Genomic DNA, 72,089 nt, shown 5'->3' on the forward strand with positions numbered 1-72,089 from the left:
GATTTACATCGGCCGTGTTTTGTCATTATTCTGATGAAGTTTTAAGTAAATCGAGTAAAAATAAGATGCTGAATTCAAAGCATTTGGAAAATGACACACTTCCTGCTGCCAGTTGGTGGCGCTATAACGTTGACTCTTAATAGCCACATATATACAATCGGTATCATACAACGAACAAACCCATGAAGTTTGATCAAATTCAGGAAATGTATGTGGATGTTATTAGACATTTCCTGTTTCTCATTTCTCGCCATAAGTTCCATGCCTCGCCACGGGCAAACCGTTCGAGATATCAAAAATCCCCTCGCAATTTTTCATCCTCAATGTCTTGAGATCATGTTCACCGAGTTTCGTGGCGAACGGGTTGAAAACCTCAGAGGAGTATTTCAAATTCCAGAGCATGCTTTTTTTAAACAGCCCTGAATAGCTGACTTCCTGTTGGGCGGAGCCTATGACATAAAGTGTGAAAGTTGTTCGGCTCAATGAGATCTATAAGTGTACCGAGTTTGAAATAAATACATGCAAGTGTGTGTGAGCTATGGTTCAAGAATTCTGACTGTCTTCCAGGGGGCGCTGTAGAGCCCCTGTGCCACGCCCGGGTCCCAGCCTCTGCGGCGTCCTGATGGCCGCAGATTCCAATGTGTGTGCCAATTTTCAAGAGTTTTTGAGCATGTTAAGGCCCCCAAAACACCCCGGAAGGTTTAATAAAAAATAAAAATAATAATAACAAGAATAATCCTTAGAAGAACAATAGGGCTCTTCGCCCCTTCGGGCTTGAGCCCTAATTAAAGCTGCAAGCAGCGATGAACGGGCCCTCGCACCCGGGCTCCCCGCCAGCGAGTGGCATTAGTAAAAAGGTGAACGGCGAGAAATATGCATTTAAAGTCATAAATATAATTGGAATATATCAAATTATATTCCATATATGTTCCAATCTTCCTGTTGCCAGCAGGTGGTGCTATCATTTTAATGGAATATTGGCCTTCAGATGTGTTTAGGGAAGGACTCTTATCGAATATGTGAAGTTTTGGGAAGATCGAACATTTTATGCCTGAGTTACAACAACTTTTCTTGCTGTGGCGAGACATCAAATTGTGCCAAGGCGTTATGGACACGCCCTTTAACAAAAACTCAAGATCTCCATAATTTAACATTGCACAGGTCTTTAGATTAGACTGACCACAAAAAAATTACATTTCTGTCAAAAGATTTCTAGGAGTAGCTTGTGGCAGCATAAAACATGTCACTTCCTGTTGCCAGCAGGTGGCGCTATGACTATAACTGAATATGGGCATGTAGATCTGTTAAGGGCAGAAGTCTTATCTAACATGTGAAGTTTGGGGCAGATTGGACATTGTATGTCTGAGTTACAGCAACTTCCTTTTTCATGGTGAAACATCGTAATTTGTCAGGCCGCCATGGACACGCCCTTTATCGAAACCTCAAGATCTTCGCAATTTAACATTGCAAAGGTCTTTAGATTTAACTGACCAAGTTTGGTGTTGATCGGAATAAATTTCTAGGAGGAGTTCGTTAAAGTACAACCCCTGAAAATGGCAAAAAAAACGCCAATTTTGCAGAGAAAATTCTAAATAACCGACTTCCTGTTGGGATTCGGATTTCGTACCAAGAGACTTTTTTGTAGGTATTGGTGTGTTACATGTGTGTACTGATTTTTGTAAATGCACGTGAAACATAGCTCGAGGTGCACTCCATTGAAAATGTATAGGTGGCGCTATGGAGCCATTTCGCCACACCCAATGGAATATTGGCCTTCAGTTGTGTTCAGGCCAGGACTCTTATCAAACATGTGAAGTTTGGGGAAGATCAGACATTTTATGCCTGAGTTACAAATTTTATTCTCATGGCGAGACATCAAACTTTGTCACGTCGCCAAGGACACACCCTTTATCGAAAACTCAAGATAATCACAATTCACTATCGCAAAGGCCTTTAGATTAAACTGACCATAACACAATTTAGATTTTATTAGATTTCTAGGAGTAGTTCATTGCAGCATAAGGCATTCACTTCCTGTTGCCAGCAGGTGGCGCTATGACTATAACTAAATTTGGGAATGTTGATCTGTTCAGGTCAGGAGTCTTATCAAACATGTGAAGTTTGGTGCAGATTGGACATTTTATGTCTAAGTTATAGCAACTTCATTTTTCATGGCGAAACATCGAAATTCGCCAAGCCGCCACAGACACGCCCTCAAACGAAAACTCTAGATCTTCGCAATTTAACATCGCAAAGGCCTTTAGATTACACTGACAAACTTTGGTGTTGATCTGAATAAATCTCTAGGAGGAGTTCGTTAAAGTACAACCTCCGGAAATGGCAAAAATGACAAAATTTTGGATGAGAAAAAAAATAATAACTGACTTCCTGTTGGAATTTGGATTTCGTACCAAGAGACTTTTTTGCAGATATTGGTGTGTTACATGTGTGTACCGATTTTCATACAAGTACGTGAAACGTAGCTCAAGATGCACTTCGTTGAAAATTTATAGGTGGCGCTGTCGAGCCATTTTGCCACACCCACCTTAGCAAACCATTGCATACCTAATATTTTTCCAGCTCTGACGTGTGTGCCAAGTTTCATGACTTTTCGAGAAAGTTTCAGAAAAATAATAATAATAATAATAATAATAAACAACACAGAAACAAGAGGGTCCTCACACCATCGGTGCTCGGGCCCTAATTAAAGCTGCAAGCAGCGATGAACGGGCCCTCGCACCCGGGCTCACCGGCAGCGAGTGGCTTTAGTTAATAGGTGAACGGTGAGAAATATGCGTTTAAACTCATAAATATAAGTAGAATATATCAATGTTTATTCCATATATGTGCCAATCTTCCTGTTGCCAGCAGGTGGCGCTATCATTATAATGGAATATTGGCCTTCAGATGTGTTCAGGGCAGGACTTTTATCGAACATGTGAAGTTTGGGGAGGATTGGACATTTTATGCCTGAGTTACAACAACATCCTATTTCATGGCGAAACATCGAAATTTGTCAGGCCGCCATGGACACGCCCCTTTAACGAAACCTCAAGATCTTCGCACTTTAAGATCGCAAAAGGCTTTAGATTACACTGACCAAGTTTGGTGTTGATCTGAATAAATCTCTAGGAGGAGTTCGTTAAAGTACAACCCCTGAAAATGGCCAAAACAACACTAATTTTGCAGAGAAAATTCGAAATAACTGACTTCCTGTTGGGATTCGGATTTCGTACCAAGAGACTTTTTTGTAGATATTGGTGTGTTACATGTGTGTACCGATTTTTTGTACATGTACGTGAAACATAGCTCGAGGCGCACTCCGTTTAAAGTGTATACGCACTCCGTTGAAAGTGTGTAGGTGGCGCTATCGAGCCATTTTGCCACACTCGATGGAATATTGGCCTTCAGATCTGTTCAGGCCAGGACCCTTATCACACAAGTGAAGTTTGGGCAAGATCGGACATTTTATGCCTGAGTTATAACATCTTTTATTCCCATGGTGAGACATCGAACTTCATCACGGCGCCATGGACACACCTTTTAACAAAAACTCAAGATCTTCACAACTAAACATCACACAGGTCTTTAGATTAGACTGACCACAAAAAATACATTGATGTCATAAAATTTCTAGGAGTAGTTTGTCGCAGTGTAAAATATGTAACTTCCTGTTGCCAATAGGTGGCGCTATGATTATAACTGAATATTGGCATGTAGATCTGTTCAGGTCAAGAGTCTTATCCAACATGTGAAGTTTGGGGCAGATTGGACATTGTATGTCTGAGTTACAGCAACTTCCTTTTTCATGGCGAAACATCGAAATTTGTCAGGCCACCATGGACCCGCCCTTTAAAGAAACCTCAAGTCCTTCGCAATTTATTATCGCAAAGGGCTTTAGATTACACTGACCAAGTTTGGTGTTGATCTGAATAAATCTCTAGGAGGAGTTCGTTAAAGTACAACCCCTGAAAATGGCAAAAACAACACCAATTTTGAAAGGAAAATTCAAAATAACCGACTTCCTGTTGGGATCCGGATATCGTACCAAAAGACTTTTTTGTAGGTATTGGAGTGTTACATGTGTGTACCGATTTTTGTACATGTACGTGAAACATAGCTCGAGACGCACTCCATTGAAAGTGTATAGGTGGCGCTATAGAGCCATTCTGCCACACCCGGTGGAATATTGGCCTGCAGATCTGTTCAGGCCAGGACTCTTATCACACATGTGCAGTTTGGGGAAGATCGGACATTTTATGCCTGAGTTATAACATCTTTTATTCCCATGGCGAGACATCGAACTTTGTGATGGCGCCATGGACACGCCTTTTAACGAAAACTCAAGATCTTCACAACTTAACATCGCACAGGCCTTTAGATTAGACTGACCACATAAAATACATTGATGTCATAAAATTTCTAGGACTAGTTCATCGCAGTGTAAAATATGTCACTTCCTGTTGCCAATAGGTGGCGCTATGACTATAACTGAATATGGGCATGTCAATCTGTTCAGGTCAGGAGTCTCATCAAACATGTGAAGTTTGGGGCAGATTGGTCATTGTATGTCTGAGTTATAGCAACTTCCTGTTTCATGGCGAATCATCAAAATTCGCCAGGCCGCCACGGACACGCCCTTCGATGAAAACTCAAAATCTTCGCAATTTAACATCGCAAAGGCCTTTAGATTAGGCATACCAAACTTGGTGTTGATCTGAATAAGTCTCTAGGAGGAGTTCGTTAAAATACAATGCATGGAAATGGCAAAAATGACACAAAATTTGCTCATAATATTAAAAATAACCGACTTCCTGTTGGGTTTAGAATTTTGCTCTAAGAGACTTTTTTGTAGGTACTGGAGAGTTACACATGTGTACCGATTTTCATACATGTACGTGAAACATAGCTCGAGGCGCACACCGTTGAACGTGTATAGGTGGCGCTGTCGAGCCATTTTGCCACACCCACTTCTGAAACCCATATCAGATGTAAATTTTCGCCAGTTCTGAGGGTTGTGGAAAGTTTCATGACTTTTTGAGTATGTTTAGGCCCTCAAAAATGCGATTCATTTTGGAGAAGTATAATAATAATAATAATAATAATAATAAACGGAGCAATTCCAAGAGGGTCCTCACACCATCGGTGCTCGGGCCCTAATTAAAGCTGCAAGCAGCGATGAACGGGCCCTCGCACCCGGGCTCACCGGCAGCGAGTGGCTTTAGTAAATAGGTGAGCGGTGAGAAATATGCATTTAAACTCATAAATGTAAGTGGAATATATCAAAGTTATTCCATATATGTGCCAATCTTCCTGTTGCCAGCAGGTGGCGCTATCATTATAATGGAATATTGGCCTTCAGTTGTGTTCAGGGCAGGACTTTTATCGAACATGTGAGGTTTGGGGAGGATTGGACATTTTATGCCTGAGTTACAACAACATCCTATTTCATGGCGAAACAACTAAATTTGTCAGGCCGCCATGGACACGCCCTTTAACGAAACCTCAAGATCTTCGCAATTTAAGATCGCAAAAGGCTTTAGATTACACTGACCAAGTTTGGTGTTGATCTGAATAAATATCTAGGAGGAGTTCGTTAAAGTACAACCCCTGAAAATGGCCAAAACAACACTAATTTTGCAGAGAAAATTCGAAATAACTGACTTCCTGTTGGGATTTGGATTTCGTACCAAGAGACTTTTTCGTAGATATTGTTGTGTTACATGTGTGTACCGATTTATGTACATGTACGTGAAACATAGCTCGAGGCGCACTCCGTTTAAAGTGTATACGCACTCCGTTAAAAGAGTATAGGTGGCGCTATCGAGCCATTTTGCCACACTCGATGGAATATTGGCCTTCAGATCTGTTCAGGCCAGGACCCTTACCATACAAGTGAAGTTTGGGCAAGATCAGACATTTTATGCCTGAGTTATAACATCTTTTATTCCCATGGCGAGACATCGAACTTCATCACGGCGCCATGGACACACCTTTTAACAAAAACTCAAGATCTTCACAACTAAACATCACACATGTCTTTAGATTAGACTGACCACAAAAAAGACATTGATGTCATAAAATTTCTAGGAGTAGTTTGTCGCAGTGTAAAATATGTAACTTCCTGTTGCCAATAGGTGGCGCTATGACTATAACTGAATATTGCCATGTAGATCTGTTCAGGTCAAGAGTCTTATCCAACATGTGAAGTTTGGGGCAGATTGGACATTGTATGTCTGAGTTACAGCAACTTCCTTTTTCAAGGCGAAACATCGAAATTTGTCAGGCCGCCATGGACCCGCCCTTTAACGAAACCTCAAGTCCTTCGCAATTTATTATCGCAAAGGGCTTTAGATTACACTGACCAAGTTTGGTGTTGATCTGAATAAATCTCTAGGAGGAGTTCGTTAAAGTACAACCCCTGAAAATGGCAAAAACAACACCAATTTTGATGGGAAAATTCAAAATAACCGACTTCCTGTTGGGATCCGGATTTCGTACCAAGAGACTTTTTTGTAGGTATTAGAGTGTTACATGTGTGTACCAATTTTTGTACATGTACGTGAAACATAGCTCGAGGCGCACTCCGTTGAAAGTGTATAGGTGGCGCTATAGAGCCATTCTGCCACACCCGGTGGAATGTTGGCCTGCAGATCTGTTCAGGTCAGGACTCTTATCACACATGTGAAGTTTGGGGAAGATCGGACATTTTATGCCTGAGTTATAACATCTTTTATTCCCATGGCGAGACATCGAACTTCGTCGCGGCGCCATGAACAAGCCTTTTAACGAAAACTCAAGATCTTCACAACTGAACATCGCACAGGCCTTTAGATTAGACTGACCACAAAAAAGACATTGATGTCATAAAATTTCTAGGAGTAGTTCGTCGCAGCGTAAAATATGTCACTTCCTGTTGCCAATAGGTGGCGCTATGACTATAACTGAATATGGTCATGTCAAACCGTTCAGGACAGGAGTCTCATCAAACATGTGAAGTTTGGGGCAGATTGGTCATTGTATGTCTGAGTTATAGCAACTTCCTGTTTCATGGCGAATCATCGAAATTCGCCAGGCCGCCACACACAGGCCCTTCAACGAAAACTCAAAAGCTTCGCAATTTAACATCGCAATGGCCTTCAGAGTAGGCATACCAAATTTGGTGTTGATCTGAATTAATCTCTAGGAGGAGTTCGTTAAAATACAACGCATGGAAATGACAAAAATGACACAAAATTTGCTCATAATATTAGAAATAACCGACTTCCTGTTGGGTTTCGGATTTTGCTCCAAGAGACTTTTTTGTAGGTATTGGAGAGTTACATGTGTATACCGATTTTCATACATGTACATGAAACGTAGCTCGAGGCGCACACCGTTGAACGTGTATAGGTGGCGCTGTTGAGCCATTTTGGCACACCCACTTCTGAAACCCATATCAGACGTAAATTTTCGCCAGTTCTGAGGTGTGTGCAAAGTTTCATGACTTTTCGAGCATGTTTAGGCCCTCAAAAATGCGATTCATCTTAGAGAAGAATAATAATAATAATAATAATAATAATAATAAACGGAGCAATTCCAAGAGGGTCCTCACACCATCGGTGCTCGGGCCCTAATAATAATAATAAATTAAAGCTGCAAGCAGCGATGAACGGGCCCTCGCACCCGGGCTCACCGCCATCGTGTGGCTTTAGTAAAAAGGTGAACGTTGAGAAATATGCATTTAATGTCCTAAATATAAGTGGAATATATCAAAGTATATCCCATATATGTGCCAATCTTACCGTTGCCAGCAGGTGGCGCTATCATTATAATGGAATATTGGCCTTCAGATGTGTTCAGGCCAGGACTCTTATCAAACAAGTGAAGTTTGGGGAAGATTGAACATTTTATGCTTGAGTTACAACAACTTCTCTTGCTGTGGCAAGACATCAAATTTTGTCATGGCGCCATGGAAACGCCCTTTAACAAAAACTCAAGATCTTCAAAAGTTAACATTGCACAGGCCTTTAGATTAGACTGACCACAAAATATATGTTAATCTCAAAAAAATTATAGGAGTAGTTTGTCGCAGTGTAAAATATGTAACTTCCTGTTGCCAATAGGTGGCGCTATGACTATAACTGAATATTGGCATGTAGATCTGTTCAGGTCAAGAGTCTTATCCAACATGTGAAGTTTGGGGCAGATTGGACATTGTATGTCTGAGTTACAGCAACTTCCTTTTTCATGGCGAAACATCGAAATTTGTCAGGCCGCCATGGACCCGCCCTTTAACGAAACCTCAAGTCCTTCGCAATTTATTATCGCAAAGGGCTTTAGATTACACTGACCAAGTTTGGTGTTGATCTGAATAAATGTCTAGGAGGAGTTCGTTAAAGTACAACCCCTGAAAATGGCAAAAACAACAGAAATTTTGAAGGGAAAATTCAAAATAACCGACTTCCTGTTGGGATCCGGATTTCGTACCAAGAGACTTTTTTGTAGGTATTGGAGTGTTACATGTGTGTACCAATTTTTGTACATGTACATGAAACATAGCTCGAGGCGCACTCCGTTGAAAGTGTATAGGTGGCGCTATAGAGCCATTCTGCCACACCCGGTGGAATATTGGCCTGAAGATCTGTTCAGGCCAGGACTCTTATCACACATGTGAAGTTTGGGGAAGATCGGACATCTTATGCCTGAGTTATAACATCTTTTATTCGCATGGCGAGACATCGAAATTCGTCGCGGCGCCATGAACAAGCCTTTTAACGAAAACTCAAGATCTTCACAACTGAACATCGCACAGGCCTTTAGATTAGACTGACCACAAAAAAGACATTGATGTCATAAAATTTCTAGGAGTAGTTCGTCGCAGCGTAAAATATGTCACTTCCTGTTGCCAATAGGTGGCGCTATGACTATAACTGAATATGGGCATGTCAATCTGTTCAGGTTCGGAGTCTCATCAAACATGTGAAGTTTGGGGCAGATTGGTCATTGTATGTGTGAGTTATAGCAACTTCATTTTTCATGGCGAATCATCGAAATTCGCCAGGCCGCCACGGACACGCCCTTCAACGAAAAGTCAGGATCTTCGCAATTTAACATCGCAAAGGCCTTTAGATTAGGCATACCAAATTTGGTGTTGATTTGAAGAACTCTCTAGGAGGAGTTCGTTAAAATACAACACATGGAAATGACCAAAATTACACAAAATATGCTCATAATATTAAAAATAACCGACTTCCTGTTGGGTTTAGAATTTCGCTCCAAGAGTCTTTTTTGTAGGTATTGGTGTGTTACATATGTGTGCCAATTTTCGTGCATGTACGTGAAACATAGCTGGAAGGCTGTTGATTTTCTTGGTATAGGTGGCGCTGTCGAGCCATTTTGCCACACCCTCTTCTGAATCCTATATCAGACGAAAATTTTCACCAGGTTTGACGAGTGTGCAAAGTTTCATGACTTTTTGAGCATGTTAAAGCCCTCAAAAATGCGATTCATTCGGGAGAAGAAGAAGAAGAAGAAGAATAATAATAATAATTAAAGCTGCAAGCAGCGATGAACGGGCCCTCGCACCCAGGCTCACCGGCAGCGAGTGGCTTTAGTTAATAGGTGAACGGTGAGAAATATGCGTTTAAACTCATAAATATAAGTAGAATATATCAATGTTTATTCCATATATGTGCCAATCTTCCTGTTGCCAGCAGGTGGCGCTATCATTATAATGGAATATTGGCCTTCAGATGTGTTCAGGGCAGGACTTTTATCGAACATGTGAAGTTTGGGGAGGATTGGACATTTTATGCCTGAGTTACAACAACATCCTATTTCATGGCGAAACATCGAAATTTGTCAGGCCGCCATGGACACGCCCTTTAACGAAATCTAAAGATCTTCGCAATTTAACATCGCAAAGGGCTTAAGATTACACTGACCGGGTTTGGTGTTGATCTGAATAAATCTCTAGGAGGAGTTCGTTAAAGTACAACCCCTGAAAATGGCAAAAACAACGCCAATTTGCAGAGAACATTCTAAATAACCGACTTCCTGTTGGGATTCGGATTTCGTACCAAGAGACTTTTTTGTATGTATTGGTGTGTTACATGTGAATACCGATTTTTGTACATGTACGTGAAACATAGCTCGAGGCGCACTCTGTTTAAAGTGTATAGGTGGCGCTATCGAGCCATTCTGCCACACCTGATGGAATTTTGGCCTTCCGATGTGTTCAGGCCAGGACTCTTATCACACATGTGCAGTTTGGGGAAGATCGGACATTTTATGCCTGAGTTATAACATCTTTTATTCCCATGGCGAGACATCGAACTTCGTGATGGCGCCATGGACACGCCTTTTAACGAAAACTCAAGATCTTCACAACTAAACATCGCACAGGCCTTTAGATTAGACTGACCACAAAAATACATTGATGTCATAAAATTTCTCGGAGTAGTTCTTCGCAACGTAAAATATGACACTTCCTGTTGCCAATAGGTGGCGCTATGACTATAACTGAATATGGGCATGTCAATCTGTTCAGTTTGGGAGTCTCATCAAACATGTGAAGTTTGGGGCAGATTGGACATTGTATGTCTGAGTTATAGCAACTTCATTTTTCATGGCGAATCATCGAAATTCGCCAGGCCGCCACGGACACGAACTTGAACGAAAACTCAAGATCTTCGCAATTTAACATCGCAAAGGCCTTTAGATTAGGCATACCAAATTTGGTATTGATCTGAATTAATCTCTAGGAGGAGTTCGTTAAAATACAACGCATGGAAATGGCAAAAATGACAAAATATTTCGTCATAAAATAAAAAATATCTGACTTCCTGTTGGGTTTAGAATTTTGCTCCAAGAGTCTTTTTCGTAGGTCTTGGTGTGTTACATGTGTGTACCGATTTTCATACATGTGTGTGAAACGTAGCTTGAGGCGCACACCGCTGAACGTGTATAGGTGGCGCTATCGAGCCATTTTGCCACGCCCACTTCTGAAACCCATATCAGACGTAAATTTTCGCCAGTTCGGAGGTGTGTGCAAATTTTCCTCACTTTTTGAGTATGTTTAGGCCTTCAAAAAGGCGATTCATTTGGCACCGTAATAATAATAATAATAATAATAATAATAATAATAATAAACGAAGCAGATACAATAGGGTCCTCACACCTTCGGTGCTCGGGCCCTAAAAAACAAAGCAGATACAAGAGGGTCCTCGCACCTCGGTGCTCGGGCCCTAATTAAAGCTGCAAGCAGCGATGAACGGGCCCTCGCACCCGGGCTCACCGCAATCGTGTGGCTTTAGTAAAAAGGTGAAGGTGAGAAATATGCATTTCAAATCGTTAATATAAGTGGAATATGTCAAAGTATATCCCATATATGTGCCAATCTTACCGTTGCCAGCAGGTGGCGCTATCATTATAATGGAATATTGGCCTTCAGATGTGTTCAGGCCAGGACTCTTATCGAACATGTGAAGTTTGGGGAAGATTGAACATTTTATGCTTGAGTTACAACAACTTCTCTTGCTGTGGCAAGACATCAAATTTTGTCATGTCGCCATGGAAACGCCCTTTAACAAAAACTCAAGATCTCCAAAAGTTAACATTGCACAGGCCTTTAGATTAGACTGACCACAAAATATATGTTAATCTCAAAAAAATTATAGGAGTAGTTTGTCGCATTGTAAAACATGTCACTTCCTGTTGCCAATAGGTGGCGCTATGACTATAACTGAATGTGGGCATGTAGATCTGTTAAGGGCAGAAGTTTTATCTAACATGTGAAGTTTGGGGCAGATTGGACATTGTATGTCTGAGTTACAGCAACTTCCTTTTTCATGGCGAAACATCGAAATTTGTCAGGCCACCATGGACACGCCCTTTAACGAAATCTAAAGATCTTCGCAATTTAACATCGCAAAGGGCTTAAGATTACACTGACCAGGTTTGGTGTTGATCTGAATAAATCTCTAGGAGGAGTTCGTTAAAGTACAACCCCTGAAAATGGCAAAAACAACGCCAATATTGCAGAGAAAATTCTAAATAACCGACTTCCTGTTGGGATTCGGATTTCGTACCAAGAGACTTTTTTGTAGGTATTGGTGTGTTACATGTGTGTACCAATTTTTGTACATGTACGTGAAACATAGCTCGAGGCGCACTCTGTTGAAAGTGTATAGGTGGCGCTATCGAGCCATTTTGCCACACCTGATGGAATTTTGGCCTTCAGATGTGTTCAGGCCAGGACTCTTATCACACATGTGAAGTTTGGGGAAGATCGGACATTTTATGCCTGAGTTATAACATCTTTTATTCCCATGGCGAGACATTGAACTTCGTGACGGCGCCATGGACACGCCTTTTAACGAAAACTCAAGATCGTCACAACTTAACATCGCACAGGGCTTTAGATTAGACTGACCACAAAAAATACATTGATGTCATAAAATTTCTAGGAGTAGTTCATCGCAGTGTAAAATATGTCACTTCCTGTTGCCAATAGGTGGCGCTATGACTATAACTGAATATGGGCATGTCAATCTGTTCAGGTCAGGAGTCTCATCAAACATGTGAAGTTTGGGGCAGATTGGTCATTGTATGTCTGAGTTATAGCAACTTCCTGTTTCATGGCGAATCATCGAAATTCGCCAGGCCGCCACGGACACGCCCATTAACGAAAACTCAAAAGCTTCGCAATTTAACATCGCAAAGGCCTTCAGATTAGGCATACCAAATTTGGTGTTGATCTGAATGAATCTCTAGGAGGAGTTCGTTAAAATACAACGCATGGAAATGACAAAAATTTCACAAAATTTGCTCATAATATTAGTAATAACCGACTTCCTGTTGGGTTTCGGATTTTGCTCCAAGAGACTTTTTTGTAGGTATTGGAGAGTTACATGTGTATACCGATTTTCATACATGTACATGAAACATAGCTCGAGGCGCACACCGTTGAACGTGTATAGGTGGCGCTGTTGAGCCATTTTGCCACACCCACTTCTGAAACCCATATCAGACGTAAATTTTCGCCAGTTCTGAGGTGTGTGCAAAGTTTCATGACTTTTCGAGCATGTTTAGGCCCTCAAAAATGCGATTCATTTTGGAGAAGAAGAATAATAATAATAAATATAGCTGCAAGCAGCGATGGTGGGCTCAAGCCACCAATGCCATCACCACCCCGGTGGCATCAGGTAAACTGTGCCCAGCGGGCACATGCATTCACAATATCCCTCTGGCAGTGAGGTTTTAAAGGATAGAGGGGAGCGTAGAGGGGAGCGTGCATTTGCAGTGGCTGGGCCACGACTCTGGAATACCCTGCCTTTAGAGATCAGACTGGCCCCTTCCTTGTCTATTTTTAAATCTTTGCTAAAAACTTTTTTATTTTCCTTAGTGTACTGACTACTGTGTTATGCTACATTTTGAAATGGGTGGTTTTAAATTTTTTGTCTGGTCTATTTTTATGTATGTGTAATATTCTTGCTCTTATGTTAAAGCACTTTGGTCAGCCAGGAGGCTGTTGTAAATGCGCTATACAAATAAATTGAACTTGAACTTGAACTTGAACTTGATATGGCAGTTAAAGGGTTAATCCGAATCATCTAGACTTTAAAATCACATTCACAGAACAATATATATATATATATATATATATATATATATATATATATATATATATATATATATATATATATATATATATATATATATATATATAACTTTAGTAACACTTTACAATAAGATTTCATTTATAAACATTATGTTAACATGAACAATATTTATATAGCATTCATTCATGTCAGTTAATATTCCAAACTTAAACATTAAAACATTGTTTTATTGTGATTTTTTTCCAAGCACATTTTACCAATTCCAAACCATATCAATCTTAATAACTACCATTATTTTTTATTTAATCATTTATGAGTGCTATACAATAGTCCAGGAAAGCTGGAAGAGAAAAACAGGTCAAGAAGAACTGACAAAAGAATTGCAAAAGAATTAGGAAATAATGTGAAGATTAATTTTTAGTCAATTCTGCAAGACAGACTTTCAGGAAAGGAGGTGGAATAAAAATGAGCTCCTAAATCTTAATCCCGGATTCTGGAAGATATATTCCTCAAACCATCAAACAAGAGGAGGTGGTGCTGGTCCTTCACGAGTCAGTCTAATCTGTTCATTAAGCCTATATATAAAGTCTTAATATATAGTATTTAACAATACTTCATGGTATTCTAATTAAATATTTTTTTGGAATCTTAGATCTCTCAGAACCTGACACATTGTAATTCTGAGACTCCAGGAAAGTGGCAGTTCTGTAAAATGTTGGCGCTGGAGACTAAATGCACCCTGATAGTTTCACACCTAATTCACTTAAAACACACACAAACACACACACACAGTGACAGAGGGACAGAGTGACATCAGATGTATGTTTTTTAATTTTCTGTCATCCATATAATGTTGTATAGTCATGAAACTATGCATATTTCCTCAGAATGACTTGTCTTCTATGTGTACATTTTTTTGAAGTGTTTAGAAGCTGCACTTTTTTTTACTGGTTCCTTTTTTACTATTATTTCAAAAAATCACCACGACAAAACCATTCAAGCTATCCAAAATTCATTCACACCTGTTCTGTAAGATTAATTCTTTAAACAGTGGTAAAAGAGGATGTGGTGCTGAACCTTCAACAGTCACTTAAAACGTATCTGTCCATAAAGCCTATTAAGAATTATTCTTAATATACAGTTCACAATACTTCAGCTTGTTATTCTAATTAAGTGAGGGTCATTTTATCAGTAAAATTCCTAAAATACATATTATTTTATTTGAAAGATTTCTATAAATTATTTAAATCATACTAGTTTCTCCAATAATTATTTAAAAGTAATCCTATAGCTCCCTCTGGTGGCCATTATAGGTACTAAGAATTGCAAGCTTGATTTATAAGTTATGATAGTTTTAATTTTATGCTGGCTCTTGAAAATGATAAAGCTATGAAACTTACTGTGCTTCCTTCAAATGAGGACTTCTACTTATATAAAAAATTATGAAGATTTAGAATGAAAAATTGTAAAGATATAGTAAAATAACTATTGTATTTTTTTATGTTACTTTAATAAATCTCTATGGCAACACCATTTAAGCTATCCTAAACCCATTCACAATTTAACATCTCAGTATATTGGCATCATGTTGAAAAAGGAGTATGGAGTAGTATGAGTAGGAGTATGAATTCATTTGCAGGCTTTATCATAAATCCACAATAAAATTTCTGAGTTCTGTATCAATCTGTGTTGTTGTTTGTTTATTTTTATCTTTTATTTTTCATAGGAAGATAACTTACTCTCATTTTTAATAAATGTGCTTATAAACCAAGGACAAGCTATTTATAGCTGTATTTATAAACTGCTTACTACTGACTATTAATATTGGGACAAGGCTTTATAAAGCATGAACTGACTATTTAATAATGAGTGCAGTTATTATAAAGTGTTATCAATGAATTTGCTAATGTTAACAAATTAGACATTATTTTACAGTGTTATCAAATCCTTAAATGACTCATAAGCATTTGTGAAAGTTCTGCTTGTATTACAGCTTAGTATTGATCTGTGAGCTGAACAGATTTACTGTTACATCCATGAGATTATGTAAATTAAAATAAATATAATGTCACAGGATGTCATAGGTCAGTATCAAATGAGTTTGAAATTATTATTTGCAGCACAAATAAGGTTTTTTTAGGATTTTTAAAAATCCCTAAAACTGTCAGAAAAAGGTTAAGGCCTAAGCTATTTCTATGTGAGTGGCTAATTTTATTTTTGTTTTTATAATTGTAATACACAAACTATGAAATTATACAAAATGTATAAAAAGATAAATAAATAAATACGCACACATTAAAAAAGCAGCCAAGTCGAATGAGTTTCCTTTTTTATATAGATTAAAATTGAAGACAGAAGCAAGTGGTAAATGTGGTCACTTTAATATTCAAATCCAGTAGATCCAGTTTATGTTCACGTGGCTGTTTTCGTTTATAGTCGCCAAGCTATTATGTGTTTTGAAATAATCTTGTCCGTGATGTGTTCGTTCGTACGACGAAAGGCAGAATCCTGCAGCTCGAGAGAGAAATGTTATTCTGCCAGTCGCGCTTTCAAATAGTCTTGCGCACTTAAACAGGTCACAAACACCTGCATTTAGCTCTTGTTGTGTTACAATGGGTTTATTGTGTGCATTTGTGGTAATATTTTATTTAAAAAAGCTCTTAAACAAGAATAAATTCGTTTGTTTTGAGCTCGACACTGTACGCGCTGATCGGAGGCGGTGATTTCAGATAGGCAGCTGCAAATATTTCATTTTCACACAAACAGTTCAAAAACATCTTAATTTAGCTCTTGGTGTGTTCTAATTGGTTGATTGTGTGATATCGCTGTAATAATTTATTTTTAAAAGCTTTAAAACAGGAATAAATTCTTTTTCTCTGAGCTCTTTACTCCAGACGCTCGTGGTCACAGCGGTGATTCATCTCTCCTATTTCTCACATATCTCTGGCCAGAAATAATTTATCCATGAGCCCTGAACCGGTAATAATCAGATATGTTGGTTTAGCTTGTCAGTGTGAATTAAATCTAAGTATTTGTTTGTATTTTTAACCGATTCAAAAGTGAAAGTAAAAGTTCGGGAATTGAACCTGTAGGGGCGCAATTTCTCTCAGACAATGGAAGTCTGAAGCACATATACTAAAACAGAGGGACAGAGTGAGATGAAATGTCTGACAGTTTTTTTAATTTTCTGTTATCCATACAGTGTTGTAAAGTCGTGAAACTATGCATATTTCCTCAGAATGACTTTTTCATCTGTATGAAAAAATTCTTTGACGTGTTTGGAAGCTGCAATTTAAAAATACAATAATGATTCCCTTTGTAAGGTCATTTAAAAAAATCACCACTGCAAAACCATTCAAGCTATCCAAAATCCATTCACAATTTAAGTTCCTATCAGAAATACTGATGTGTGTTCAGAGTTTTGTGAAATTCTAAGTATGTTATTTGCCTCAAAATCACCTGAGAAGTATTCCAGTTTGACATGTTGCCACGCCAACAATTTTTTAGATATCAATATCCCCCTTGCAGATTTATATCAGCTGTGTTTTAACATTATTCTGATGAAGTTTGAAGCAAATCGAGTAATAATAAGATGCTGAATTCAAATCATTTTGAAAATGACACACTTCCTTCTGCCAGTTGGTGGCGCTATAACTTTGACTCCTAATAGTCACATATATGCGATCGACATCATACAACGAATAATCTGATGAAGTTTGATTAAAATCAGGAAATGTATGTGGATGGTATTAGACACTTCCTGTTTCTAATTTCTCGCCATAATTTCAACGCCTCGCCACGAGCAAACCGTTCGAGATATCAAAAATCCCCTGGCAATTTTTCATCCCCAGTGTCTTGAGATCATGTTGACCGAGTTTGGCGGCAATCGAGAAAAAAACCTATGACAAGTATTTCAAATTCCAGAGCATGCGCTTTTTACATAACTCTAAATAGCTGACTTCCTGTTGGGTGGAGCCTATGACATGCAATACGAAAGTTGTTCGGCACGATGAGATCTATATGTGTACTGAGTTTCATATGAATATGTGCAAGTATGTGTGAGCTATACATCAACATTTCTGACTGTGTTCCAGGGGGCGCCGTAGAGCCCCTGTGCCACGCCCGGGTCCCAGCCTCTGCAGGCTCCTAAAGGCCACAGATTCCAAAGTGTGCGCAAATTTTCAAGAGTTTTTGAGTATGTTAAGGACCCCAAAAGCCCCCACAACTTTGACGAAAAATTTGAATACTAAACCCTAAATAGCCAACTTCCTGTTGGGCGGAGCCTATGATATGCAATACAAAAGTTGTTTGGATTGATGAGATTTATATGTGTACCGAGTTTCATACGTCTACGAGCAAGAATGTATGATATATGGCCCTCCATATTCCAGGGGGCGCTGTAGAGCCCCTGTGCCACGCCCGTGTATTAGTCTCTGCCCGGCCCTAATGGCCGCAGGTTCCAATCTGTGTGCCAATTTTCAAGACTTTTTAAGCACGTTAAGGGCCCCAAAAGCCCCCGAGACGTTGGAAAAAAATAATAATAATAATAATAATAATAATAATAATAATAATAATAATAAAAAATAATCCTAAGGAAAACAATAGGCCTCTCACCCTTTGGGCTTGAGCCCTAATTAAACTGCAAGCAGCGATGAACGGGCCCTCGCACCCGGGCTCACCGCCATCGTGTGGCTTTAGTAAAAAGGTGCACGTTGAGAAATATGCATTTAAACTCATAAATATAAGTGCAATATATCAAAGTTTATTCCATATGTGTGCCAATCTTCCTGTTGCCAGCAGGTGGCGCTATCGTTATAATGGAATATTGGCCTTCAGATGTGTTCAAGCCAGGACCCTTATCACACATGTGAAGTTTGGGCAAGATCGGACATTTTATGCCTGAGTTATAACATCTTTTATTCCCATGGCGAGACATCGAACTTCGTCATGGCGACATGGACATGCCTTTTAACAAAAACTCAAAATCTTCACAACTAAACATCACACAGGTCTTTAGATTAGACTGACCACAAAAAAGACATTGATGTCATAAAATTTCTAGGAGTAGTTTGTCACAGTGTAAAATATGTCACTTCCAGTTGCCAATAGGTGGCGCTATGACTATAACTGAATATTGGCATGTAGATCTGTTCAGGTGAAGAGTCTTATCAAAAATGTGAAGTTTGGGGCGGATTGGACATTGTATGTGTGAGTTATAGCACCATCATTTTTCATGGCGAATCATCGAAATTTGTCAGGCCGCCATGGACACGCCCTTTAACGAAACCTCAATTCCTTCGCAATTTAACATGGCAAAGGGCTTTAGATTACACTGACCAAGTTTGGTGTTGATCTGAATAAATCTCTAGGAGGAGTTCGTTAAAATACAACCCCTGAAAATGACAAAAACAACACCAATTTTGCAGGGAAAATTAAAAATAACCGACTTCCTGTTGGGATTCGGGTTTCGTACCAAGAGACTTTTTTGTAGCTATTGGTGTGTTACATATGTTTACCGATTTTCGTACATGTATATGACATGTAGCTCGAGGCGCACTCCATTGAAAATGTATAGGTGGCGCTATCGAGCCATTTTGCCACACCCAATGGAATATTAGCCTCCAGATGTGTTCAGGTCAGTACTCTTATCAAACATTTGAAGTTTGGGCAAGATCTGATATTTTATGACTGAGTTACAACAACTTCTACTCCCATGGCGAGACATCGAACTTTGACATGGCGCCATGGACACGCCCTTTAACGAAAACTCAAGATCTTCTCAATTTAACATCGTACAGGCCTTTAGATTCGACTGACGACAAAAAAGACATTGATTGTCAAAAATTTCTAGGAGTAGTTTGTCGCAGCGTAAAATATGTCACTTCCTGTTGCCAATAAGTGGCGCTATGACTATAACTGAATATGGTCATGTCAAACTGTTCAGGACAGGAGTCTCATCAAACATGTGAAGTTTGGGGCAGATTGGTCATTGTATGTCTGAGTTATAGCAACTTCCTGTTTCATGGCGAATCATCGAAATTCGCCAGGCCGCCACACACAGGCCCTTTAACGAAAACTCAAAAGCTTCGCAATTTAACATCGCAAAGGCCTTTAGATTAGGCATACCAAATTTGGTGTTGATCTGAATTAATCTCTGGGAGGAGTTCGTTAAAATACAACGCATGGAAATGACAAAAATGACACAAAATTTGCTCATAATATTAGAAATAACCGACTTCCTGTTGGGTTTCGGATTTTGCTCCAAGAGACTTTTTTGTAGGTATTGGAGAGTTACATGTGTATACCGATTTTCATACATGTACATGAAATGTAGCTCGAGGCGCACACCGTTGAACGTGTATAGGTGGCGCTGTTGAGCCATTTTGCCACACCCACTTCTGAAACCCATATCAGACGTAAATTTTCGCCAGTTCTGAGGTGTGTGCAAAGTTTCATGACTTTTCGAGCATGTTTAGGCCCTCAAAAATGCGATTCATCTTAGAGAAGAAGAATAATAATAAATATAGCTGCAAGCAGCGATGGCGGGCTCAAGCCACCAATGCCATAACCCCCCCGTGGCATCAGGTAAACTGTGCCCAGCGGGCACATGCATTCACAATATCCCTCTGGCAGTGAGGTTTTAAAGGATACGGCAGTTAAAGGGTTAATCCGAATCATCTAGACTTTAAAATCACATTCACAGAACAATATATATATATATATATATATATATATATATATATATATATATATATATATATATATATATATATATATATATATATATATATATATATATAACTTTAGTAACACTGTACAATAAGATTTTATTTATAAACATTATGTTAACATGAACAATATTTATATAGCATTCATTCATGTCAGTTAATATTCCAAACTTAAACATGAAAACATTGTTTTATTGTGATTTTTTTCCAAGTACATTTTACCAATTCCAAACCATATCAATCTTAATAACTACCATTATTTTTTATTTAATCATTTATGAGTGCTATACAATAGTCCAGGAAAGCTGGAAGAGAAAAACTCCTTGGGCCCTATCTTGCACCCAGCGCAATTGACTTTGTACACCGACGCATGTGTCATTCCTATTTTGCACCTGCGCAAAGCGCGCTTTTCCCTCCACAGAAGCACGTCGCTAAACTAGTGAATGAACTTGCGCTCCCTGGGCGGTTCAGCGCAAAAAAGGAGGCTTGTTCCGGCGCAAACAATCCCTGGTGCTATTTTTCTGTTCCATTAAACAATTGCGCCACTGACCAGAAAAAACCTAGTCTAAAGTCAAACGCGTTGTTCATTATGCTATTTTAAGGGCGCATGCTTGACCATAATGTATAGCGTGCACAACGCGCATACACTTTGCTCATGTAATCTACACAGATGCAACAGTTATTTTTGCAAATCATAAATTGTTACACTAAAAAAATATTAACACATGAGATGACGGAAATCATGACGCTATTTTGGGTGGGTTTCTCCCATCCCCATACAACACAACTTCTCTGTCTTTCACTGCTCTTACAAGAACATCAGTCTCCTGGGCTGTGAACCGCTCCTGGCGTGCGCCTGGTAAATACGCCATAATAATAGCAATCCATAATGGAACTTGCGCACCTGCTTTTAAAGGGAATGTTGGATGACGCTCTGATTGGTTTATTTCACGTTACGCCCAAACCACACCTATGAATAATGAAGCTACTTCAGACCAACCCATTTTAGATTTGCGCCGGGCGCAAGAGCCATTTATCCCGCCGGGAAAATAGCAACAGCGCCGAGACCCGCCCACAAAGTTACTTGCGCTTCGCGCTTTGACACTTGCGTTTCAGATCGTTTAAATAGGGCCCTTATATTCATGTGTGCAGAATTATTAGGCATGTTTTCTTTTACAGATGAAATGCGCTAAAATAGAGTTTTAACTCAAACTGTAAGGTCGAAAATTATGAAATACCCATGAGAAATATCAAACACAAATGCAATACAGAAATTGATAAGTTAAGACTTGACCATTGTACAAAAAATGCTGACTGGGTCATGAGGTCAGAAAAGAAGAAGAAAAAAGCAGGTCAAGAAGAACTGACAACACACACACACACACACACACACACACACACATTACCCACAGTGACAGTGGGACTGAGTGACATCAGATGTATGATAGTTTTTTAATTTTCTATCATCCATATAGTGTTGTATAGTCATGAAACTATGCATATTTCCTCAGAATAACTTGTCTTCTATGTGTACATTTTTTTTTAAGTGTTTAGAAGCTGCACTTTAAAAAAATAAAAAGACATTTACTGGTTACTTTTTTACTGTTATTTCAAAAAATCACCACGACAAAACCATTCAAGCTATCCAAAATTCATTCACACCTGTTGTGTAAGATTAATTCTTTAAACAGTGGTAAAAGAGGATGTGGTGCTGAACCTTCAAGAGTCACTCAAAACGTATCTGTCCATAAAGCCTATAAAGAATTATTCTTAATATACAGTTCACAATACTTCAGCTTGTTATTCTAATTAAGTGAGGGTCATTTTATCAGTAAAATACATAAAATTCATATTATTTTTTTGAAAGATTTCTATAAATGATTTAAATTATACTCGTTTCTACAATAATTATTTAAAAGTAATCCTATAGCTCCCTCTGGTGGCCATTATTGGTACTAAGAATTGCAAGCTTGATTTATAAGTTATGATAGTTTTAATTTTATGCTGGCTCTTGAAAGTGATAAAGCTATGAAACTTACTGTGCTTCCTTCAAATGAGGACTTCTACTTATATAAAAAATTATGAAGAGTTAGAATGAAAATGTTTAAAGATATAGTAAAAATAACTATTGTATTTTTTATGTTACTTTAATAAATCTCTATGGCAACACCATTTAAGCTATCCTAAACCCATTCACAATTTCAGTATATTGGCATCATGTTGAAAAAGGAGTATGGAGTAGTATGAGGAGGAGTATGAATTCATTTACAGGCTGATTTTTTCATAAATCCACAATAAAATTTCTGATTTCTGTATCAATCTGTGTTGTTTGTTTATTTTTATCTTTTATTTTTCATAGGAAGATAACTGACCCTTTACTCTCCTTTTTAATAAATGTGCTTATAAACCAAGGACAAGCTATTTATAGCTGTATTTATAAACTGCTTACTAATGACTATTAATATTGGGACAAGGCTTTATAAAGCATGAACTGACTATTTACTAATGAGTGCAGTTATTATAAAATGTTATCAATGCATTTGCTAATGTTAACAAATTAGACATTATTTTACAGTTATCAAATCCTTAAATGACTCATAAGCATTTGTGAAAGTTCTGCTTGCATTACAGCTTAGTATTGATCTGTGAGCTGAACAGATTTACTGTTACATCCATGAGATTATGTAAATTAAAATAAATATAATGTCACAGGATGTCATAGGTCAGTATCAAATGAGTTTGAAATTATTATTTGCAGCACAAATAAGGTTATTTTTAGGATTTTTAAAAATCCCTAAAACTGTCAGAAAAAGGATAAGGCCTAAGCTATTTATATGTGAGTGGCTAAATTTATTTTTGTTTTTATAATTGTAATACACAAACTATGAAATTATACAAAATGTATAAAAAGGTAAATAAATAAATACGCACACATTAAAAAAGCAGCCAAGTCGAATGAGTTTCCTTTTTTATATAGATTAAAATTGAAGACAGAAGCAAGTGGTAAATGTGGTCACTTTAATATTCAAATCCAGTAGATCCAGTTTATGTTCACGTGGCTGTTTTCGTTTATATTCGCCAAGCTATTATGTATTTTGAAATAATCTTGTCCGTGATGTGTTCGTTCTTACGACGAAAGGCAGAAACCTGCAGCTCGAGAGAAATGTTATTCTGCCAGTCGCGCTTTCAAATAGTCTTGCACACTTAAACGGGTCACAAACACCTGCATTTAGCTCTTGTTGTGTTATAATCGGTGTATTGTGTGCATTGGTGGCAATATTTTATTTAAAAAAGCTCTTAAACAAGAATAAATTCGTTTGTTTTCAGCTCGTAACACTATGCGCTGATCGGAGCGGTGATTTCAGATAGGCAGCCGCAAATATTCAATTTTTACACAAACAGTTCAAAAACATCTGAATTTAGCTCTTGGTGTGTTTTAATTGGTGAATTGTGTAATATCGCTGCAATATTTTATTTGTAAAAGCTATAAAACAAGAATAAACTCGTTTTTTCTGAGCTCATCATTCCACACGCTGGTGCTCAGAGCAGTGATTCATCTCTCGTGTTTCTCACGTATCACTGACCATACATCAATTATTAATGAGCCCTGACCCGGTAATAATCAGATATGTTGGTTTAGCTTGTCAGTGTGAATTAAATCTAAGTATTTATTTGTATTTTAACCGATTTAAAAGAGAAACTAAATCTCCGGTAATTGCACCTGTAGGGGCGCAATTTCTCTCAGACAATGGAAGTCTGAAGCACATATACTCAAACAGAGGGACAGAGTGATATGAGATGTCTGACAGTTTTTTAATTTTCTGTTATCCATACAGTGTTGTAAAGTTGTGAAACTATCCATATTTACTCAGAATGACTTTTTTTCTGTATGAAAAAAGGTTTTGAAGTGTTTGGAATTTAAAAATGCAGGAAAATTAATAATTCCATTTTTACTGTCATTTAAAAAAATCACCAAGACAAAACCGTTCAAGCTATCCAAAATCCATTGGCAATTTAAGTTGTTTAAAATGTTTTGGCATCATGTAGACAAAGTTTGGTGTGTATAGTGTTGCTCTCCTCTGAGCAGTATGCATTAATTCACAGCTAAATGTAAAAAAAAAATCCACATTCAAATCAAAATAGCTGACTTCCTGTTGATCGTAGCTGATGACTGTGAATTAGAAAGTTGTCCGTCTTGATAAGAACAATTTATGTACCAAGTTTGGTGTCTGTAGCTAAAACTAACCCCCCCACTTTTGACAAATGGTGGCGCTATAGAGTGCCTCCTTCATGCCCTTTTAAAAGCTTTTGCCATTGTCTAGCTATCACTAATACTGATATGTGTTTTGAGTTTCATGTAAATCTGAGGTTGTTGTCTGCCTCAAACTCACCATAACAGAACATTCAAGTTTGACACGTTGCCATGGCAACACTATATCAGATATCAATATCCCCACAACAGATTTACATCGGCCGTGTTTTGTCATTATTCTGATGAAGTTTTAAGTAAATCGAGTAAAAATAAGATGCTGAATTCAAAGCATTTGGAAAATGACACACTTCCTGCTGCCAGTTGGTGGCGCTATAACGTTGACTCTTAATAGTCACATATATACAATCAGTATCATACAACGAACAAACCCATGAAGTTTGATCAAATTCAGGAAATGTATGTGGATGTTATTAGACATTTCCTGTTCCTCATTTCTCGCCATAAGTTCCACACCTCGCCACGGGCAAACCGTTCGAGATATCAAAAATCCCCTCGCAATTTTTCATCCACAATGTCTTGAGATCATGTTCACCGAGTTTCGTGGCGAACGGGTTGAAAACCTCAGAGGAGTATTTCAAATTCCAGAGCATGCTTTTTTTAAACAGCCCTGAATAGCTGACTTCCTGTTGGGCGGAGCCTATGACATAAAGCGCGAAAGTTGTTCAGCTCAATGAGATCTACAAGTGTACTGAGTTTCATATAAATATATGCAAGTGTGTGTGAGCTATGGTTCAAGATTTCTGACTGTGTTCCAGGGGGCGCTGTAGAGCCCCTGTGCCACGCCCGGGTCCCAGCCTCTGCGGCGTCCTGATGGCCGCAGATTCCAATGTGTGTGCCAATTTTCAAGAGTTTTTGAGCATGTTAAGGCCCCCAAAAACCCCCGGAAGGTTTAATAAAAAATAAAAAAAATAATAATAAGAATAATCCTTAGAAGAACAATAGGGCTCTTCGCCCCTTCGGGCTTGAGCCCTAATTAAAGCTGCAAGCAGCGATGATCGGGCCCTCGCACCCGGGCTCACCGCCAGCAAGCGGCTTTAGTAAAAAAAGCGAACGGCGAGAAATATGCATTTAAAGTCGTAAATATAAGTGGAATATGTCAAAGTCATTTATATGTGCCAATCTTCTTTTTCCCAGCAGGTGGCGCTATCATTATAATGGAATATTTTCCTTCAGATGTGTTCAGGCCAAGACTCTTATCAAACATTTGAAGTTTGGGGAAGATCGAATATTTTATGCCTGAGTTACAACAACTTCTCTTCCTATGGCGAGACATCAATTTTGTCATGGCGCCATGGACACGACCCTTAACAAAAACTCAAGATAGACTGACCACGAAAAAGACATTAATGTCAAAAAATTTCTAGGAGTAGTTTGTCGCAGTGTAAAATATGACACTTCCTGTTGCCAATAGGGGGCACTATATATCTTTGTTGTTCTGTCCTTTCATCTGCTCACTGCATTTGTTAACTGTGTCTTACAAGTGGTTTTTAAAAGTAAAAATTACTTCAATTTCAGTCTCTTTCAATATAAGTGTTTATATAAATGTTAATTAAAGCTTAGTTAAAATATTTTAATACATTATTAATAATATTTTTTTTATTACATTTTTATTTTAAAATTAGTTTATGTACTGTGAAAAAACATAAATAATAATATTTTTAATGATAGGAATAACTAACATAAAAAAGATTAATAAATTATCTGAAAAATAGATTGTTCATTGTTAGTTCATGTTAGTTAATGCATTAACTAATGTAAACCAAAGAGAGCTTATTCGCACTTTTCATGATCTATAACCATTTTTAAAAATACTTTTATTGATCTATAAACATTTCTGAAATTATTATATAAAACTATATTACCAGTAAAATTCATTAGCTTTTAAAAAAACATATTGTTTTACTTTGAAAGATTTTTATAAATGATTTAAATGCTTTATAGACGTTTCTAAAACAATTATTTAAAAGTAATCCTATAGCTCCATCTGGTGGTGGCCATGATAGGTATTACACACTGCAAGTTTGGTGTTGCTATCTGAACCAGTCCGAATGAAGCGTTCCTAAATGGAGCAGGAGAACAGGACAGACTGTGCATATACCTATGCAAGGCCAGGTTCACAAGCTCTATCTGTAATGCATATTTTTTTCAGAGCCCATGTTAATGGATCAGAGCATTCACACTGCACATGGTAAAAGATGTGAACAGAAAAGGTTAGAAGTAGAAAGGTGTGAAAAGAATGAATATCTAGCGCATGAGCATAGAGAGAGTTGTGAGTGCACAGGACACAGTTTGAGCAGAGGAAACGAGTTTTAAGTGCGCGCACGCTCTCCGAGCAAAAGCAGCATGTATCAGAGGACGCGTTTTTTGTCAAAGTAAAGGAAATGTGCATGCAAGCGGAGAGATTCATGCTCGCACATTATTTTAATGTGTTTTTGCGTAACAATAACATGCTCTCGCTACTGCGTCTGCACCACATACACATACTGTATACACTCTTCAAACAGTGAACCTGTATAATCTATAACAAATCTATTTCAACACCTGAAGCATCGCTACAATGAGCTCAATGACCAATGCATGACAAGAAGACATGCCTAAAAATTCAGCACTCCTGAATATGAGTATTTCACTTCCAGCCTTCGAGGACAATTATATATATCATTCATAAATCATGAAATACCAGATCTATAGTATTTATTAAGATTGATGTGATTTGAAATTGGTAAAATGTACTTGGAAAAAAATGTCATCAGAATATCAACGTGCCTTATTATTATGTACTTTGTGAAAAAGCATTTTTAACAATTTTATTGATCTATAAGCATTTGTAAAATATGTTTGCCTGCATTACAGCTTAGTCTTTATCTGTGAGCTGAACTGTTTTACTGTTAAATCAGCAAGATTACAAATTGTACTAGGTTTTTTTCGTCCCTAAAAATGATAGAAAATGATAGAGAGATTTCTTAAGCTGTAATGATGAAAAAAATCAACAACACACAATTACAGTTTTTTTTCTGGTGATTAAAGAGATGTTAACTCTCTCTCTCTCTCCCTATCTCTCTCTCTCTCTGTCAGGCAGGTCCTCAAGCACCCCCCCCCCCTTTCCCTCACACAGAGACAATGCCAGAGAGTGAGATCAGATGTCTGACAGTTTTATAATTTTATTTTAATCTTACAGTGTTGTAAAGTTGTGAAACTATGCATATTTCCTCAGAATCGCATGTTCTCTAAATGAAAAATGGTTTTGAAATGTTTGGAAGCTGCAATTTAAAAATACCAGACAATTAATGTTTCCCTTTTTACTGTTATTTCAAAAAATCACCACGGCAAAACCGTTCAAGCTATCCAAAATCCATTCGCAATTTAAGTTCCTCAATGTTTTTTCAACATGTAGACAAAGTTTGGTGTGTATAGTGCACTTCCCCTGTGAGGAGTATGCATTAATTCACAGCCGAATTTGCCAAAAATACATATTCAAATCAAAATAGCTGACTTCCTGTTGGTCGTAGCTTATGACTGTGAATTAGAAAATTGTCCGTCTTGATAAGAACAATTTATGTACCAAGTTTGGTGTCTGTAGCTAAAACTAACCCCCCCACTTTTGACAAAAGGTGGCGCTATAGAGTGCCTCTATCACGTCCTTTTAAAAGCTTATGCCATTGTCTAGATATCATTAATACGGATATGTGTTCTGAGTTTAATGTAAATCTGAGCTTGTTGTCTGCCTCAAAATCACCATAACAGAATATTCAAGTTTGACACGTTGCCATGGCAACACTATATTAGATATCAGTATACCCACAACAGATTTACATCAGCTGTATTTTGTCATTATTCTGATGAAGTTTGAAGCAAATCGAGTAAAAATAAGACGCTGAATTAAAAGAATTTTGAAAATGACACACTTCCTGCTGCCAGTTGGTGGCGCTGTAACTTTGACACCTTATAGTTACATATATGCGAGTAACATATTACAATAAACAAACCGATGAAGTTTGATGAAACTCAGGAAATGTACGCAGATGTTATTAGGCACTTCCTGTTTCAAATTTTGTGCCCTAATTTCAACGCCTCACCACGGGCGAACCGTTCGAGATATCAAAAATCCCCTCGCAATTTTTCATCCTCAATGTCTTGAGATCATGTTCACCAAGTTTTGTGGCGAACGGGTGGAAAACCTCAGAGGAGTATTTCAAATTCCAGAGCATGCTTTTTTTAAACAGCCTTGAATAGCTGACTTCCTGTTGGGCGGAGCCTATGACATAGAGTGTGAAAGTTGTTCGGCTCAGTGAGATCTATAAGTGTACTGAATTTCATATAAATACATGTAAGTATGTGTGAGCTATGGTTCAGGATTTTCTAACGGTGTTCCAGGGGGCGCTGTAGAGCTCCTATGCCATGCCCGGGTTCCAGTCTCTGCGGCGACCTGATGGCCGCAGGTTCCAATGTGTATGCCAATTTTCAAGAGTTTTTGAGTATGTTAAGGCCCCCAAAAACCCCCGGAAGGTTAAAAAAAAAATAAAAATAATAAGAATAATCCTTAGGGGAACAATAGGGCCCTGCGCCCATTGGCTCGGGCCCTAATAATAATAAGAATAATCCTTAGGGGAACAATAGGGCTCTTCGCCCCTTCGGGCTTGAGCCCTAAATATAGCTGCAAGCAGCGATGGCGGGCTCAAGCCACCAATGCCATCGCCACCCCCGGTGGCATCAGGTAAAGTGTGCCCAGCGGGCACATGCATTCATAATATCCCTCTGGCAGTGAGGTTTTAAAGGATATGGCAGTTAAAGGGTTAATCCGAATCATCTAGACTTTAAAATTACATTCACAGAACAATATATATATATATATATATATATATATATATATATATATATATATATATATATATATATATATATATATATATATATATATTTATAACTTTAGTAACACTTTACAATAAGATTTCATTTATAAACATTATGTTAACATGAACAATATTTATATAGCATTCATTCATGTCAGTTAATATTCCAAACTTAAACATTAAAACATTGTTTTATTGTGATTTTTTTCCAAGAACATTTTACCAATTCCAAACCATATCAATCTTAATAACTACCATTATTTTTATTTAATCATTTATAAGTGCTATACAATAGTCCAGGAAAGCTGGAAGAGAAAAACACTTTATATTCATGTGTGTAGAATTATTAGGCATGTTTTCTTTTGCAGATGGAATGCGCTAAAAAAGAGTTTTAACTCAAACTGTAAAGTCAAAAATTATGAAATACCCATGAGAAATATCACACACAAATGCAATACAGAAATGGATAAGTTAAGACTTGACCATTATACAAAAAATGCTGACTGGGTCATGAGGTCAGAAAAGAAGAAGAAAAAAACAGGTCAAGAAGAACTGACAAAAAGAATTGCAAAATAATTAGGAATTAATGTGAAGATTAATTTTTAGTCAATTCTGCAAGACAGACTTTCAGGAAAGGAGGTGGAATAAAAATTAGCTCCTAAATCTTAATCCCGGATTCTGGAAGATATATTCCTCAAACCATCGGACAAGAGGAGGTGGTGCTGGTCCTTCACGAGTCACTCTAATCTGTTCATGAAGCCTATATATAAAGTCTTAATATATAGTATTTCACAATACTTCATGGTATTCTAATTAAATCATTTTTTGGAATCTTAGATCTCTCAGAACCTGACACATTGTAATTCTGAGACTCCAGGAAAGTGGCAGTTCTGTAAAATGTTGGCACTGGAGACTAAATGCTCCCTGATAGTTTCACACCTAATTCACTTAACACACACACACACACACACACACGTTACCCACAGTGACAGTGGGACTGAGTGACATCAGATTTATGATAGTTTTTTAATTTTCTATCATCCATATAGTGTTGTATAGTCATGAAACTATGCATATTTCCTCAGAATGACTTGTCTTCTATGTGTACATTTTTTTGAAGTGTTTAGAAGCTGCACTTTAAAAAAATAAAAGACATTTACTTGTTACTTTTTTACTGTTATTTCAAAAAATCACCACGACAAAACCATTCAAGCTATCCAAAATTCATTCGCATCTGTTCTGTAAGATAAATTCTTTAAACAGTGGTAAAAGAGGATGTGGTGCTGAACCTTCAAGAGTCACTCAAAACTTATCTGTCCATAAAGCCTATAAAGAATTATTCTTAATATACAGTTCACAATACTTCAGCTTGTTATTCTAATTAAGTGAGGGTCATTTTATCAGTAAAATACATAAAATTCATATTATTTTTCTTTGAAAGATTTCTATAAATGATTTAAATCATACTTGTTTCTACAATAATTATTTAAAAGTAATCCTATAGCTCCCTCTGGTGGCCATTATTGGTACTAAGAATTGCAAGCTTCATTTATAAGTTATGATAGTTTTAATTTTTTGCTGGCTCTTGAAAATGATAAAGCTTTGAAACTTACTGTGGTTCCTTCAAATGATGACTTCTACGTATATAAAAAATTATGAAGAGTTTGGAATTAAAAAATTTAAAGATATAGTAAAATAACTATTGTATTTTTTTATGTTACTTTAATAAATCGCTATGGCCACACCATTTAAGGTATCCTAAACCCATTCGCAATTTAACATCTTCAGTATATTGGATTCATGTTAAAAAAAAAGTTTGGTGTGAACTACTTGTGTCTTCTTGGAGGAGTATGAATTCATTTACAGGCTGATTTTATCATAAATCCACAATAGAATTTCTGAGTTCTGTATCAATCTGTGTTGTTGTTTGTTTATTTTTATTTTTTTATTTTTCATAGGAAGATAACTGATCCTTTACTCTCCTTTTTAATAAATGTGCTTATAAACCAAAAACAAGCTATTTATAGCTGTATTTATAAACTGCTTACTACTGACTATTAATATTGGGACAAGGCTTTATAAAGCATGAACTGACTATTTACTTTTTGAGTTTGAAATTATTATTTGCAGCACAAATAAGGTTTTTTACGATTTTTTAAAATTCCTAAAACTGTAAGAAAAGGATAAGGCCTAAGATTTCTATGTGAGTGGCTAAATTTATTTGTTTTTATAACTATAATGCATAAACTATGAAATTATACAAAATATATAAAAAAGTACAACAGTTATTGTTTTCCAATGTTTTTTAGCCTACTGCAATCATTCTAAACAGCTTGAATAAAACCTGTTAATATTTAATATAGACCACTGTAACTGTGTATAATCTAACAAACAAGTTTATTATGAAAATAAAAGTGTGTACACCAGATAAATTGGACGATAAAGAAATTGCTAACAATAGTATAATAGAGCATGTTTTATGTTTTTAGGCGTTTAGATGCAGAAATGGACAAATCAAATGTAAAATAAAATGTAATTGATTTAATTAAATATAGATTAATTCTTGTTAGAGCAAAATAATAAATAAATAAATAAATACGTACACACATTAAAAACGCAGCCAAGATGAATGAATTACATTTTTTATATAGATTAAAATTGAAGACAGAAGCAGCTGGTATACGCGGTCACTTAATATTAAAATCCGATCCACTTCAGATTTATTTCTCAACGGTTTACGTTCACGTGGCTGTTTTCGTTTATATTCGCCAAGCTATTTTGAAATAATCTTGTCCGTGATGTGTTCGTTCGTACGACGAAAGCCAGAATCCTGCAGCTCGAGAGATATATGTTATTCTGCCAGTCGCGCTTTCAAATAGTCTTGCACACTTAAACGGGTCACAAACACCTGCATTTAGCTCTTGTAGTGTTACAATGGGTTTATTGTGTGCATTTGTGGTAATATTTTATTTAAAAAAGCTCTTAAACAAGAATAAATTCGTTTGTTTTGAGCTCGACACTGTACGCGCTGATCGGAGGCGTGATTTCATATAGGCAGCCTCAACTATTTCATTTTCACACAAACAGTTCAAAAACATCTTAATTTAGCTCTTGGTGTGTTCTAATTGGTGAATTGTGTGATATCGCTGCAATACTTTATTTTTAATAGCTATAAAACAAGAATAAACTCGTTTTTTCTGAGCTCATCATTCCACACGCTCCTGCTCAGAGCGGTGATTCATCTCTCGTGTTTCTCACGTATCACTGACCACACATCCATTATTAATGAGCCCTGACCTGATAATAATCAGATATGTTGGTTTAGCTTGTCAGTGTGAATTAAATCCAAGTATTTATTTGTATTTTAACCGATTTAAAAGAGAAACTAAATCTCCGGTAATTGCACCTGTAGGGGCGCAATTTCTCTCAGACAATGGAAGTCTGAAGCACATATACTCAAACAGAGGGACAGAGTGATATGAGATGTCTGACAGTTTTTTAATTTTCTATTATCCATACAGTGTTGTAAAGTCGTGAAACTATCCATATTTACTCAGAATGACTTTTTGTCTGTATGAAAAAAGGTTTTGAAGTGTTTGGAATTTAAAAATGCAGGAAAATTAATAATTCCAGTTTTACTGTCATTAAAAAAAATCACCACGACAAAACCGTTCAAGCTATCCAAAATCCATTGGCAATTTAAGTTGTTTAAAATGTTTTGGCATCATGTAGACAAAGTTTGGTGTGTATAGTGTTACTCTCCTCTGAGCAGTATGCATTAATTCACAACTAAATGTAAAAAAAAAATCCACATTCAAATCAAAATAGCTGACTTCCTGTTGATCGTAGCTGATGACTGTGAATTAGAAAGTTGTCCGTCTTGATAAGAACAATTTTTTTACCAAGTTTGGTGTCTGTAGCTAAAACTAACCCCCCCACTTTTGACAAAAGGTGGCGCTATAGAGTGCCTTTTCCACGCCCTCTTATGAACTTTTGCCAGTGTCTAGTTATCATAAATACTGAAATGTGTTCTGAGTTTGATGAAATTCTAAGCATGTTATATGCCTCAAAATCACCTGAGAAGTATTCCAGTTTGACATGTTGCCACGGCAACAATATTTTTATCTATCCAATTTCCCCCAGCAGATTCATATCGGCTGTGTTTTAACATTATTCTGATGAAGTTTGAAGCAAATCGAGTAAAAATAAGATGCTGAATTCAAAGCATTTTGAAAATGACACACTTCCTGCTGCCAGTTGGTGGCGCTATAACTTTGACTCCTAATAGTCACATATATGTGATCGACATCATACAATGAATAATCTGATGAAGTTTGATTGAAATCAGGAAATGTATGTGGATGGTATTAGACACTTCCTGTTTCTCAATTCTCGCCATAATTTCAACGCCTCGCCACGAGCAAACCGTTCGAGATATCAAAAATCCCCTGGCAATTTTTCATCCCCAATGTCTTGAGATCATGTTGACCGAGTTTGGTGGTAAACGAGTAAAAAACCTATGACAAGTATATCAAATTCCAGAGCATGCGCTTTTTACATAACTCTAAATAGCTGACTTCCTGTTGGGCGGAGCCCAATGACATGCAATACGAAAATTGTTCGGCACAATGAGATCTATATGTGTACTGAGTTTCATATGAATATGTGCAAGTATGTGTGAGCTATACATCAACATTTATGACTGTGTTCCAGGGGGCGCCATAGAGCCCCTGTGCCACGCCCGGGTCCCAACCTCTGCAGGCTCCTAAAGGGCACAGATTCCAAAGTGTGCGCAAATTTTCAAGAGTTTTTGAGTATGTTAGGGACCCCAAAAGCCCCCACAACTTTGATCAAAAATATGAATAATAAACCCTAAATAGCCAACTTCCTGTTGGGCAGAGCCTATGACATGCAGTACGAAAGTTGTTTGGTTTAATGAGATCTACATGTGTACCGAGTTTCATGTGTCTACGTGCAAGTATGTATGATATATGGCCCTCAGTATTCCAGGGGGCGCTGTAGAGCCCCTGTGCCACGCCCGTGTATCAGTCTCTGCCCGACCCTAATGGCCGCAGGTTCCAATCTGTGTGCCAATTTTCAAGAGTTTTCGAGCATGTTAAGGACCCCAAAAGCCCCCGTAACGTTAGAAAAAAATAATAATAATAATAATAATAATAAAAAATAATCCTAAGGAAAACAATAGGGCTCTCGCCCTCCAGGCTTGAGCCCTAATAATAATAATAACAAATAATCCTAAGGAAAACAATAGGGCTCTCGCCCTCCAGGCTTGAGCCCTAATAATAACAAATAATCCTAAGGAAAACAATAGGGCTCTCGCCCTCCAGGCTTGAGCCCTAATAATAATAATTAAAGCTGCAAGCAGCGATGAACGGGCCCTCGCACCCGGGCTCACCGCCATCGTGTTGCTTTAGTAAAAAGGTGAACGTTGAGAAATATGCATTTAATGTCCTAAATATATGTGCCAATCTTACCGTTGCCAGCAGGTGGCGCTATCATTATAATGGAATATTGGCCTTCAGATGTGTTCAGGCCAGGACTCTTATCGAACATGTGAAGTTTGGGGAAGATTGAACATTTTATGCTTGAGTTACAACAACTTCTCTTGCTGTGGCAAGACATCAAATTTTGTCATTGCGCCATGGAAACGCCCTTTAACAAAAACTCAAGATCTCCAAAAGTTAACATTGCACAGGCCTTTAGATTAGACTGACCACAAAATATATGTTAATCTCAAAAAAATTATAGGAGTAGTTTGTCGCAGCGTAAAACATGTCACTTCCTGTTGCCAATAGGTGGCGCTATGACTATAACTGAATGTGGGCATGTAGATCTGTTAAGGGCAGAAGTTTTATCTAACATGTGAAGTTTGGGGCAGATTGGACATTGTATGTCTGAGTTACAGCAACTTCCTTTTTCATGGCGAAACATCGAAATTTGTCAGGCCACCATGGACACGCCCTTTAACGAAATCTAAAGATCTTCGCAATTTAACATCGCAAAGAGCTTAAGATTACACTGACCAGGTTTGGTGTTGATCTGAATAAATCTCTAGGAGGAGTTCGTTAAAGTATAACCCCTGAAAATGACCAAAACAACGCCAATTTTGCAGAGAAAATTCTAAATAACCGACTTCCTGTTGGGATTCGGATTTCGTACCAAGAGACTTTTTTGTAGGTATTGGTGTGTTACATGTGTATACCGATTTTTGTACATGTACGTGAAACATAGCTCGAGGCGCACTCTGTTGAAAGTGTATAGGTGGCGCTATCGAGCCATTTTGCCACACCTGATGGAATTTTGGCCTTCAGATGTGTTCAGGCCAGGACTCTTATCACACATGTGAAGTTTGGGGAAGATCGGACATTTTATGCCTGAGTTATAACATCTTTTATTCCTATGGCGAGACATCGAACTTTGTGACGGCGCCATGGACACGCCTTTTAACGAAAACTCAAGATCTTCACAACTTAACATCGCACAGGGCTTTAGATTAGACTGACCACAAAAAATACATTGATGTCATAAAATTTCTAGGAGTAGTTCATCGCAGTGTAAAATATGTCACTTCCTGTTGCCAATAGGTGGCGCTATGACTATAACTGAATATGGGCATGTCAATCTGTTCAGGTCAGGAGTCTCATCAAACATGTGAAGTTTGGGGCAGATTGGTCATTGTATGTCTGAGTTATAGCAACTTCCTGTTTCATGGCGAATCATCGAAATTCGCCAGGCCGCCAAGGACACGCCCATTAACGAAAACTCAAAAGCTTCGCAATTTAACATCGCAAAGGCCTTCAGATTAGGCATACCAAATTTGGTGTTGATCTGAATAAATCTCTAGGAGGAGTTCGTTAAAATACAACGCATGGAAATGACAAAAATGACACAAAATTTGCTCATAATATTAGTAATAACCGACTTCCTGTTGGGTTTCGGATTTTGCTCCAAGAGACTTTTTTGTAGGTATTGGAGAGTTACATGTGTATACCGATTTTCATACATGTACATGAAACGTAGCTCGAGGCGCACACCGTTGAACGTGCATAGGTGGCGCTGTTGAGCCATTTTGCCACACCCACTTCTGAAACCCATATCAGACGTAAATTTTCGCCAGTTCTGAGGTGTGTGCAAAGTTTCATGACTTTTCGAGCATGTTTAGGCCCTCAAAAATGCGATTCATTTTGGAGAAGAATAATAATAAATATAGCTGCAAGCAGCGATGGCGGGCTCAAGCCACCAATGCCATCGCCACCCCGGTGGCATCAGGTAAACTGTGCCCAGCGGGCACATGCATTCACAATATCCCTCTGGCAGTGAGGTTTTAAAGGATATGGCAGTTAAAGGGTTAATCCGAATCATCTAGACCAGTGGTTCCCAACCACATTCCTGGAGGCCCCCCAACACTGCACATTTTGCATCTCTCCTTTGTCTAACACAACCATGTCCAGTCTTGGAGTCTGTACTAATGAGCTGACGAACTGAATCATGTGTGTTTGATTAAGGAGACATGGAAAACATGCAGTGTTGGGGGGCCTCCAGGAACGTGGTTGGGAACCACTGATCTAGACTTTAAAATCACATTCACAGAACAATATATATATATAACTTTAGTAACACTTTACAATAAGATTCCATTCATAAACATTATGTTAACATGAACAATATTTATATAGCATTCATTCATGTCAGTTAATATTCCAAACTTAAACATTAAAACATTGTTTTATTGTGATTTTTTTCCAAGCACATTTTACCAATTCCAAACCATATCAATCTTAATAACTACCATTATTTTTTATTTAATCATTTATGAGTGCTATACAATAGTCCAGGAAAGCTGGAAGAGAAAAACAGGTCAAGAAGAACTGACAAAAAGAATTGCAAAATAATTAGGAAATAATGTGAAGATTAATTTTTAGTCAATTCTGCAAGACAGACTTTCAGGAAAGGAGGTGGAATAAAAATGAGCTCCTAAATCTTAATCCCAGATTCTGGAAGATATACTCCTCAAACCATCGAACAAGAGGAGGTGGTGCTGGTCCTTCACGAGTCACTCTAATCAGTTCATAAAGCCTATATATAAAGACTTAATATATAGTATTTCACAATACTTCATGGTATTCTAATTAAATCATTTTTTGGAATCTTAAGTCTCTCAGAACATGACACAGAGTAATTCTGGAGACTCCAGGAAAGTGGCAGTTCTGTAAAATGTTGGCGCTGGAGACTAAATGCTCTCTGATAGTTTCACACCTAATTCACTTAACACACACACACACACACACACACTACCCACAGTGACAGTGGGACTGAGTGACATCAGATGTATGATAGTTTTTTAATTTTCTATCATCCATACAGTGTTGTATAGTCATGAAACTATTGTCATGAGACCAGTCATTCTGAGGAAATATGCCTCAGAATGAATTGTCTTCTATGTGTACATTTTTTTTTTTGAAGTGTTTAGAAGCTGCACTTTAAAAAAATAAAAAGACATTTACTGGTTCCTTTTTTACTATTATTTCAAAAAATCACCACGACAAAACCATTCAAGCTATCCAAAATTCATTATACAGTTCACAATACTTCAGCTTGTTATTCTAATTAAGTGAGGGTCATTTTATCAGTAAAATTCCTAAAATACATATTATTTTATTTGAAAGATTTCTATAAATGATTTAAATCAAACTAGTTTCTACAATAATTATTTAAAAGTAATCATATAGCTCCCTCTGGTGGCCATTATAGGTACTAAGAATTGCAAGCTTGATTTATAAGTTATGATAGTTTTAATTTTATGCTGGCTCTTGAAAAAAATAAAGCTATGAAACTTACTGTGCTTCCTTCAAATGAGGACTTCTACTTATATAAAAAATTATGAAGAGTTAGAATGAAAATTTGTAAAGATATAGTAAAATAACTATTGTATTTTTTTATGTTACTTTAATAAATCTCTATGGCAACACCATTTAAGCTATCCTAAACCCATTCACAATTTAACATCTCAGTATATTGGCATCATGTTGAAAAAGGAGTATGGAGTAGTATGAGGAGGAGTATGAATTCATTTACAGGCTGATTTTATCATAAATCCACAATAAAATTTCTGAGTTCTGTATCAATCTGTGTTGTTGTTTGTTTATTTTTTATCTTTTATTTTTCATAGGAAGATAACTTACTCTCCTTTTTAATAAATGTGCTTATAAACCATTGACAAGCTATTTATAGCTGTATTTATAAACTGCTTACTACTGACTATTAATATTGGGACAAGGCTTTATAAAGCATGAACTGACTATTTACTAATGAGTGCAGTTATTATAAAGTGTTATCAATGCATTTGCTAATGTTAACAAATTAGAAATTATTTTACAGTGTTATCAAATCCTTAAATGACTCATAAGCATTTGTGAAAGTTCTGCTTGCATTACAGCTTAGTATTGATCTGTGAGCTGAACAGATGTACTGTTACATCCATGAGATTTTGTTTTTATTGTAATACACAAACTATGAAATTATACAAAATGTATAAAAAGATAAATAAATAAATACGCACACATTAAAAAAGCAGCCAAGTCGAATGAGTTTCCTTTTTTATATAGATTAAAATTGAAGACAGAAGCAAGTGGTAAATGTGGTCACTTTAATATTCAAATCCAGTAGATCCAGTTTATGTTCACGTGGCTGTTTTCGTTTATAGTCGCCAAGCTATTATGTGTTTTGAAATAATCTTGTCCGTTATGTGTTCGTTCGTACGACGAAAGCCAGAATCCTGCAGCTCGAGAGATATATGTTATTCTGCCAGTCGCGCTTTCAAATAGTCTTGCACACTTAAACAGGTCACAAACACCTGCATTTAGCTCTTGTTGTGTTACAATGGGTTTATTGTGTGCATTTGTGGTAATATTTTATTTAAAAAAGCTCTTAAACAAGAATAAATTCGTTTGTTTTGAGCTGGACACTGTACGCGCTGATCGGAGGCGGTGATTTCAGTTAGGCAGCGACAAATATTTCATTTTCACACAAACAGTTCAAAAACATCTTAATTTAGCTCTTGGTGTGTTCTAATTGGTTGATTGTGTGATATCGCTGTAATAATTTATTTTTAAAAGCTTTAAAACAGGAATAAATTCGTTTTCTCTGAGCTCTTTACTCCAGACGCTCGTGATCACAGCGGTGATTCATCTCTCCTATTTCTCACGTATCTCTGGCCAGAAATAATTTATCCATGAGCCCTGAACCGGTAATAATCAGATATGTTGGTTTAGCTTGTCAGTGTGAATTAAATCTAAGTATTTGTTTGTATTTTTAACCGATTTAAAAGTGAAAGTAAAAGTTCGGGAATTGAACCTGTAGGGGCGCTATTTCTCTCAGACAATGGAAGTCTGAAGCACATATACTCAAACAGAGGGACAGAGTGAGATGAGATGTCTGACAGTTTTTTAATTTTCTGTTATCCATACAGTGTTGTAAAGTCGTGAAACTATGCATATTTCCTCAGAATGACTTTTTCATCTGTATGAAAAAATTCTTTGACGTGTTTGGAAGCTGCAATTTAAAAATACAATAATGATTCCCTTTGTAAGGTCATTTAAAAAAATCACCACGGCAAAACCATTCAAGCTATCCAAAATCCATTCACAATTTAAGTTCCTATCAGAAATACTGATGTGTGTTCAGAGTTTTGTGAAATTCTAAGTATGTTATTTGCCTCAAAATCACCTGAGAAGTATTCCAGTTTGACATGTTGCCACGGCAACAATTTTTTAGATATCAATATCCCCCTTTACAGATTTATATCAGCTGTGTTTTAACATTATTCTGATGAAGTTTGAAGCAAATCGAGTAATAATAAGATGCTGAATTAAAATCATTTTGAAAATGACACACTTCCTTCTGCCAGTTGGTGGCGCTATAACTTTGACTCCTAATAGTCACATATATGCGATCGACATTATACAACGAATAATCTGATGAAGTTTGATTAAAATCAGGAAATGTATGTGGATGGTATTAGACACTTCCTGTTTCTCATTTCTCGCCATAATTTCAACGCCTCGCCACGAGCAAACCGTTCGAGATATCAAAAATCCCCTGGCAATTTTTCATCCCCAGTGTCTTGAGATCATGTTGACCGAGTTTGGCGGCAATCGAGAAAAAAACCTATGACAAGTATTTCAAATTCCAGAGCATGCGCTTTTTACATAACTCTAAATAGCTGACTTCCTGTTGGGTGGAGCCTATGACATGCAATACGAAAGTTGTTCGGCACGATGAGATCTATATGTGTACTGAGTTTCATATGAATATGTGCAAGTATGTGTGAGCTATACATCAACATTTCTGACTGTGTTCCAGGGGGCGCCGTAGAGCCCCTGTGCCACGCCCGGGTCCCAGCCTCTGCAGGCTCCTAAAGGCCACAGATTCCAAAGTGTGCGCAAATTTTCAAGAGTTTTTGAGTATGTTAAGGACCCCAAAAGCCCCCACAACTTTGACGAAAAATTTGAATACTAAACCCTAAATAGCCAACTTCCTGTTGGGCGGAGCCCATGATATGCAATACAAAAGTTGTTTGGATTGATGAGATTTATATGTGTACCGAGTTTCATACGTCTACGAGCAAGAATGTATGATATATGGCCCTCCATATTCCAGGGGGCGCTGTAGAGCCCCTGTGCCACGCCCGTGTATCAGTCTCTGCCCGGCCCTAATGGCCGCAGGTTCCAATCTGTGTGCCAATTTTCAAGACTTTTTAAGCACGTTAAGGGCCCCAAAAGCCCCCGAGACGTTGGAAAAAAATAATAATAATAATAATAATAATAATAAAAAATAATCCTAAGGAAAACAATAGGCCTCTCGCCCTTTGGGCTTGAGCCCTAATAATAATTAAAGCTGCAAGCAGCGATGAACGGGCCCTCGCACCCGGGCTCACTGCCATCATGTGGCTTTAGTAAAAAGGTGAACGTTGAGAAATATGCATTTAAACTCATAAATATAAGTGCAATATATCAAAGTTTATTCCATATGTGTGCCAATCTTCCTGTTGCCAGCAGGTGGCGCTATCGTTATAATGGAATATTGGCCTTCAGATGTGTTCAAGCCAGGACTCTTATCACACATGTGAAGTTTGGGCAAGATCGGACATTTTATGCCTGAGTTATAACATCTTTTATTCCCATGGCGAGACATCGAACTTCGTCATGGCGACATGGACATGCCTTTTAACAAAAACTCAAGATCTTCACAACTAAACATCACACAGGTCTTTAGATTAGACTGACCACAAAAAAGACATTGATGTCATAAAATTTCTAGGAGTAGTTTGTCTCAGTGTAAAATATGTCACTTCCAGTTGCCAATAGGTGGCGCTATGACTATAACTGAATATTGGCATGTAGATCTGTTCAGGTGAAGAGTCTTATCAAAAATGTGAAGTTTGGGGCAGATTGGACATTGTATGTGTGAGCTATAGCACCATCATTTTTCATGGCGAATCATCGAAATTTGTCAGGCCGCCATGGACACGCCCTTTAACGAAACCTCAATTCCTTCGCAATTTAACATCGCAAAGGGCTTTAGATTACACTGACCAAGTTTGGTGTTGATCTGAATAAATCTCTAGGAGGAGTTCGTTAAAATACAACCCCTGAAAATGACAAAAACAACACCAATTTTGCAGGGAAAATTAAAAATAACCGACTTCCTGTTGGGATTCGGATTTCGTACCAGGAGACTTTTTTGTAGCTATTGGTGTGTTACATATGTTAACCGATTTTCGTACATGTACATGACATGTAGCTCGAGGCGCACTCCATTGAAAATGTATAGGTGGCGCTATCGAGCCATTTTGCCACACCCAATGGAATATTAGCCTCCAGATGTGTTCAGGTCAGGACTCTTATCAAACATTTGAAGTTTGGGCAAGATCTGATATTTTATGACTGAGTTACAACAACTTCTACTCCCATGGCGAGACATCGAACTTTGACATGGCGCCATGGACACGCCCTTTAACGAAAACTCAAGATCTTCTCAATTTAACATCTTACAGGCCTTTAGATTAGACTGACGACAAAAAAGACATTGATGTCAAAAATTTCTAGGAGTAGTTTGTCGCAGCGTAAAATATGTCACTTCCTGTTGCCAATAGGTGGCGCTATGACTATAACTGAATATGGTCATGTCAAACTGTTCAGGACAGGAGTCTCATCAAACATGTGAAGTTTGGGGCAGATTGGTCATTGTATGTCTGAGTTATAGCAACTTCCTGTTTCATGGCGAATCATCGAAATTCGCCAGGCCGCCACACACAGGCCCTTCAACGAAAACTCAAAAGCTTCGCAATTTAACATCGCAAAGGCCTTTAGATTAGGCATACCAAATTTGGTGTTGATCTGAATTAATCTCTAGGAGGAGTTCGTTAAAATACAACGCATGGAAATGACAAAAATGACACAAAATTTGCTCATAATATTAGAAATAACCGACTTCCTGTCTGGTTTCGGATTTTGCTCCAAGAGACTTTTTTGTAGGTATTGGAGAGTTACATGTGTATACCGATTTTCATACATGTACATGAAACGTAGCTCGAGGCGCACACCGTTGAACGTGTATAGGTGGCGCTGTTGAGCCATTTTGCCACACCCACTTCTGAAACCCATATCAGACGTAAATTTTCGCCAGTTCTGAGGTGTGTGCAAAGTTTCATGACTTTTCGAGCATGTTTAGGCCCTCAAAAATGCGATTCATCTTAGAGAAGAAGAATAATAATAATAAATATAGCTGCAAGCAGCGATGGCGGGCTCAAGCCACCAGTGCCATCGCCACCCCGGTGGCATCAGGTAAACTGTGCCCAGCGGGCACATGCATTCACAATATCCCTCTGGCAGTGAGGTTTTAAAGGATATGGCAGTTAAAGGGTTAATCCGAATCATCTAGACTTTAAAATCACATTCACAGAACAATATATATGTATAACTTTAGTAACACTTTACAATAAGATTCCATTCATAAACATTATGTTAACATGAACAATATTTATATAGCATTCATTCACGTCAGTTAATATTCCAAACTTAAACATTAAAACATTGTTTTATTGTGATTTTTTTCCAAGCACATTTTACCAATTCCTAACCATATAAATCTTAATAACTACCATTATTTTTTATTTAATCATTTATGAGTGCTATACAATAGTCCAGGAAAGCTGGAAGAGAAAAACTCCTTATATTCATGTGTGCAGAATTATTAGGCATGTTTTCTTTTACAGATGAAATGCGCTAAAATAGACTTTTAACACAAACTGTAAGGTCGAAAATTATGAAATACCCATGAGAAATATCAAACACAAATGCAATACAGAAATGGATAAGTTAAGACTTGACCATTGTACAAAAAATGCTGACTGGGTCATGAGGTCAGAAAAGAAGAAGAAAAAAGCAGGTCAAGAAGAACTGACAAAAAGAATTGCAAAATAATTAGTAATTAATGTGAAGATTAATTTTTAGTCAATTCTGCAAGACAGACTTTTCAGGAAAGGAGGTGGAATAAAAATGAGCTCCTAAATCTTAATCCCGGATTCTGGAAGATATATTCCTCAAACCATCGAACAAGAGGAGGTGCTGCTGGTCCTTCACGAGTCACTCTAATCTGTTCATAAAGCCTATATATAAAGACTTAATATATAGTATTTCACAATACTTCATGGTATTCTAATTAAATCATTTTTTGGAATCTTAAGTCTCTCAGAGTCCGACACCGAGTAATTCTGGAGACTCCAGGAAAGTGGCAGTTCTGTAAAATGTTGGCGCTGGAGACTAAATGCACCCTGATAGTTTCACACCTAATTCACTTAACACACACACACACACACACACACACATTACCCACAGTGACAGTGGGACTGAGTGACATCAGATGTATGATAGTTTTTTTTAATTTTCTATCATCCATACAGTGTTGTATAGTCATGAAACTATGGTCATGAGACCAGTCATTCTGAGGAAATATGCCTCAGAATGACTGGTCTTCTATGTGTACATTTTTTTTTTTTAAGTGTTTAGAAGCTGCACTTTAAAAAAATAAAAAGACATTTACTGGTTCCTTTTTTACTATTATTTCAAAAAATCATCACGGCAAAACCATTCAAGCTATCCAAAATTCATTCACACCTATTCTGTAAGATTAATTCTTTAAACAGTGGTAAAAGAGGATGTGGTGCTGAACCTTCAAGAGTCACTCAAAACGTTATCTGTCCATAAAGCCTATAAAGAATTATTCTTAATATACAGTTCAAAATACTTCAGCTTGTTATTCTAATTAAGTGAGGGTCATTTTATCAGTAAAATATATACAATTCATTTTTTTTTTGAAAGATTTCTATAAATGATTTAAATCATACTCGTTTCTACAATAATTATTTAAAAGTAATCATATAGCTCCCTCTGGTGGCCATTATAGGTACTAAGAATTGCAAGCTTGATTTATAAGTTATGATAGTTTTAATTTTAGGCTGGCTCTTGAAAGTGATAAAGCTATGAAACTTACTGTGCTTCCTTCAAATGAGGACTTCTACTTATATAAAAAATTATGAAGATTTAGAATGAAAAATTGTAAAGATATAGTAAAATAACTATTGTATTTTTTTATGTTACTTTATAAATCTCTATGGCAACACCATTTAAGCTATCCTAAACCCATTCACAATTTAACATCTCAGTATATAGGCATAATGTTGAAAAAGGAGTATGGAGTAGTATGAGGAGGAGTAGGAATTCATTTACAGGCTGATTTTATCATAAATCCACAATAAAATTTCTGAGTTCTGTATCAATCTGTGTTGTTGTTTGTTTATTTTTATCTTTTATTTTTCATAGGAAAATAACTTACTCTCCTTTTTAATAAATGTGCTTATAAACCAAGGACAAGCTATTTATAGCTGTATTTATAAACTGCTTACTACTGACTATTGATATTGGGACAAGGCTTTATAAAGCATGAACTGACTATTTACTAATGAGTGCAGTTATTATAAAGTGTTATCAATGCATTTGCTAATGTTAACAAATTAGACATTATTTTACAGTGTTATCAAATCCTTAAATGACTCATAAGCATTTGTGAAAGTTCTGCTTGCATTACAGCTTAGTATTGATCTGTGAGCTGAACAGATTTACTGTTACATCCATGAGATTATGTAAGTTAAAATAAATATAATGTCACAGGATGTCATAGGTCAGTATCAAATGAGTTTGAAATTATTATTTGCAGCACAAATAAGGTTTTTTTAGGATTTTTAAAAATCCCTAAAACTGTCAGAAAAAGGTTAAGGCCTAAGCTATTTCTATGTGAGTGGCTAAATTTATTTTTGTTTTTATAATTGTAATACACAAACTATGAAATTATACAAAATGTATAAAAAGGTAAATAAATAAATACGCACACATTAAAAAAGCAGCCAAGTCGAATGAGTTTCCTTTTTTATATAGATTAAAATTGAAGACAGAAGCAAGTGGTAAATGTGGTCACTTTAATATTCAAATCCAGTAGATCCAGTTTATGTTCACGTGGCTGTTTTCGTTTATAGTCGCCAAGCTATTATGTGTTTTGAAATAATCTTGTCCGTTATGTGTTCGTTCGTACGACGAAAGGCAGAATCCTGCAGCTCGAGAGATATATGTTATTCTGCCAGTCGCGCTTTCAAATAGTCTTGCACACTTAAACAGGTCACAAACACCTGCATTTACCTCTTGTTGTGTTACAGTGGGTTTATTGTGTGCATTTGTGGTAATATTTTATTTAAAAAAGCTCTTAAACAAGAATAAATTCGTTTGTTTTGAGCTCGACACTGTAAGCGCTGATCGGAGCGGTGATTTCAGATAGGCAGCCACAAATATTTCATTTTCACACAAACAGTTCAAAAACATCTTAATTTAGCTCTTGGTGTGTTCTAATTGGTTGATAGTGTGATATCGCTGTAATAATTTATTTTTAAAAGCTTTAAAACAGGAATAAATTCGTTTTCTCTGAGCTCTTTACTCCAGACGCTCGTGATCACAGCGGTGATTCATCTCTCCTATTTCTCACATATCTCTGGCCAGAAATAATTTATCCATGAGCCCTGAACCGGTAATAATCAGATATGTTGGTTTAGCTTGTCAGTGTGAATTAAATCTAAGTATTTATTTGTATTTTTAACGGATTTAAAAGTGAAAGTAAAAGTTCGGGAATTGAACCTGTAGGGGCGCTATTTCTCTCAGACAATGGAAGTCTGAAGCACATATACTCAAACAGAGGGACAGAGTGAGATGAGATGTCTGACAGTTTTTTAATTTTCTGTTATCCATACAGTGTTGTAAAGTCGTGAAACTATGCATATTTCCTCAGAATGACTTTTTCATCTGTATGAAAAAATTATTTGACGTCTTTGGAAGCTGCAACTTAAAAATACAATAATGATTCCCTTTGTAAGGTCATTTAAAAAAATCACCACGGCAAAACCATTCAAGCTATCCAAAATCCATTCACAATTTAAGTTCCTATCAGAAATACTGATGTGTGTTCAGAGTTTTGTGAAATTCTAAGTATGTTATTTGCCTCAAAATCACCTGAGAAGTATTCCAGTTTGACATGTTGCCACGGCAACAATTTTTTAGATATCAATATCCCCCTTGCAGATTTATATCGGCTGTGTTTTAACATTATTCTGATGAAGTTTGAAGCAAATCGAGTAATAATAAGATGCTGAATTCAAATCATTTTGAAAATGACACACTTCCTTCTGCCAGTTGGTGGCGCTATAACTTTGACTCCTAATAGTCACATATATGCGATCGACATCATACAACGAATAATCTGATGAAGTTTGATTAAAATCAGGAAATGTATGTGGACGATATTAGACACTTCCTGTTTCTCATTTCTCGCCATAATTTCAACGCCTCGCCACGAGCAAACCGTTCGAGATATCAAAAATCCCCTGGCAATTTTTCATCCCCAGTGTCTTGAGATCATGTTGACCGAGTTTGGCGGCAATCGAGAAAAAAACCTATGACAAGTATTTCAAATTCCAGAGCATGCGCTTTTTACATAACTCTAAATAGCTGACTTCCTGATGGGCGGAGCCTATGACATGCAATACGAAAGTTGTTTGGCACAATGAGATCTATATGTGTACTGAGTTTCTTATGAATATGTGCAAGTATGTGTGAGCTATACATCAACATTTCTGACTGTGTTCCAGGGGGCGCCGTAGAGCCCCTGTGCCACGCCCGGGTCCCAGCCTCTGCAGGCTCCTAAAGGCCACAGATTCCAAAGTGTGCGCAAATTTTCAAGAGTTTTTGAGTATGTTAAGGACCCCAAAAGCACCCACAACTTTGACGAAAAATTTGAATACTAAACCCTAAATAGCCAACTTCCTGTTGGGCGGAGCCTATGATATGCAATACAAAAGTTGTTTGGATTGATGAGATTTATATGTGTACCGAGTTTCATACGTCTACGAGCAAGAGTGTATGATATATGGCCCTCCATATTCCAGGGGGCGCTGTAGAGCCCCTGTGCCACGCCCGTGTATCAGTCTCTGCCCGGCCCTAATGGCCGCAGGTTCCAATCTGTGTGCCAATTTTCAAGACTTTTTAAGCACGTTAAGGGCCCCAAAAGCCCCCGAGACGTTGGAAAAAAATAATAATAATAATAAATATAGCTGCAAGCAGCGATGGCGGGCTCAAGCCACCAATGCCATCGCCACCCCGGTGGCATCAGGTAAACTGTGCCCAGCGGGCACATGCATTCACAATATCCCTCTGGCAGTGACGTTTTAAAGGATATGGCGGTTAAAGGGTTAATCCGAATCATCTAGACTTTAAAATCACATTCACAGAACAATATATATATATATTCCCCAAACATATATATATATATATATTTAGTAACACTTTACAATAAGATTTCATTTATAAACATTGTTAACATGAACAATATTTATATAGCATTAATTTATGTCAGTTAATATTCCAAACTTAAACATTAAAACATTGTTTTATTGTGATTTTTTTCCAAGCACATTTTACCAATTCCAAACCATATCAATCTTAATAACTACCATTATTTTTTATTTAATCATTTATGAGTGCTATACAATAGTCCAGGAAAGCTGTAAGAGAAAAACTCCTTATATTCATGTGCAGAATTATTAGGCTGTTTTCTTTTACAGATGAAATGCGCTAAAAAAGAGTTTTAACTCAAACTGTTTTAACTCAAAGTCGAAAATTATGAAATACCCATGAGAAATATCAAACACAAATGCAATACAGAAATGGATAAGTTAAGACTTGACCATTGTACAAAAATGCTGACTGGGTCATGAGGTCAGAAAAGAAGAAGAAAAAAAAAAAACAGGTCAAGAAGAACTGACAAAAATAATTGCAAAATAATTAGGAATTAATGTGAAGATTAATTTTTAGTCAATTCTGCAAGACAGACTTTCAGGAAAGGAGGTGGAATAAAAATGAGCTCCTAAATCTTAATCCCGGATTCTGGAAGATATATTCCTCAAACCATCGGACAAGAGGAGGTGGTGCTGGTCCTTCATGAGTCACTCTAATCTGTTCATAAAGCCTATATATAAAGTCTTAATATATAGTATTTCACAATACTTCATGGTATTCTAATCAAATCATTTTTTGGAATCTTAGATCTCTCAGAACCTGACACCGAGTAATTCTGAGACTCCAGGAAAGTGGCAGTTCTGTAAAATGTTGGCGCTGGAGACTAAATGCTCCCTGATAGTTTCACACCTAATTCACTTAACACACACACACACACACACATACACACACACACACACACACACACACACACACACACACACACACACACACACATTACCCACAGTGACAGAGGGACAGAGTGACATCAGATGTATGATAGTTTTTTAATTTTCTATCATCCATATAGTGTTGTATAGTCATGAAACTATGCATATTTCCTCAGAATGACTTGTCTTCTATGTGTACATTTTTTTGAAGTGTTTAGAAGCTGCACTTAAAAAAATAAAAGACATTTACTGGTTACTTTTTTACTGTTATTTCAAAAAATCACCATGACAAAACCATTCAAGCTATCCAAAATTCATCCACACCTGTTCTGTAAGATAAATTCTTTAAACAGTGGTAAAAGAGGATGTGATGCTGATCCTTCAAGAGTCACTCAAAACTTATCTGTCCATAAAGCCTATAAAGAATTATTCTTAATATACAGTTCACAATACTTCAGCATGTTGTTCTAATTAAGTGAGGGTCATTTTATCAGTAAAATACATAAAATTCATATTATTTTTCTTTGAAAGATTTCTATAAATGATTTAAATCATACTTGTTTCTACAATAATTATTTAAAAGTGATCCTATAGCTCCATCTGGTGGCCATTATTGGTACTAAGAATTGCCAGCTTGATTTATGATATGATTATTTTATGATAGTTTTAATTTTATGCTGGCTCTTGAAAATGATAAAGCTATGAAACTTACTGTGCTTCCTTCAAATGATGACTTCTAGGTATATAAAAAATTATGAAGAGTTGGAATTAAAAATTTTAAAGATATAGTAAAATAACTATGGTATTTTTTTATGTTACTTTAATAAATCTCTATGGCCACACCATTTAAGGTATCCTAAACCCATTCGCAATTTAACATCTTCAGTATATGGCTTCATGTTAAAAAAGTTTGGTGTGAACTACTTGTGTCTTCTTGGAGGAGAATGAATTAATTTACAGGCTGAGTTTATCATAAATCCACAATAACATTTCTGAGTTCTGTATCAATCAGTGTTGTTGTTTGTTTATTTTTATTTTTTTATTTTTCATAGGAAGATAACTGACCCTTTACTCTCCCTTTTAATAAATGAGCTATTTATAGCTGTATTTATAAACTGCTTACTACTGACTATTAATATTGGGACAAGGCTTTATGAAGCATGAACTGACTATTTACTAATGAGTGCAGTTATTATAAAGTGTTATCAATGCATTTGCTAATGTTAACAAATTAGACATTATTTTACAGTGTTATCAAATCCCTTAAATGATTTGTAAGTGTTTTGTAATGATTTTATTGACCTAAAAGCATTTGTGAAAGTTCTGCTTACATTACAGCTTAGTCTTGATCTGTGAGCTGAACAGATTTACTGTTACATCCATGACATTATGTAAATTCAAATAAATATCATGTCACAGGATGTCAGAGGTCAGTATCAAATTAGTTTGAAATTATTATTTGCAGCACAAATAAGGTTTTTTAGGATTTTTAAAAATCCCTAAAACTGTCAGAAAAGGATAAGGCCTAAGATTTCTATGTGAGTGGCTAAATTTGTTTGTTTTTATAACTATAATGCATAAACTATGAAACTATACAAAATGTATAAAAAAGTACAAGTTATTCTTTTCCAATGTTTTTTATTTATTTACATTTTTTTTTTTTTTTGGGATTTACATTTTTAAAAATTAGCCTACTGCAATCATTCTAAACAGCTTGAATAAAACCTGTCAATATTTATTATAGACCACTATAACTGTGTATAATCTAACAAACGAGTTTATTATGAAAATAAAGTGTGTACACCAGATAAATTGGACGATAAAGAAATTGCTAACAATAGTATAATAGAGCATGTTTTAGGTTTTTAGGCGTTTAGATGCAGAAATGGACAAATCAAATGTAAAATCAAATGTAATTGATTTAATTAAATATAGATTAAGTCTTGTTAGAGCAAAATAATAAATAAATACGTACACACATTAAAAAAGCAGCCAAGATGAATGAGTTAAATTTTTTATATAGATTAAAATTGAAGACAGAAGCAGCTGGTATATGCGGTCACTTAATATTAAAATCCAGTAGATCCACTTCAGATTTATTTCTCAACAGTTTATGTTCACGTGGCTGTTTTCGTTTATATTAGCCAAGCTATTATGTATTTTGAAATAATCTTGTCCGTGATGTGTTCGTTCTTACGACAAAAGGCAGAATCCTGCAGCTCGAGAGATATATGTTATTCTGCCAGTCGCGCTTTCAAATAGTCTTGCACACTTAAACGGGTCACAAACACCTGCATTTAGCTTGTGTAGTGTTATAATGGATGTATTGTGTGCATTTATGGCAATAATTTATTTTGAAAAGCTCTTAAACAAGAATAAATTCGTTTGTTTTGAACTTGTGACACTGTGCGCGCTGATCGGAGGCAGTGATTTCAGATAGGCAGCCGCGAATATTTCATTTTCACACAAACAGTTCAAAAACATCTTAATTTAGCTCTTGGTGTGCTCTAATTGGTGAATTGTGTGATATCGCTGCAATACTTTATTTTTAATAGCTATAAAACAAGAATAAACTCGTTTTTTTCTGAGCTCATCATTCCACACGCTCCTGCTCAGAGCGGTGATTCATCTCTCGTGTTTCTCACGTATCACTGACCACACATCAATTATTAATGAGCCCTGACCTTATAATAATCATATATGTTGGTTTAGCTTGTCAGTGTGAATTAAATCCAAGTATTTATTTGTATTTTAACCGATTTAAAATCGAAACCAAAAGACAGTCTCCTCCCTTTTTTATTCCGGTAACTACACCTGTAGGGGCGCTATTTCTCTCAGACAATGGAAGTCTAAGCACACACACTCAAACAGAGGGACAGAGTGATATGAGATGTCTGACAGTTTTTTAATTTTCTGTTATCCATACAGTGTTGTAAAGTCATGAAACTATGCATATTTACTCAGAATAACTTTTTTTCTTTATGAAAAAAGGTTTTGAAGTGTTTGGAATTTAAAAATGCAGGAAAATTAATAATTCCATCTTTATTGTCATTTTAAAAAATCCCCACGACAAAACCATCCAAGCTATCCAAAACCCATTCACAATTTAAGTTCCTCAATGTTTTTTCAACATGTACACCAAGTTTGGTGTGTATAGTGTTACTCTCCTCTGAGCAGTATGCATTAATTCACAGCTAAATGTAAAAAACAATCCACATTCAAATCAAAATAGCCGACTTCCTGTTGGTCGTAGCTGATGACTGTGAATTAGAAAGTTGTCCGTCTTGATAAGAACAATTTTTGTACTGAGTTTGGTGTCTGTAGCTAAAACTAACCCCCCCACTTTTGACAAAAGGTGGCGCTATAGAGTGCCTCTTCCACGCCCTCTTATGAAATTTTGCCAGTGTCTAGCTGTCACTAATACTGATATGTGTTCTGAGTTTGATGAAATTCTAAGCATGTTATATGCCTCAAAATCACCTGAGAAGTATTCCAGTTTGACATGTTGCCATGGCAACAATATTTTTTAGATATCAATACCCCCCTTGCAGATTTATATCGGCTGTGTTTTAACATTATTCTGATGAAGTTTGAAGCAAATCGAGTAAAAATAAGATGCTGAAATCAAAGCATTTTGAAAATGACACACTTCCTGCTGCCAGTTGGTGGCGCTATAACTTTGACTCCTAATAGTCACATATATGCGATCGACATCATACAATGAATAATCTGATGAAGTTTGATTAAAATCAGGAAATGTATGTGGATGGTATTAGACACTTCCTGTTTCTCATTTCTCGCCATAATTTCAAAGCCTCGCCACGAGCAAACCGTTTGAGATATCAAAAATCCCCTGGCAATTTTTCATCCCCAATGTCTTGAGATCATGTTGACCGAGTTTGGCGGCAATCGAGTAAAAAACCTATGACAAGTATTTCAAATTCCAGAGCATGCACTTTTTACATAACTCTAAATAGCTGACTTCCTGTTGGGCGGAGCCTATGATATGCAATACGAAAGTTGTTCGGCACGATGAGATCTATATGTGTACTGAGTTTCATATGAATATGTGCAAGTATGTGTGAGCTATACATCAACATTTATAACTGTGATCCAGGGGGCGCCGTAGAGCCCCTGTGCCACGCCCAGGTCTCAGCCTCTGCAGGCTCCTTCAGGCCACAGATTCCAAAGTGTGCGCAAATTTTCAAGAGTTTTTGAGTATGTTAAGGACCCCAAAAGCCCCCACAACTTTGACGACAAAAATGAATAATAAACCCCAAATAGCCAACTTCCTGTTGGGCGGAGCCTATGATATGCAATACGAAAGTTGTTTGTATTGATGAGATTTATATGTGTACCGAGTTTCGTATGTCTATGTGCAAGTATGTATGATATATGGCCCTCCATATTCCAGGGGGCGCTGTAGAGCCCCTGTGCCACGCCCGTGTATCAGTCTCTGCCCGGCCCTAATGGCCGCAGGTTCCAATCTGTGTGCCAATTTTCAAGACTTTTTAAGCATGTTAAGGGCCCCAAAAGCCCCCGAAACCTTGAAGAAAAATAATAATAATAAATAATAATAATAATAATAATAATAATAACAAATAATCCTAAGGAAAACAATAGGGCTCTCGCCCTCCAGGCTTGAGCCCTAATTAAAGCTGCAAGCAGCGATGAACGGGCCCTCGCACCCGGCTCACCGCAATCGTGTGGCTTTAGTAAAAAGGTGAAGGTGAGAAATATGCATTTCAAATCGCAAATATAAGTGGAATATGTCAAAGTCAATTATATGTGCCAATTTTCCTGTTGCCAAATAGGTGGCGCTATCATTATAATGGAATATTGGCCTTCAGATGTGTTCAGGCCAGGAGTCTTATCAAACATGTGAAGTTTGGGGAATATCGAACATTTCATGCCTGAGTTACAACAACTTCTTTTCCTATGGCAAGACATCAAATTTTGTCATGGCGCCATGGACACGCCCTTTAACAAAATCTAAAGATCTCCACAATTTAACATTGCAAAGACCTTTAGATTAGAATGACCAAAATAAAATGTTGATGTCATAAAATTTATTGGAGTAGTTCCTTGCAGTGTAAAACATGACACTTCCTGTTGCCAGCAGGTGGCGCTATGACTATGGCTGAATATGGGCATGTAGATCTGTTTAGGGCAGAAGTCTTATCTAACATGTGATGTTTGAGGCAGATTGGACATTGTATGTCTGAGTAACAGCAACTTCCTTTTTCATGGCGAAACATCAAAATTTGTCAGGCCGCCATGGACACGCCCTTTAACGAAACCTCAAGATCTTCGCAATTTAACATCGCAAAGGGCTTAAGATTACACTGACCAAGTTTGGTGTTGATCTGAATAAATCTCTAGGAGGAGTTCGTTAAAGTACAACCCCTGAAAATGGCAAAAACAACACCAATTTTGGAAGGAAAATTCAAAATAACCAACTTCCTGTTGGGATTCGGATTTCGTACCAAGAGACTTTTTTTTAGATATTGGTGTGTTACATATGTGTACCGATTTTCGTACATGTACGTGACACGTAGCTCGAGGCGCACTCCATTGAATGTGTATAGGTGGCGCTATCGAGCCATTTTGCCACACCCAATGGAATATTGGCCTCCAGATGTGTGCAGGTCAGTACTCTTATCAAACATGTGAAGTTTGGGCAAGATCTGATATTTTATGCCTGAGTTACAACAACTTCTACTCCCATGGCGAGACATCGAACTTAGTCACGGCGCCATGGACACGCCCTTTAACGAAAACTCAAGATCTTCACAATTTAACATTGCATAGGCCTTTAGATTAGACTGACCACAAAAAGACATTGATGTCATAAAATTTCTAGGAGTAGTTCTTCGCAGCATAAAATATGACACTTCCTGTTGCCAATAGGTGGCGCTATGACTATAAGTGAATATGGTCATGTCAAACTGTTCAGGTCAGGAGTCTAATCAAACATGTGAAGTTTGGGGCAGATTGGTCATTGTATGTCTGAGTTATAGCAACTTCCTGTTTCATGGCGAATCATCGAAATTCGCCAGGCCGCCACACACAGGCCCTTCAACGAAAACTCAAAAGCTTCGCAATTTAACATCGCAAAGGCCTTTAGATTATGCATATCAAATTTGGTGTTGATCTGAATGAATCTCTAGGAGGAGTTCGTTAAAATACAACGCATGGAAATGACAAAAATGACACAAAATTTGCTCATAATATTAGAAATAACCGACTTCCTGTTGGGTTTCGGATTTTGCTCCAAGAGACTTTTTTGTAGGTATTGGAGAGTTACATGTGTACACTGATTTTCATACATGTACATGAAACGTAGCTCGAGGCGCACACCGTTGAACGTGTATAGGTGGCGCTGTTGAGCCATTTTGCCACACCCACTTCCGAAACCCATATCAGACGTAAATTTTCGCCAGTTCTGAGGTGTGTGCAAAGTTTCATGACTTTTCGAGCATGTTTAGGCCCTCAAAAATGCGATTCATTTTGGAGAAGAATAATAATAATAATAATAATAATAATAATAATAATAATAATAATAATAATAAACGGAGCAATTCCAAGAGGGTCCTCACACCATCGGTGCTCGGGCCCTAATAATATAGCTGCAAGCAGCGATGGCGGGCTCAAGCCACCAATGCCATCGCCACCCCGGTGGCATCAGGTAAACTGTGCCCAGTGGGCACATGCATTCACAATATCCCTCTGGCAGTGAGGTTTTAAAGGATACGGCAGTTAAAGGGTTAATCTGAATCATCTAGACTTTAAAATCACATTCACAGAACAATATATATATATATATATATATATATATATATATATATATATATTTAGTAACACTTTACAATAAGATTTCATTTATAAACATTATGTTAACATGAACAATATTTATATAGCATTCATTCATGTCAGTTAATATTCCAAACTTAAACATTAAAATATTGTTTTATTGTGATTTTTTTCCAAGCACAATTTACCCATTCCAAACCATATCAATCTTAATAACTACCATTATTTTTTATTTAATCATTTATGAGTGCTATACAATAGTCCAGGAAAGCTGGAAGAGAAAAACTCCTTATATTCATGTGCAGAATTATTAGGCATGTTTTCTTTTACAGATGAAATGCGCTAAAAAAGAGTTTTAACTCAAACTGTTTTAACTCAAAGTCGAAAATTATAAAAAACCCATGAGAAATATCAAACACAAAATCAATACAGAAATGGATAAGTTAAGACTTGACCATTGTACAAAAATGCTGACTGGGTCATGAGGTCAGAAAAGAAGAAAAAAAAAAAAAAAACAGGTCAAGAAGAACTGATAAAAATAATTGCAAAATAATTAGAAATTAATGTGAAGATTAATTTTTAGTCAATTCTGCAAGACAGACTTTCAGGAAAGGAGGTGGAATAAAAATGAGCTCCTAAATCTTAATCCCAGATTCAGGAAAATATATTCCTCAAACCATCGGACAAGAGGAGGTGGTGCTGGTCCTTCACGAGTCACTCTAATCTGTTCATAAAGCCTATATATAAAGTCTTAATATATAGTATTTCACAATACTTCATGGTATTCTAATTAAATCATTTTTTGGAATCTTTGATTTCTCAGAACCTGAAACATTGTAATTCTGAGACTCCAGGAAAGTGGCAGTTCTGTAAAATGTTGGCACTGGAGACTAAATGCTCCCTGATAGTTTCACACCTAATTCACTTAACACACCACACACACACACACACACACACACACACACACACACACACACACACACACACATTACCCACAGTGACAGAGGGACAGAGTGACATCAGATGTATGATAGTTTTTTAATTTTCTATCATCCATATAGTGTTGTATAGTCATGAAACTTTGCATATTTCCTCAGAATGACTTGTCTTCTATGTGTAAATTTTTTTGAAGTGTTTAGAAGCTGCACTTAAAAAAATAAAAGACATTTACTGGTTACTTTTTTACTGTTATTTAAAAAAATCACCACGACAAAACCATTCAAGCCATTCAAAATTCATCCGCACCTGTTCTGTAAGATACATTCTTTAAACATTGGTAAAAGAGGATGTGGTGCTGATCCTTCAAGAGTCACTCAAAACGTATCTGTCCATAAAGCCTGTAAAGAATTATTTCTTAATTTACAGTTCACAATACTTCAGCTTGTTATTCTAATAAAGTGAGGGTCATTTTATCAGTAAAATACATAAAATTCATATTATTTTTCTTTGAAAGATTTCTATAAATGATTTAAATCATACTTGTTTCTACAATAATTATTTAAAAGTGATCATATAGCTCCATCTGGTGGCCATTATTGGTACTAAGAATTGCAAGCTTGATTTATATGTTATGATAGTTTTAATTTTATGCTGGCTCTTGAAAATGATAAAGCTATGAAACTTACTGTGCTTCCTTCAAATGATGACTTCTACGTATAAAAAAATTATGAAGAGTTGGAATTAAAAATTTTAAAGATATAGTAAAATAACTATTGTATTTTTTTATGTTACTTTAATAAATCTCTATGGCCACACCATTTAAGGTATCCTAAACCCATTCGAAATTTAACATCTTCAGTGTATGGCTTCATGTTAAAAAAGTTTGGTGTGAACTACTTGTGTCTTCTTGGAGGAGTATGAATTCATTTACAGCTGATTTTATCATAAATACACAATAACATTTCTGAGTTCTGTATCAATCTGTGTTGTTGTTTGTTTATTTTTATTTTTTTTATTTTTCATAGGAAGATAACTGACTCTTTACTCTCCTTTTTAATAAATGAGCTATTTATAGCTGTATTTATAAACTGCTTACTACTGACTATTAATATTGGGACAAGGCTTTATGAAGCATGAACTGACTATTTACTAATGAGTGCAGTTATTATAAAGTGTTTTCAATGCATTTGCTAATTTTAACAAATTAGACATTATTTTACAGTGTTATAAAACCCCTTAAATGATTTTTAATACATAAACTATGAAATTATACAAAATGTATAAAAAAGTACAACAGTTATTCTTTTCCAATGTTTTTTTATTTTTTATTTATTTATTCATTTATTTTTGGATTTACATTTAAAAAAATTAGCCTACGGCAATCATTCTAAACAGCTTGAATAAAACCTGTCAATATTTATTATAGACCACTATAACTGTGTATAATCTAACAAACAAGTTTATCATGAAAATAAAAGTGTACACCAGATAAATTGGACGATAAAGAAATTGCTAACAATAGTATAATAGAGCATGTTTTAGGTTTTTAGGAGTTTAGATGCAGAAATGGACAAATCAAATTTAAAATAAAATGTATTTGATTTAATTAAATATAGATTAAGTCTTGTTAGAGCAAAATAATAAATAAATACGTACACACATTAAAAAAGCAGCCAAGATGAATGAGTTTAATTTTTTATATAGATTAAAATTGAAGACAGAAGCAGCTGGTATATGCGGTCACTTAATATTAAAATCCAGTAGATCCACTTCAGATTTATTTCTCAACAGTTTATGTTCACGTGGCTGTTTTCGTTTATATTAGCCAAGCTATTATGTATTTTGAAATAATCTTGTCCGTGATGTGTTCGTTCTTACGACGAAAGGCAGAATCCTGCAGCTCGAGAGATCAATGTTATTCTGCCAGTCGCGCTTTCAAATAGTCTTGCGCACTTAAACGGGTCACAAACACCTATATTTAGCTCGTGTTATGTTATAATGGATGTATTGTGTGCATTTATGGCAATAATTTATTTTAAAAAGCTCTTAAACAAGAATAAATTCGTTAGTTTTGAACTTGTGACACTGTGCGGGCTGATCGGAGGCAGTGATTTCAGATAGGCAGCCGCGAATATTTCATTTTCACACAAACAGTTCAAAAACATCTTAATTTAGCTCTTGGTGTGTTCTAATTGGTGTATTGTGTGATATCGCTGCAATAATTTATTTTTAATAGCTATAAAACAAGAATAAACTCGTTTTTTTCTGAGCTCGTCATTCCACACGCTCCTGCTCAGAGCGGTGATTCATCTCTCGTGTTTCTCACATATCACTGACCACACATCCATTATTGATGAGCCCTGACCTGATAATAATCATATATGTTGGTTTAGCTTGTCAGTGTGAATTAAATCCAAGTATTTATTTGTATTTTAACCGATTTAAAAGTGAAACCAAAAGACAGTCTCCTCCCTTTTTAAGTCCGGTAACTGCACCTGTAGGGGCGCTATTTCTCTCAGACAATGGAAGTCTAAGCACACTCACTCAAACAGAGGGACAGAGTGATATGAGATGCCTGACAGTTTTTTAATTTTCAGTGTTGTAAAGTCATGAAACTATGCATATTTACTCAGAATGACTTTTTTTCTGTATGAAAAAAGGTTTTGAAGTGTTTGGAATTTAAAAATGCAGGAAAATTAATAATTCCATCTTTATTGTCATTTAAAAAAATCACCACGACAAAACCATCCAAGCTATCCAAAACCCATTCACAATTTAAGTTCCTCAATGTTTTTTCAACATGTACACCAAGTTTGGTGTGTATAGTGTTACTCTCCTCTGAGCAGTATGCATTAATTCACAGCTAAATGTAAAAAACAATCCACATTCAAATCAAAATAGCCGACTTCCTGTTGGTCGTAGCTGATGACTGTGAATTAGAAAGTTGTCCGTCTTGATAAGAAAAATTTTTGTACCGAGTTTGGTGTCTGTAGCTAAAACTAACCCCCCCACTTTTGACAAAAGGTGGCGCTATAGAGTGCCTCTTCCACGCCCTCTTATGAACTTTTGCCAGTGTCTAGTTATCATAAATACTGATATGTGTTCTGAGTTTGATGAAATTCTAAGCATGTTATATGCCTCAAAATCACCTGAGAAGTAGTCCAGTTTGACATGTTGCCACGGCAACAATATTTTTAGATATCAATATCCCCCCAGCAGATTTATATCGGCTGTGTTTTAACATTATTCTGATGAAGTTTGAAGCTAATCGAGTAAAAATAAGTTGCTGAAATCAAAGCATTTTGAAAATGACACACTTCCTGCTGCCAGTTGGTGGCGCTATAACTTTGACTCCTAATAGTCACATATATGCGATCGACCTCATACAATGAATAATCTGATGAAGTTTGATTAAAATCAGGAAATGTATGTGGATGGTATTAGACACTTCCTGTTTCTCATTTCTCGCCATAATTTCAGCGCCTCGCCACGAGCAAACCGTTTGAGATATCAAAAATCCCCTGGCAATTTTTCATCCCCAATGTCTTGAGATCACGTTGACCGAGTTTGGTGGCAATCGGCAAAAAAACCTATGACAAGTATTTCAAATTCCAGAGCATGCGCTTTTTACATAACTCTAAATAGCTGACTTCCTGTTGGGTGGAGCCTATGACAAGCAATACGAAAGTTGTTCGGCACGATGAGATCTATATGTGTACTGAGTTTCATATGAATATGTACAAGTATGTGTGAGCTATACATCAACATTTCTGACTGTGATCCAGGGGGCGCCGTAGAGCCCCTGTGCCACGCCCGGGCCCCAGCCTCTGCAGGCTCCTAAAGGCCACAGATTGCAAAGTGTGTGCAAATTTTCAAGAGTTTTTGAGTATGTTAAGGACCCCAAAAGCCCCCACAACTTTGACGACAAATATGAATAATAAACCCCAAATAGCCAACTTCCTGTTGGGCGGAGCCTATGACATGCAATACGAAAGTTGTTTGTATTGATGAGTTCTATATGTGTACCGAGTTTCGTACGTCTACATGCAAGTATGTATGATATATGGCCCTCCATATTCCAGGGGGCGCTGTAGAGCCCCTGTGCCACGCCCGTGTATCAGTCTCTGCCCGGCCCTAATGGCCGCAGGTTCCAATGTGTGTGCCAATTTTCAAGACTTTTTAAGCATGTTAAGGGCCCCAAAAGCCCCCGAAACCTTGAAGAAAAATAATAATAATAAATAATAATAATAACAAATAATCCTAAGGAAAACAATAGGGCTCTCGCCCTCCAGGCTTGAGCCCTAAATAATAATAATTAAAGCTGCAAGCAGCGATGAACGGGCCCTCGCACCCGGGCTCACCGTTGTGTGGCTTTAGTAAAAAGGTGAACGTTGAGAAATATGCATTTAATGTCCTAAATATAAGTTGAATATATCAAAGTATATCCCATATATGTGCCAATCTTACCGTTGCCAGCAGGTGGCACTATCATTATAATGGAATATTGGCCTTCAGATGTGTTCAGGCCAGGACTCTTATCAAACATGTGAAGTTTGGGGAAGATTGAACATTTTATGCTTGAGTTACAACAACTTCTCTTGCTGTGGCAAGACATCAAATTTTGTCATGGCGCCATGGAAACACCCTTAAACAAAAACTCAAGATCTCCAAAAGTTAACATTGCACAGGCCTTTAGATTAGACTGACCACAAAATATATGTTAATTTCAAAAAAATAATAGGAGTAGTTTGTCGCAGCGTAAAACATGTCACTTCCTGTTGCCAATAGGTGGCGCTATGACTATAACTGAATGTGGGCATGTAGATCTGTTAAGGGCAGAAGTTTTATCTAACATGTGAAGTTTGGGGCAGATTGGACATTGTATGTCTGAGTTACAGCAACTTCCTTTTTCATGGCGAAACATCGAAATTTGTCAGGCCGCCATGGACACGCCCTTTAAAGAAATCTAAAGATCTTCGCAAATTAACATCACAAAGGGCTTAAGATTACACTGACCAGGTTTGGTGTTGATCTGAATAAATCTCTAGGCGGAGTTCGTTAAAGTACAACCCCTGAAAATGGCAAAAACAACGCCAATTTTGCAGAGAAAATTCTAAATAACCGACTTCCTGTTGGGATTCGGATTTCGTACCAAGAGACTTTTTTGTAGGTATTGGTGTGTTACATGTATATACCGATTTTTGTACATGTACGTGAAACATAGCTCGAGGCGCACTCTGTTGAAAGTGTATAGGTGGCGCTATCGAGCCATTTTGCCACACCTGATGGAATTTTGGCCTTCAGATGTGTTCAGGCCAGGACTCTTATCACACATGTGCAGTTTGGGGAAGATCGGACATTTTATGCCTGAGTTATAACATCTTTTATTCCCATGGCGAGACATCGAACTTCGTGACGGCGCCATGGACACGCCTTTTAACGAAAACTCAAGATCTTCACAACTTAACATCGCACAGGCCTTTAGATTAGACTGACCACAAAAAATACATTGATGTCATAAAATTTCTAGGAGTAGTTAATCGCAGTGTAAAATATGTCACTTCCTGTTGCCAATAGGTGGCGCTATGACTATAACTGAATATGGGCATGTCAATCTGTTCAGGTCAGGAGTCTCATCAAACATGTGAAGTTTGGGGCAGATTGGCCATTGTATGTCTGAGTTATAGCAACTTCGTGTTTCATGGCGAATCATCAAAATTCGCCAGGCCGCCACGGACACGCCCATTAACGAAAACTCAAAAGCTTCGCAATTTAACATCGCAAAGGCCTTCAGATTAGGCATACCAAATTTGGTGTTGATCTGAATGAATCTCTAGGAGGAGTTCGTTAAAATACAACGCATGGAAATGACAAAAATGACACAAAATTTCCTCATATTATTAGAAATAACCGACTTCCTGTTGGGTTTCGGATTTTGCTCCAAGAGACTTTTTTGTAGGTATTGGAGAGTTACATGTGTATACCGATTTTCATACATGTACATGAAACGTAGCTCGAGGCGCACACCGTTGAACGTGTATAGGTGGCGCTGTTGAGCCATTTTGCCACACCCACTTCTGAAACCCATATCAGACGTAAATTTTCGCCAGTTCTGAGGTGTGTGCAAAGTTTCATGACTTTTCGAGCATGTTTAGGCCCTCAAAAATGCGATTCATTTTGGAGAAGAAGAATAATAATAATAATAATAATAATAATAATAATAATAATAATAATAAACGGAGCAATTCCAAGAGGGTCCTCACACCATCGGTGCTCGGGCCCTAATAAACGGAGCAATTCCAAGAGGGTCCTCACACCATCGGTGCTCGGGCCCTAATAATAATAATAATAATAATAAACGGAGCAATTCCAAGAGGGTCCTCACACCATCGGTGCTCGGGCCCTAATAATAATAATAATAATAATAATAATAATAATAATAAACGGAGCAATTCCAAGAGGGTCCTCACACCATCGGTGCTCGGGCCCTAATAAATATAGCTGCAAGCAGCGATGGCGGGCTCAAGCCACCAGTGCCATCGCCACCCCGGTGGCATCAGGTAAACTGTGCCCAGCGGGCACATGCATTCACAATATCCCTCTGGCAGTGAGGTTTTAAAGGATATGGCAGTTAAAGGGTTAATCCGAATCATCTAGACTTTAAAATCACATTCACAGAACAATATATATATATATATATATATATATATATATATAACTTTAGTAACACTTTACAATAAGATTCCATTCATAAACATTATGTTAACATGAACAATATTTATATAGCATTCATTCATGTCAGTTAATATTCCAAACTTAAACATTAAAACATTGTTTTATTGTGATTTTTTTCCAAGCACATTTTACCAATTCCAAACCATATCAATCTTAATAACTACCATTATTTTTTATTTAATCATTTATGAGTGCTATACAATAGTCCAGGAAAGCTGGAAGAGAAAAACAGGTCAAGAAGAACTGACAAAAAGAATTGCAAAATAATTAGGAAATAATGTGAAGATTAATTTTTTGTCAATTCTGCAAGACAGACTTTCAGGAAAGGAGGTGGAATAAAAATGAGCTCCTAAATCTTAATCCCAGATTCTGGAAGATATACTCCTCAAACCATCGAACAAGAGGAGGTGCTGCTGGTCCTTCACGAGTCACTCTAATCTGTTCATAAAGCCTATATATAAAGTCTTAATATATAGTATTTCACAATACTTCATGGTATTCTAATTAAATCATTTTTTGGAATCTTAACTCTCAGAGCCTGACACCGAGTAATTCTGGAGACTCCAGGAAAGTGGCAGTTCTGTAAAATGTTGGCGCTGGAGACTAAATGCTCTCTGATAGTTTCACACCTAATTCACTTAACACACACACACACACACACACACACACTACCCACAGTGACAGTGGGACTGAGTGACATCAGATGTATGATAGTTTTTTAATTTTCTATCATCCATATAGTGTTGTATAGTCATGAAACTATTGTCATGAGACCAGTCATTCTGAGGAAATATGCCTCAGAATGAATTGTCTTCTATGTGTACATTTTTTTTTTTTGAAGTGTTTAGAAGCTGCACTTTAAAAAAATAAAAAGACATTTACTGGTCCCTTTTTTACTATTATTTCAAAAAATCACCACGACAAAACCATTCAAGCTATCCAAAATTCATTCACACCTGTTCTGTAAGATTAATTCTTTAAACAGTGGTAAAAGAGGATGTGATGCTGAACCTTCAAGAGTCACTCAAAACGTATCTGTCCATAAAGCCTATAAAGAATTATTCTTAATATACAGTTCACAATACTTCAGCTTGTTATTCTAATTAAGTGAGGGTCATTTTATCAGTAAAACTCCTAAAATACATATTATTTTATTTGAAAGATTTCTATAAATGATTTAAATCATACTAGTTTCTACAATAATTATTTAAAAGTAATCCTATAGCTCCCTCTGGTGGCCATTATAGGTACTAAGAATTGCAAGCTTGATTTATAAGTTATGAAAGTTTTAATTTTATGCTGGCTCTTGAAAAAAATAAAGCTATGAAACTTACTGTGCTTCCTTCAAATGAGGACTTCTACTTATATATAAAATTATGAAGAGTTAGAATGAAAATTTGTAAAGATATAGTAAAATAACTATTGTATTTTTTTATGTTACTTTAATAAATCTCTATGGCAACACCATTTAAGCTATCCTAAACCCATTCACAATTTAACATCTCAGTATATTGGCATCATGTTGAAAAAGGAGTATGGAGTAGTATAAGGAGGAGTATGAATTCATTTACAGGCTGATTTTATCATAAATCCACAAAAAAATTTCTGAGTTCTGTATCAATCTGTGTTGTTGTTTGTTTATTTTTATCTTTTATTTTTCATAGGAAGATAACTTACTCTCCTTTTTAATAAATGTGCTTATAAACCAAGGACAAGCTATTTATAGCTGTATTTATAAACTGCTTACTACTGACTATTAATATTGGGACAAGGCTTTATAAAGCATGAACTGACTATTTACTAATGAGTGCAGTTATTATAAAGTGTTATCAATGCATTTGCTAATGTTAACAAATTAGACATTATTTTACAGTGTTATCAAATCCTTAAATGACTCATAAGCATTTGTGAAAGTTCTGCTTGCATTACAGCTTAGTATTGATCTGTGAGCTGAACAGTACTGTTACATCCATGAGATTTTGTTTTTATTGTAATACACAAACTATGAAATTATACAAAATGTATAAAAAGGTAAATAAATAAATACGCACACATTAAAAAAGCAGCCAAGAATGATTTTCCTTTTTTATATATATAGATTAAAATTGAAGACAGAAGCAGGTAAATGCGGTCACTTAATATTCAAACCGAGTAGATCCACTTCAGATTTATTTCTCAAAAGTTTATGTTCACGTGGCTGTTTTCGTTTATATTAGCCAAGCTATTATGTATTTTGAAATAATCTTGTCCGTGATGTGTTCGTTCGTACGACGAAAGGCAGAACCCTGCAGCTCGAGAGATATATGTTATTCTGCCAGTCGCGCTTTCAAATAGTCTTGCACACATAAACGGGTCACAAACACCTGCATTTAGCTTGCTGTGTTATAATGGGTGTATTGTGTGCATTTATGGCAATATTTTATTTGAAAAAGCTCTTAAACAAGAACAAATTAGTTTGTTTTGAACTAGTGACACTGTACACGCTGGTCGGAGGCGGTGATTTCAGATAGGCAGCCGCAAATATTTCGTTTTCACACAAACAGTTCAAAAACATCTGAATTTAGCTCTTGGTGTGTTCTAATTGGTGAATTGTGTGATATCGCTGCAATACTTTATTTTTAATAGCTATAAAACAAGAATAAACTCGTTTTTTCTGAGCTCATCATTCCACACGCTCCTGCTCAAAGCGGTGATTCATCTCTCGTGTTTCTCACGTATCACTGACCACACATCAATTATTAATGAGCCCTGACCCGGTAATAATCATATATGTTGGTTTAGCTTGTCAGTGTGAATTAAATCCAAGTATTTATTTGTATTTTAACCGATTTAAAAGTGAAAATAAAAGAGAGTCTCCTCCCTTTTTTTGCGGGAATTGCACCTGTAGGGGCGCTATTTCTCTAAGACAATTGAAGTCTAAGCACACACACTCAAACAGGGGGATAGAGTGAGATCAGATATCTCACAGTTTTTTAATTTTCTGTTATCCATACAGTGTTGTAAAGTCATGAAACTATGCATATTTCCTCAGAATGACTTTTTTTCTGTATGAAAAAAGGTTTTGAAGTGTTTGGAATTTAAAAATGCAGGAAAATTAATAATTCCATTTTTACTGTCATTTAAAAAAATCACCACCACTAAACCATCCAAGCTATCCAAAACCCATTCACAATTTAAGTTCCTCAATGTTTTTTCAACATGTAGACAAAGTTTGGTGTGTATAGTGTTACTCTCCTCTGAGCAGTATGCATTAATTCACAGCTAAATGTAAAAAAAAAATCCACATTCAAATCAAAATAGCCGACTTCCTGTTGGTCGTAGCTGATGACTGTGAATTAGAAAGTTGTCCATCTTAAAAAGATCAATTTTTGTACTGAGTTTGGTGTTTGTAGCTAAAACTAACCCCCCCACTTTTGACAAAAGGTGGCGCTATAGAGTGCCTCTTCCACACCCTCTTATGAACTTTTGCCAGTGTCTAGCTGTCACTAATACTGATATGTGTTCTGAGTTTGATGAAATTCTAAGCATGTTATATGCCTCAAAATCACCTGAGAAGTATTCCAGTTTGACATGTTGCCACGGCAACAATATTTTTAGATATCAATATCCCCCAGCAGATTTATATCGGCTGTGTTTTAACATTATTCTGATGAAGTTTGAAGCAAATCGAGTAAAAATAAGATGCTGAATTCCAAGCATTTTGAAAATGACACACTTCCTGCTGCCAGTTGGTGGCGCTATAACTTTGACTCCTAATAGTCACATATATGTGATCGACATCATACAATGAATAATCTGATGAAGTTTGATTGAAATCAGGAAATGTATGTGGATGGTATTAGACACTTCCTGTTTCTCAATTCTCGCCATAATTTCAACGCCTCGCCACGAGCAAACCGTTCGAGATATCAAAAATCCCCTGGCAATTTTTCATCCCCAATGTCTTGAGATCATGTTGACCGAGTTTGGTGGTAAACGAGTAAAAAACCTATGACAAGTATATCAAATTCCAGAGCATGCGCTTTTTACATAACTCTAAATAGCTGACTTCCTGTTGGGCGGAGCCCAATGACATGCAATACAAAAATTGTTTGGCACAATGAGATCTATATGTGTACTGAGTTTCATATGAATATGTGCAAGTATGTGTGAGCTATACATCAACATTTATGACTGTGAAATAAATGTCCTATGTCCTAAAGGCCATAGATTCCAAAGTGTGTGCAAATTTTCAAGAGTTTTTGAGTATGTTAGGGACCCCAAAAGCCCCCACAACTTTGACCAAAAATATGAATAATAAACCCTAAATAGCCAACTTCCTGTTGGGCGGAGCCTATGACATGCAGTACGAAAGTTGTTTGGTTTAATGTGATCTACATGTGTACCGAGTTTCATGTGTCTATGTGCAAGTATGTGTGATATATGGCCCTCCATATTCCAGGGGGCGCTTTAGAGCCCCTGTGCCACGCCCGTGTATCAGTCTCTGCCCGACCCTAATGGCCGCAGGTTCCAATCTGAAAAAAAAAAAAATAATAATAATAATAAAAAACTAGAATTAAAAGTTAGTGAACTAGCTTTGATGTTGGCTTGGCCATCTTGGCCATGGGGCAAAAGAGCCACAGTACTTGTGTGCCCAACATTCTTGAGTTGCCCCGCTGCAAAAAATAAAAAATAATAATACCATAAAAAATACACCTGCAACATTCTTTTTCCATGGTCCCTTGCTGTTTTCTTTTTTAATAAAAAGCCTAGGCTATGATAACAGCTACGACAGGGTTGTCTAGCTGAATGCGAATTAAGTCATGCAAAAACCATAATCTCCTAAATACCATTCAATTTAATGTTATTTTAATAGTACTGACAACATATTTAAAGTTATCACACTACTGAAAAATTAAAGAAGGGACACTATATATAGTATACTTCGGTGAGTCAAGAGCTAAACAAAAAGTCCTGTTTCATTACAAAATACTGTAACTTTTATAAACGTTATACTATCACCACAAAATTTTAATTAATATTTATTAAAAAATAAATATTTCATAAAACTGAAACTTAAATATATTATTTCTATAGGCTATACAAAACAGAAAAGAAAAAAGACTAAATAATAAGGCTGAATAAGCTGATCTATAGCATGTTAAATGGTGGTTGCCTGTCTATGAATGGTACACCCCTCTAAGCACACAGAAGTGGTTTGACCCAAGTCCTCAGCAGCCAATGACACTGACCTGTTCAAACTGATTTTTAAGGCATACTTCACGTGTATTTCACATGTATTTAACGTGTATTTAAAACGTGAAATACACGTTAAATACACGCTGATTTTTCACGAGTAAACAACACGTATTTAACGCTTTTAATACGTGTTGTCTACGCGTGAAATACACGGATTTAACGTGTTGTTGATGCGTTAAAATTCACGTGTATTTGACCCTCTTGGCCTTCCATACACATTAGATAAAATGAAGGGAGACGTGAAAAATGGACATCGCGTACTTTATCACAGAATATTTGTTCGGCAGCACTTGTTTAGTTTAAAAGTAGACATGTCAAGTTTTCTATAGATATATCTCTCATGTCTCTTCGTTGAGTATTCATGGATTTACAGTTCATTTTAATGACGTGTTTGTAAATGAAGATCAGCGCAGACAAGGTTGAAGACAGCACACCTTGTTTGTTATCTTTATTTTATAAGTGCACAAACACGGGATCATGCATCGCACACGGGATTTTCCAGTGCAGCCTTGTGCTCTGCATTCATGCATTTCATTCATAAGTTATGTTATGTCCTCCGTATAGGACATCGGGACTTAATGTCTTAAAAAAAAAGGAAAAGACATGAATGGAAATGCATAGGCAAAAACAATTTTTTTAAAATCACGAATACATTTTTAATGTTCAAGATTTTTTTTTTTTTTTTTTTTTTTAACCAAACTTTGTATAAAGATCATTCTCAACTATGGTATAACATAATGATTCAATATACTATTTTTCTTTCTGCAAAATGTGTGTTAAATTACAATTAATGGGTTTTCTCATTATATACAATGTATCTATAAACTAAATCTAATTTGCATATTAATGTGTTTTTGGGGCAACATGTAATGAAAAAAGAAGTGTAATAATGGGAGTAATAATTGTCAAGATTTTCATAATAATATATAATATTTCATAGAATATTGAAATATAATTTCTTTCTCTATTCATTTGTTATGTCTCCAAAAATGCGTAATAAGCATGCGTTTAGTCCCGGTGTCCTCATCTGAGGACATGTATGAAATCAATGTCCTGTTTAGTAACAGAAAGTCATATTTTGATTTGAAACCCCATAACATATTTCTGAGATGTTGATTTATGACACAGAATTTAAAAATTAGACAGATTTAAATAACTACAATATATTATAGAAATATTATCATATTTCTATAAGAGTGTCACTAAATTAATTTCAGACATTTTGATGACCAAGGAGAGGGAGTGGTCATGTGAAACATCCAATCATTTGGTATCTCTGAAAAGCCCTGAATGTGCTCTGTACAGGACATCCAGATCTAAAACTGTGGCATGAACAGACTCAGAGAAATTCACAAAAATATAATGTCCTCATATGAGGCCACAGGGTCTCAAGAGGTTGTATCCAAAAAAAAGTAGACCCTTTACAGATTCGATTGATGTATTGCTCTTATCTGTACGATTAAAACTGAAAATGTAATTTAAGTAATTGTCAGGGTTATCAGCAGAAAATGACTCAAAACGCGTATATGCGTTAATAAACTCCAGAGTTAAAAGGCTATCGTGACTTTTTTTCCTTCCAGTATTCATAAGCTGTATCACGCTGTCAAATTATATGTCATTTTGCACACATAAACATATCAAAAACACCTGAATTCTGCTCTTGTTGTGTTCTAATGGGTGGACTAGTGCTGTGATATTATTTTTGGAATCTCTTAAAAAATGCTGATGAAGTGCTCATTTCTCTCTTGTCTTTCTCTCTGTTCTTTGGTCAGAGACATAATTTATTAATGAGATATCTGACCCGGTAATAATAACATATGTTGATTTAGCTTGTCAGTGTGAATGAAATGTGTAGCCTATTTATTTGTATGATCTCGCCCCAAACGCGGCTGTCATGTGACTTTTTTTTCCCTTCGCGATGTCAAATATTGCATTTTGCACACATACACGGCTCAAAAACCCCTGGATTTTTCTCTTAGTGTGTTCTAATTGGTGGATTGTGTGCATTCGCAGGAATATTTATTTTAAGGAGCTCTTAAAAAAAATATATAAATGACTTTACCATGTTGTGACGATGGATAACAATTGATGTGAGGTTCAGCCTGACAGATCAAATCTCACAATTACATATAAACACTCATGTGTATAATATATTCGTCTAATTGTTTTGTGCCGTTTCGCTGCAGTGTTTTAATGTGACAGGCTGTAAATTCTCTTCAAGTGTTCAGAGAAATACATCGCGAGCTCGCGGGCAGTTGCGCTGCCGCGAATATATCATGTTATTACTTTAAACAGTTCAGAAACATCTGATTTTAGCTCTTGGTGTGTTCTAACGTGTGGATTGCGTGCAATCGCCGTTTTAAAAGGTCTTAAATAAGAATGAATTCGCTCGTTGTGAGCTCCGTGGAGACAGCAGCAGTGATTCTTCTCTCATCTTTCTGACTGCTCTCTGCCCAGAAATAAATTATTAATGAGCCCTGACCCCTGTAATAATCAGATATGTTGGTTTAGCTTGTCAGCTTGAGGGAAATTGTATTATTTACTTGGTATTTTTAACCGGTTTAAAAGTGAAACGAAACCCGGCCGACTCCTCCCTTAATTTTGGGTATTGCAACTAGGGGCGCATTTTTTCTCAGATAATGTAAGTCTATGGGTAATGTATTTTGACATTTAAAAATTAATAAAAAAAAAACTTTAAGTCTGATCCGTCTGAAAAGATATAGCAACCAGCACCGCTCTATCCCGCAGGTGTCTGTCGAGTTTGGGGCTTGTGGCTTTAAAGCCCTAGGAGGAGTAGCGTTTAGAATTTCTGTCAGAAAAATAATAATAAGAAAAAGAGGAAAAAGAAGAAGTTTAAATAGCATAACAGTATGTTGGCTTGTTGCCAAGCCAACATAATAATCCTAAGGAAAACAATAGGGCTCTCGCCCTCCAGGCTTGAGCCCTAATAATAAGAATAATCCTTAGAAGAACAATAGGGCTCTTCGCCCCTTCGGGCTTGAGCCCTAATAATCCTTAGAAGAACAATAGGGCTCTTCGCCCCTTTGGGCTTGAGCCCTAATAATCCTT

The 72,089-nt window shown here is 36.6% G+C and overlaps 1 long non-coding RNA gene across 1 annotated transcript; it reads left to right on the forward strand.

Moving 5' to 3' along the window:
- The first annotated feature begins 7,803 nt into the window (after positions 1 to 7,803).
- On the forward strand, positions 7,804 to 43,767 carry LOC127974702 (uncharacterized). Its single transcript, XR_008157350.1, has 3 exons — positions 7,804 to 8,336; positions 11,939 to 12,173; positions 42,305 to 43,767. It is a non-coding gene; the product is annotated as an uncharacterized LOC127974702 (long non-coding RNA).
- Positions 43,768 to 72,089: the final 28,322 nt, after the last annotated feature.

Source organism: Carassius gibelio, chromosome B16 (genome assembly GCF_023724105.1).
Source record: "Carassius gibelio isolate Cgi1373 ecotype wild population from Czech Republic chromosome B16, carGib1.2-hapl.c, whole genome shotgun sequence".
Classification (NCBI taxonomy): Eukaryota; Metazoa; Chordata; class Actinopteri; order Cypriniformes; family Cyprinidae; genus Carassius; species Carassius gibelio.